The following is a 72,089-nucleotide window of genomic DNA, read 5'->3' as shown; positions in this document are numbered from 1 at the left end:
TGCCAGGATCCAACTTCCCCTGGTGGGGCCAATCCCACATATGCACCAGTTGCTAGTATATAGTCACTGCTAACATACCTAGCTTGGCCAGAGAGTCAAAACAGCTTTAGCAATATATCCATGTTGGAAGAAATGGAATTAGATCTCACAAATAAATAAGAAATGAAAAGTGAACCAATGGTAACCTGCATGACACAGGTCTCACCTGTCTTTGACCAACAGTCTACCTCTAACATTCCCCCGTTGATCACAAGATGGAAAATCCTCTGAGGCTGGGAAACTGTACGGCCAGCTCTCAACTTCCCTCAACATCTGAGCAGAACTCAAACTCATCAAGACTATTGCTTACTTTCTCATATTGAAGTACATAAGTTAATATAATCAAAGAAACAAATTCTTTTTGTAGTCAAACCTGTATCTTTGCATCATCCCAGAGTGCCAGTGGATCTTCTTCACCCATGACAGAATTAAGATAGATGAAAACTGGGCCAAAAACTTTCTTCCATGGCTCACCTTTTGCAAAATTTGGTGACAAATTATCCCCAGCATAGTGAGAACTAAGAAACATCTGAATCGAATATCATGACTCAATCTCACCAACCAATATCATTCATTACACCGTATGAATTTACTACTTTGAATTACAATTCAGCAATGGTGATGCAATGTTAACTTACAGCAAGAGTTGTGGGGCCCACATGGGAGGATAGGTTCTGCTTCAGAGGCCCACCAGATCTGAATTCATCACTAGGTGTAATTTGCCAGAACCCCACAGGTGGGTCCATGGATATCCATCCGTGAACCCTAAGATCTTTGTTTTCGCACGAGTACTGGTACTTGTCATCCACCTGCCAAGTATGGAATCAAGTGCTAAGGATACAGTAATAGTGGTCTGCAATCTTTATAGTTTAGCAGTACGTAAATCAAACATGGAGCAGTGCAACTTCGGATCTACAATATCTGAAACTGCTATATAGGTATCTGAAATTTGAAAAATAAAATGGGACGAATTTACTCCATTGATACTCTAAGACAGCTTAAAATCACCCGGAAACTTTTTCTTCCACCTATTGGTGGTTATGAGTTTTAATAGTTCATTGTAGCACATTTAACTAACAAATTCCAAAAAATAAAAAAAAGAGCAGCAGGTGAGAAAAACTTACCTCTCCTCTGAGCTCGGGCTCCACTGGATTCAAAAGGAGGACTGCTTCAGGATATGCAAGAGGTTGGCCTCTTCCTGATAATCTGTCATCTGGTAGAGGCATAAATCTTTGTCGACTGTCTGACACAGCCATATAATGAAACCTATATGTGCCAAACAGCTCATTGTCATATCTTAGTTGACAATATGACTTGGACAAGTCAGAGAAATTTTACCACATGAAAATCATCAAATCTAATTTTATTAGAAATGCAATGCATGAATGCATTAGTGCTATGCTGGCAAATTGAATGTCAATATTTGTAATGCTCCTTGAGGTACAGATTTTAGAAAGTGTCGAAGTAAGTGGCATCTTCTTCTTATACCACTGAAGATATAGCATATGGAAATTTCTCTTGTTATCTGTAGGGACTGTACTGCTAGCTAGGGTCGCATATGTAGGGGCTTTGTCCGGTAGTTATTGTTTTACTAAAAGAAAACAAAACATTTTAAGATTGATGATGTTACATGGATCGGTTCCCCTATATAAACTCTAGAGGTTAAAAGAATTCAGTTACGTATGTAATACTGCCATGTTTTCAACTGGATATGTTTACACGATCATAGAATTGAGAAAATGTTCTTACTTGTCTTTTCTGAGCTTGAATGCTATCCTGGTTTCACCCAAGCTGAAAGCAGGCCAGTCCATCGATCCAAGGTGTTCATATATAGCATAGGAGTAGAAGCCTGAGCAACCACGTAGTAGGATGAACCTACATGATAACAACAGCAGTAAGTAAAACCATTGACACTTAAAACTACCGTCACTTGGATAACTGCAAGAAAATTTTCCTCAAGAACCTTTTATCTATGTTTATTGGAGCCAGCTTGCCCTGGAGGGAGGTATCCCATGGTCTTAAGAATGACAACTCCACCTGTTCTTCAGTTTCCTTTATAACCCTGAACTCTGTTGCTTTGATCCTGCATGGGTATTCAATTCTTACTAATCTGAGCCATGTAAGAGAACAAAAAGGTTCAGCTTACATGAAAATCACAAAACTGACTACTTACACTTCAAATACTCCTGCTTTCCCACTTCCATCTAGTGCATTCCAGACAATGTCCCAGTACCTACCATTTTACACTAGATAGTAAGTCTCTGATTCGGTAATAAAACCTAAGACAGCTGACTTAGAGTACGAATATCAGGCATATTAGGAAGGCTTATGTTTTCTGAAAGCACTCAATTGTCATGCTGGGGGTAATATGTTTTGACTTGCACTACCTCCACAATGGATTCAATACCATACAAACACTAACAAAAGTAGAGGAAGCTGTTATTTTCATTACCCTCTGTTAGACTCGGCATTCAGGACTTCAAGCAAATTGTCAAGGCCATTATAACATATTCCAGTAACAATTCCATCTGGATTTGATAGCGTGACTTGCAGTATACCATTATCCATCACCACCTGAAAAAATTGCAATGTTTTAGTAGTTCATATTGCAAAACATAAATAAGCAAATATAAAAAAACATCAAACTAGGTTTAAAAGCTTGATTTCTTACGCGAGTGTCCAACTTCTGAACTCAATAAAATGAAATTTAATTTTTCTTCACTTAGAAAACTTAATTTTCTTTTTGTATCGGCACTAAAACTTAATGATGCATGTAACATCAGCTGCAGAAATTACCTCATCCCATAAACTCACACATCAGCAAAATAAAGCCAAGAGAAAAAGAAGAGCATAACTACAAAGTCAATGGACAACAGCTATGGACAAACTTTTTAGCGCAATTGTAATGAACTATCATTCGATGAGCATGTGGATGTTAGTGCACGTATTGTGACAACTTATTATAAGACCCATCTGGTCGATAACTTCAAGATGAGTATATAGATACTTCTATATTACTGAGGCACTATAATCCCAGAACTTGTAATAATTAGGCAAATGTCATTAAATCTCACCACATGATCAAAGCATTTAGGTTTGTAAAAGGTAATTAAGTGGAAAAGCAGTTTTCCTTTAATATTGGCACAAAGGGAGGCTGAGACTTGGATAGGAGAAGTATTTACGTAACGATCTTGAATTGACAGGCGCACCCCTGTAGGTGCCATGAATCCAGTTCCCTGTTTATGCTTCCTAACTTCTGCAGAAAAGCAATTAAAGTCTAGGTTACAGGAATGGTTTAAAAAATTTCCCAAGGACCATAGCTGTCAATGAAAAAAGAAGACTGCAGTGTTTTAATTACCTCAAATTAAGATGAGTAGAATAAATAGAAGTCTGATGACTGTATAGTGAAAATTCCAAGCTAGAGCTAGCTTAGCTTCAATTAGAGACAAACAATTTATCTTTGGCTTATATAGCTCTACAGTTACTATTTCCTTATGCACCACCAAAAATTTGTTAGCAGATATAGCTTACAAGAAATGCTAAGTAGAAAAGCCACAAGCAAACTTAAGGGACAGTGGAGATTGTGTGAAACAGACTTCGTTCTTATAGTTGTTAAGCAGTCAAAAACTTGGGACGCTTTCACTTGCAGTTTTCTGCAAAATTTTTTATCAAAAGGTTCATATTGCCCTCCATTAATAGAATAGGTATTTAGCCCAGGGAATTGGTCTAAATTGTATTTGGGTGTCAATAGAAGAGTGAACAAAAACTAAGTTCTTTAGGCACCGTTTCTGACTCACCATCTGTTTCTAGACCACAGGATGCAGGGTCATATAAAAGAGAAGCAAAGGAGAAAGGACAGTTAATGTTAGGTTTTGCTGATGAAGATTCTAATAGTCAAAACTAGAGAATATACAATTCAAGACTACTAGATATATCAAAATTTCAACTTGAAAAAACTCTTCATGCAAAATGTATATGGTATTGGAGTAATCAATGAGACAACTTATTGATGTTCTTGCTTAACCTACTGTGATCCCCTTTTCATGTGGCCAATTCCACTTTGGCAAACATTTAACAAAACCACTTTTCTTCTTCAACTCAACTAAAATCATCATAACCAGAAATCTAAAAAAATATTAAGTAATCAGGAAGTACAGTAATATCCTTGTCTTAACGTTAAAGAAATGTAATCCAGGTGGAGTAGACTTGCCTGGATATCTCCCGCACGTGCATATGGATTTAACAACATTCTTGAAACCGCCCATGATTGTTTTGTTTTCCTAGAGTCGGCTACTCCAAGAAGAGGACATGTATAATATATTCATTCAAATACCATCAAATCATCTGTGTCATCACGCGCCACCAACCCCACCACCGCCACTAACTACTTTGACTTTGACAGGTATTCACTCGCTTCATAAATCACAACTAACTCCACCACCACCTACCACCGGCGCCCGCCACCAGTTTTGTTAACAAAATTCTAAGCTTTCTGAACTCTAAGAAAATCCTTTGGTCTACATTTCATAAAAATCTTGTCTAATCTTTGTCAAGTCCAAATGACACTTTCTCCGGGTAGTGGGTACCCTTTCTTAAGGTCTCTGTACTTTTCAACTGGAAGTTTATCAATATAACTTCCACAGAATAAGGGAGAAATTCAGGAGCAAGATTTTGTCCAATTGGTTCAGTGGGATGAAAGGCAAAGTATTAGGCAGTTAGTCACTGACGGAATCTTTCTAACGCTCAAGGTTATCTCCTCCTAGACTCCTAGGCCTACATGATGGTATACTTTAGGTTCTGTATTAATAGTAGAACTAGCAGCTTGCAGTTGGTTCTTTAATCAAATTTCCACTTTCGTTTTATTCCAACCTGAGGAAAAAAAGTCCATTATGGACTTGATTAGATCACCTAATAGATTTTTGAACATCGATCATTTGACGAAGGACATCACTAAAATTATTGGGAAGACAACAAGAAGTGTCATGGCATCATGCAACCAACGACTTGGCTCGTTGGGCAGTTGGCCACTACAAAGGCTTTTAATGCCTTTTTGTGGGATTAAGTGGTTTCTACTAAATTCAAATGATGTGTAATAATGCATCTTTTGATCTAGAGAGAGGATAGGAACTACTTCTTCTAACTCCCATTAGTCTAGTTGGGTCTCCCTTAGATAGGTTAGAATAAGAGTAGAAGTAGAATTAATATAGAAATTGTCGATTGATAAGCTCTAGTTCCTCTTGATTTAGTTGAACCTTCTTTATATAAGTTAGAAATTTAGAATAGGAGGAATAAGATCAGTGCAGAACGGTTGAGTTGATTTACAAAAAAAAAAAGTGTCATGCATCATTAGTGACACTCGACTGACGTTTTGTTCCTAATATTGTTAAGGCTACATTTGGTTACATGGAATTGGATCCCAATTTTATAGGATTATATGCAGACAGTGAAACTTTTATTTAATTCATTTAATCAAGATGGAAAAAAACAAATTCATCTTGATTACACTAAATTAAATTAAATTAATCATGTCAAGTCTGTTGTTTCCTTGGATGGATAAGTTGGGTCATTGCAAGATGGGACTCAAAATGAAGGTGCAAAATCCATTTAAATTAAAGTGAATTAATAGATTTATTAAATCAAAATCGACTGTTCGAGCCTTACATATTACTAAAGTTCAAGTTGAATGGATTTACTATTTGGACCTACCTATTTGTAAAGTTTCAAATTGAACGGGTTTCGTGAATTACAAGTTTAGGAAAGCCTACTTATATTTACGATAAATTGAGATCTTAATATGTCCTAGACTTCGAATATACAAATCATTCAAAGACAATATACAAATCATTTTGTAAGAAGACTTAATAATAAAGATTTGAGTGTTGAAGAATTGAAAATTGAAGATTCGAGGGTTCAAACGTAATCAACCATTTTTTTATGCCCAAATTATAAGAAACACTACTCTTTGATAAAAAAAAACAAGCCTTTTCGGCCATTTGATTAAAATCATTTGAGAGGTAGAATCAGGAACAAGCTTCTTCAACCATTCGATTATAATCCTTTGAGAGGAGATTAATTTCATGATATAAGAATTTTCAGAAATTATATTCCTTTTATTCTTTGATTTAATATATTTAATATTTGTACAAGATTTCTTATCTTTTGCCTATAGCCAACGAAATTTGTTTTACATTATAATTCCCAAGGATCAATGGTGAAAAAAGGAATGGTGAGGAGGCAAGTGTCCCTATCATTTATTCAAGCATGTCAATAGGAGGATTTGGGGTTAGAAATACAAAATTTAGATCTAAACCCAGTAAATTATTTGGTAAACCATACACACGAACTTAAACCTACCAAATATACTTGAACCTGGACCTAATTCCAAACCCTAATGGTCTCATATTTGATGAGTCTTGATATGCATTGCGTACTTCTATAAACGCTCCGATTCAAAGTTACAAATTTGGAAACAATTGGATAAAAGGTCAGAAGCATAAAAAAAACGGATAGAACAATTCTCGTCTGGGCGAGTAATGTGTTTAGATTTGGATTTGGCTTCGAATTATCCAAAAAACCAAACCCTACTCAAAAGGCATAAATCTGTTACTTTGTCTAGGTAAGAAGTGGATTTGAAAATCTAAATCTAGATCCAGAAAAAGTGTAATCGATTGATATGCCTGTTAATATCCGTCAAATGAAACGTCGCAGTCATAAGTAAATTCAGAGGGCGGCCAAAACTTGAGTAGACAGGATCTTCAAAAACTCAATGACCCAGATTGTGCCACAATATTGGATCTTTAAGAGACAGGATTTACATAAATATGAGCCAAATCAGGGTATATCTTGGATTGACTCGTTTTTCAAAACAATCAATAACCTAAATTTTGCCACACCATTTGAGATATTGAGTTTTTAAAGATCGGATCTATCCAAGGCATCACACAATTTGAACTATTGAATTTTTGAAGACCTAATTTACTCAAGTGTGAGCCAATTATCTGGTAACAAGTATAATGAGTTGATATGCCCACTGATATCCGGGTCTCATCATTTGAGGACATTCTTCTTGTTCTTTCATGCTCCTTAATGACACAAACATTGAGAGTGTCTAAGGGACAGATTGTTGTCCTATTGGAGGGTCAAGAAGTATATCTAAAGTATATCACCAATAGCCAAGGTGCTCTGGCTAACGTTAAATGCCCTTTGAGAAAGAGATCCATATATGATCTCAAAGCAATGCCCCACTTTTTTAAGAGTTTATGAAACGGGAACACCTACTTCGCTGGCACCAGTAATATCAAGAACGGAAGGAATGTTAGTATGATGCTATTTCATTCATTTCTTGTCTTCACACCAATTTACTTTGTTGTGAACTCCTGACTTTACATGTATCTATATTTACCAAGAATTAATGATGAAAATCAATTGATACATGGGATTGATCTGCGAAGTCTGTTTACGCACTAACAGAGTTCTCAAGCATACAGCAGTACGTGATTATCTTATCAGGTAACACATCTCAATAAATTAAAACTTGCAGAAGCTGAGTATGTATGACAGCCGCGAATGCGATCACCAAAACCTCTAGTGCACTTGACTGTGTTCCGTTTTCCTCTGGAAAAGAAGCGAACCCAAAAGGACTGCAATGCCGGTAATTGCAATGGTAAACAGCAGGCGCTTTCTGGAGAACTCGTTTGGCTGCCTCCTTTGAGGAACACGGTCTCTCTCAACTGGCCTTGTTGCCCTTTAGACAAACGAAAGTTCAAGGGATTAGGTGAAGAAAAACAGCATAAATTCAATATGCAGGCCTTTGCAAAGCATATATGGCAATATTGCAGCAACAAAAGAAGTAAATTGGAAGGCTGACATTCCAGATGCTAGTTTTGAGTCAGGAGACAAAAACAATCATAGCTGCAGCTGGAAATCGAAGAGAAACGTAAATCATAACATACAACTTTTGAGTACATCTGCTTCCAAAAACTTTGATAATTAATATTGCTTTCAAGACTCGTTTGGTTCTTAGGTTGGGAAAGGTACTTGCCAGTTAGATGCAAGATAAGTTTTTTTTTCATGGAGATGAAAATTAAAATGCTGAATGAAGGATATTATGTAGTTTCTTCGACCTGGAAGATTCAGCAATATTATCAGCAACTCCAGTACACCTGCTATCATGGCCAATCCTTTCACGAAGTCTTATGTATCGGTTGCATAAATAACATAATTCTGTCCGGTTTCCACATACTTCCTGAAATGCCAATGGGACCACATTTGATCTAAGATGTTAGAGGGTGATGCAGGATCAATGTGTGTGCCAGAGCTACTACAATTGCTTCGGCAAGTGCATTACTTGCATTATCAATGAAAATTCGTACCTGATGCTCGAGTAAATCTATTGCAGGCAATGGAAATTCACAAAATTCGCATGTTACTATCCTCTGAGGGCAGTTTTCACCCTTATGTATAGCCAAAACTTCCCGTTCCATCGTCTCACTGCAAAGAGAACAAGACACCTGGCTCGAAGAACAAGTCATTAAGCCATGGTGATTTCATACCCATACACATAAAGCATTCAGCTGAATATAAATACAAAAATTTGGTAATGCACTACCAACCAATTTTTTACTAGTTGTCAAAACGTTCAACCTATGCCTAAAACCAGATCAGTCAAAATAAAATCTGTCCCTTCCTAGGAATTCTTCCTAGCCAAGGGAGAAAAGTTAACCAAAATGACACCAAAAATAGAGCAAGGAAATAAGTGCTGCAACATTCTCCTAATTATAACCTTGAGTACGCTAGCCCACTGACTTTTATGTGAAGAATAAACATTTTGAAGTGAAATTCTCATGCACAAAAAGTTGCATGCATATTGTTCTGTAAAGAAGCTTGAAACCAGCACCAGTACCTCTAGGCTGCATTAAAAAATCACACCTCATTCAGGATCTTCTGCCCATAGACATCTTAAGAATGATCAATAATGAGCTATTCTCCCATTTAAAATACACTAGCCATATAGTAATAATATTCCCCTAATTCCAATTACAATGACCTCATCTCTTTACAACCTTATTGTGTTAAATTTTTTAAGTTGCAAAACTATTTCTTATGAAAACATAAAGAAATATAATGCAATTGAATAAAGGGAAGCGCATGCAAATAAATTAGACTGAGTGGAGGTCACTCTAATTTCAATATACTGGGGGGAAAATATTTCCATGTTTGTGACAGATGGAAGCTCAGTTTTGTTTACCTCTATCATGCAAAAGAAGTTGAAAGCAACAAAATAACTTACTCTTTCAGCAACTATGTGCAAAATACATCAGCCATGTAGAAAATCTAATGTCCACCAGACCATAACAGACTCATGACATAAAATTACTCTTGTTCAGACAATTAGAAAAGTTCACAATAATTGAAAGGGTAAAAGGGGGTTTCCTCGAGTTTTTTATGGCTGGGGATGAAAATTATAGGAGGATTTACATACTAAAAATATAAGAAACTAATTACCATACCGGAGCATGAGTGCTTAAGAAGTGTTCCTCAGCAGATACTCTGGGAACCATATCACCACAGATTTTACATTTTTCCAACTTCCGAGAGCAGTGAGCAAAATGCAAGTCAAAATTTGAAGAAGGTATCACTCTATCACTGCAAGTATGAAGATTTACGTCAAACAGCAATGAACACTATCAGAAAGCCAACACGGTAATGCAGTCAGAACCGAATTGATCACCAGAACAGCATTGATGTAAAGCTGAATAAGTTACTACATTTTACACAATCCAAAAAAAAGAAAAAAAAGAAACCAATTTCACACTCACATCACAAAGGCAAAACATAATTAACAACAAAATTTAAATAGTCAAACCAATCAGACTTAAAAACACAACTTAAAACCCAATAAATAGACTCTCCAGTTTCCAAAGCCAAAGAACCCAGCACTAGCAGTAGCTCTTTGGAACAAATTGATGCCCTATAATCCTAAACAAGCTTTCTGTAGGTTAGAAAAAGTTCGTTTAAAACATTCCAGGCCTAATTGTTTAAACTCAACTTTATGAAAGACTTATCCTATCCTATCCTATCTGATGTCAGCCACCGAAATTTTCTTCTTCCTTTGTGCTTTAACGCAGGCCATCCTTTCAAGCCTGACAAGCGTACTGCTCAACATAGAGACATCATTTACAGCTTGTACAGCAAAACCAGATAACCGAGCCACTCTCAGCACATACACAGAATGTCTTATGGAGCCATGGTACTTAACAATTACGTACTCTAAGCATAGTAAATACAAGTATTCTCTAATTCAACGCAAAACACTATTAATGGCATCCTCATAAACCATTCAAGCTCCAGAGTTTAATTGTATGCGCATGAAGCTCAAGAAAGAAAAACTTTCACAAGTCAAAACCATGCAGATATGATGATCAGACCTTGCAGATCCTATGATTGCATCACAACTAGCACCAAACAAAAAAAGGAAGATTAAGGAGAACGATTCCCAACTAATTTTAGTCCTGTCCTTCAGCTAAATTCATGATCAAAACACTTACGAACTACAATTATACCCACCAAATTTAACAACCTCAATCCCAAATCAAAAGAAAAATTAGCACTTTCAAGATTAAAATCAGACACCTAAAAATTAGAAAATCCCCCAACTCCACAGAAAAACCCAATGCAATGAAATCCCATCAAGAGAATCTCATAAAAGAACTAACGAAAACGAAAAGAAAAGAACAAGGGAGTCATACCAGTGACTGCAATTGCGAGTGGCATCATCTGAAGCAACAGCCATTTTTGCCCACTACACAAAAATCCCTGATGTCCCAACAAAAACCCTGTTCTTCTGACAGCAAATTCCTGGCAAAAAACAAGACAATTGAATCAAAATCAAAACTTTACATATAAAACGAAAAGGGGCATAAATAGGAAGTTAGGTAAACCAATTCTGATCCATCAATTAATTATTATAATACTAATAGCGCCTAAAATCGAACCTACCCAATCCTACCTTAATCGTAGATACTCAGATTCTAAAACTTGGATTTAATGACCATTAAACATAAAACCCAAGTCGAATCTGTTCTTATTTTTTGGCTTATTCTTCGATAGGATCTATACGAGAGAATTTGACGACTTTCAGGTTCCGAGTCGAGACTTTAGGATACCCCAAAACAAGAGGACGAAAGTACGACTGAAAAATGTGTTAAGTACTAAAAAAAAAATAAAATTGGGAAGTCCAATTTTGCGACGGATGACTTAATAATGTATGGATCGGGTCGTATGAGTGGGGTTCGGGTGGTTGGAGGACTCACGAATATTTTCTTGTGGTGGACAACACGCGCTTATTTATTGGGTATGAGTGGGTCATGAGTTGGGCTGAGTTTGTTTTGCTTCCTTAACTCTTCCCAAGAGGCCCAGACCCTATTGCATCCTAACTTGAAAGCCCAAATACAAAAGTGCTAAGAATAAGAGGATAAAAGCCTAGAGTACCTAATGGAGAATGAGAAACTAAAAGCCCGTTTGAGTTGGTATTTTGTTGCAGTTTTTATAGAAAAATGTACTGTAACAATTTGATGTATGTAAGATAAAACTCTGATTGAGAAACGTGATTACGAAAAAATAAATTTTTTGAGAAAAGATTAACTATCCAAACAAGACTTGAGTTGTCAAAATCAAGTTTCCAAATTGACTCCAATGAATTGTTGTCATATCAATAGGTGGTTATATATATATATATATATATATATTCTTGGTTTGGAAGGGTGATTGGGGAAGGTTGTTGGATTTGGGCATGTGGTGGTTTGGTGGGTAGGGATAACCGGTGCTTAACAAGAAATTTTTTTTTCTCTTATGGCTTGTTGTCAATATACACAAAAATACTTGGATAGATCCAGTTTACGTACCCACAAGTAGACCATATGCTCTATATTTAATAGCCATATGGCTCTAGTAATCCAACATGATCTAAGATTAGTGATGATAGGTGATGACAATGACATACAAAAACCCATGTGATAAACGTAAATTAGACAAGGTCTACGAGTCACAAGGAAACAGGAAATTCATTGAGGGGCCGAACCCCACATAACTTCTAACTTTGGAGTCAAGATAAAAAGTTTTCCAAAAGCTTTTCTTCCTAGGTCCCAACTGTGTTTGCTAGGTAAGTCTATCCAACAAGTATTCGCCTGGTATGCTATAAGTCCTCTTGGATATTTAAAAAGGAAAAAAAAAAAGAGATAAATAAATACCACCTTTGATAGACCGTTATCAGTTAATAAGAAAAAAATTTGCATCATTTTGTGTATAAATTAAAGGACACGATTCTTGTGTAGGAAAATTTATTTGACCGTCGTCTTTTACTCTTTCAAATTCAGGCGGCTTGGACTCGTTTAAACTTCTGCAACTACCAACTTATGTAGATTTTTTTTAAAATATGGATAGGTAACATGTAGTTCCTTATCAAGAGGACGAGGGTTTCAAGCCGAAAAAGTTTCTGCTCATCAGGAGTCCAGAAAACAAGAAGGCTGGACAAGTAAGAACAAAGTCCATGTTAATGTCCAACGAGAGGAGCTGATATGTGCACGACACAAGAAGGCTGGTTTGATCGTAGCTTGTTTTCTTGTGCTGATTAGAAAACTGAAATAGGGCAATAGAGAGGCATCATATATATGTAGGTAGGATTCCTCCTCCTATGTATGGCTTTCAAAAGAATACGTTACATTTGAGGTATGCAGGCCAAGTATTCCTCGTCTTGTTTGTGACCAATATGTTGAGATTACAAGCTACCAATAAGGTTTAGACTTTAGAGCAAAGCCCACAATTTGTATATATGCAAGTATATATCATAGGCCCCAGAAAATCAAAATTCACTTGGTCCTCTAGCTAGCTAGATTATTATTCTTCTTTTGTCTGTTCTGATTTTTCTTCCTTCACTGATCGTGTCTATTACGTTATTGTTAAAGATTTGTTTATATGCATTGGAACATTTAATTGACATTTTTCCCAATCCGGCATAGGTATTATTTGACGATACTGTCGAATATCTGAGACCAAAACATGTTTGCATAAAAGTAGGAAAAAAGCAAGGATTGATGCTGTTTAGTACGTTTGAGCTGACATTGATGTGATGCCATTTGTCTAAGTAACATTCAATCTAATACTATATATGTAATGGAGGAATCATTCAATTAGATCCAGACTGCAGGTAGTCCCTAAGAAACGTGAGTGCCATACCTCATGGTTCCTTAATGAGCTAAAATTATACAAGAAGGAAATGAGGTCCAACAATTGCAGAGCTGCAGATTGCATTTTATTAAGCGTATATTTGGTCTAGGTTGTCATTTATGTACGTATACTGTATTCAACCGAAGAGTGAATTCAAAAGAAGAAACCTTCCTCTATGTATAACATTTATAAATACATATTTTATCTCACATACATATACAAACATATATATATATATATATATAATCTATTTATTGTTCATATTTAATCTCATAAAAGCTTGCACCCACATGATTTCTGTCATACATAGTACACATGCGCATATATATATATATATATATATATGCATGTTCTCTCACATATAGACACACTAAAATAGATGAAATACCTAGAATTATTATTTTAATCATACAATAATTTTTTATTATTTACCAGATGACATCATTTCTTATATGTGTTGTTATTTTTGTACCACATGGAAGAAATTTTTATTTTTGCTTGAATGGTCCTATTATATGTTGATTTCTTGTTTGATATTATAACGCACTTACTCTAGAATTACAGAGAATAATAGTACATGTTAACAAGCTAGAATGAAAAATATAAAAAATAAAATAAAATAGACAAAGTTTTCTTAATATATTTGATATCTTTCAAGGAAAACACATTACGATATGTTTTTTTTTTTTATGGAATTGTAAAATATATGCAATGAGATATTTCAACCCAGTGCTCATTGATTCTCAAACATATATACCTAATTTGTTGACTTAGAAATTTAATTTTAACACTTAAACGTTAGTTTCAAAATTTTTTTGGATCAATTTTATTCAAGGGCGCACATTTTTGCAAATAATTTCTTTTTGTTCATAATCACTTTTTGTTTATAGTTCAAATCCTGTCATAAACATATTCATTTCATAATGTGATTCTTGTAATGCGCCATTAGTCATGACAACGTGAACTCTACAGCAGGAATTTTATAACCAGGAATTAGCACTTTGTTCCACACGCCTATCATGGTGGTATGGCACCAATAAACATGTATACATATATATATATATGCTCTAGAGTTTAGGAACCTATAGCACTGTATACCCTCTGAGATCTGATTGTGTTGGTTCAAACCCACGTGAAGTAAGTTTCTTGGACCAATAAGATACCTGAATACATTGAACCCACCAATAAGAGTTCTTCGATGTTTAAGCACAGCGAAAATCAAGAGATAAGGGATTAAAGTAGTGCATCTTTCTTGCCTCCAACTAATGAGGATGGACAAGTGTCAATCATCAGCTAAATGATATGAGCACACAAGCCAAGAAGAAAGTGAATTCCCACAATAATGTTCTTATTTTTTAAGGATCTAATTAGTGGTGGGCATTCTTTACTGAGTCATTATCATGTAGATAATAACTTTTCTTGTAGTTAGTGATTGCTAAAAAGATTAAAATACCTGCAAAAGAAACATAAGACCTTCTATCTTTTTGTAGAAGGAGGATTTGCTTTCTTGGTAAGAGTGTCATGTCGTCCACAATATGGCTTCAGTCTCCACCTTTTTCTTTTAGTATGTGTCAAGTGTCAACCAGGCCATAAGCACACACTACTACATATTTGATGGTTTATTTGCTTCTTAAGCTTGTTTTATGTGCCTTTTGAACTAATAGCCATTTTTGTGTTTTCTTTTTGCATACACTTCTTGAGCTCTTGATTTCTCCAGCAATTTTTGTACTTTTGCGTCCTCTTGTCTTTGTTGCTTCTTGTTCAAATGGTCAATAACTTGAGATCTTTGAGTAGATAACAATTTGTTTTACTAGGATTTTAGATGTTTAATAAAGAGGACTAAAGAGTTAAATGTGAAATAAAATGAATAATCGATAATGCGTCGAAAAAAGCAAAATATTATATGCATATATGCTTTTACTTTATGTGCTACCCTCATTTTTTGTCAGAATAATCATATTGTCAACTATTGTGAAAATGCTCGCTCGTCGCTCCAGCTGTAAAATCTTTATAAAAGAATATGTTGCGATGCAAATAAGATAAAATATCATAAAAGTACTTTTGTTTCGTGTTTGTGACGTGTTCTTTTTCTTCCGCCATTATTAGAATTGATATTTAGTACAAGAAGATGACATTTTTACAATTACTAACCATTAATTACAATTGACTGATACTTGAAATACAACTACTAGTCCATATGTGATTGGCTGAAGTTGCACAATCAAAAGAAAAGCATCAAATATGATAAATTAGAAGTAGTCTCTCCTGCTATATATGTATCGTCAAAGAAGTGCATTGTCCCTGTTTTAGGATAATTGTTGCATCTATATGCATAAAATACGCTTGTCCTCATTCCTATGCATCGTATTGAGCTCAGCTGATGTGCAGATGACGTGCATCAAATGTAGCATTTTTATCGGCCCTCGCATCGCGCGAATGAAATGGATGTAGACCACCGTCAGCCATTGTTTGTGGTTTCTTAATTGCATCAGACCCTCAAAAGAAACAATAAAATAAAATGAAAAATATAAAAATATAAAAGTGCCATGTTTAGCATGTATTTTCCTGGCTTAGTTATTATTTATTATACCTATAAATGCAAAGAGTTCTCAAGGCTTGGGTTGATTGAATCTTAATTAGGAGCAATGTCATATATATATATATATATATATATATATATAAAGGAGTTTGTAGGTGACTGTTGAAAAATTTTTCATCTGCCATCTTTGGGAATAATTTAGGTAGGGAAAAAATCAAATTCAAGTGATTAAGTCAAATGTGCAACATTATAGTGTATAGTTGACTTGGATTTGACTATTGTGTCCTCCCATTTGCAATTGGCTTATATTCCACGTGATTATCATTTGCAATTGGCTTATATTCCACGTGATTATCAAGCTTTTAAGTGGTGTTTAAACCACTTACAAATATAATTGCAATGTTCTTCATCTTCATTTATAATTGTTGGTTAGCTTTTATACCTACAATAATAGAGGGTATTAATGTTAAAGATGATTGGTTCAGGAAGCACTTAATAATGAACATGATTGGTTTTGCATTGGTTCATTTCCAATCTGTTACGAGCTCTTCAACTTGACAATAATGAAGGCTTTTAATACTGAAGAATGTTTTTTCAAGTGCTTGTGCTCAATCTTTTGTTGTGGTGTTTGGACAGATATGCTCATTTACTTTCTCTCTTTCTAGAGTTTTGGATGTTTAGCTGATACAGTAAAAGTTGTGAGTTTTCTACTGCAATATTTTCTCATTAGCTATTGTCTGAATATGGAAATTTCGTTATGGAATACATGATACATACATATGAATATCCATGGGAACCTTCTTACATTTTCTAACTATATTTCCAAAATTTGATGTTCGTGGCTACAAGTGATTAAACTGCGACTAAAGATTATCTATTGACTGCAATTTCATGACCAAGGTAGGATCTAAATCTGATCTTATAGTTAATACATATTAATTGTTGATTGGATATGGCTATGATTATGTTATAATGGTATAGTAACAAAGGTAATGATGTTTTTGCTATTGTTGTTATGGTATGGTGTGATTATTTACTACAATCCTATTTCTTTTACTTATAAATTTGTTTTCCTTTATAAGTTTGTTGATTTGGCCAATTTACTTAGGAGCCGCTTGGTACAAGGGTTTGGGAATTAAGAATTGGAATCACCACCATATTTGTTGCTTGTTAAAGAGGTATGGGTATTAAAAAATTGGAATGAAATCTAAAAATCTGATCACTCTCAATTCTCGACTATATTGGGAGGTTTTGGTTGATTACCAAATCTGACTCCTAAATGAAATATAAAAATCCAAAAATAAATAGGAATTTTCTCTCCTTCAAATCTGGTCTCTTCCCGTACTTCTACCTCCACCACTTTGCATTTTCACCACACATTCTCCTCTCTCTCCCTCACCATTCTTGTGTAAAAACACACCTTCTTACTCCTCACTCATCTTCTCCTCCCAAAACCAAATTCTGCTACTTTTTATGGTTTAATAAACCTACAAGGAAGTTCTTTAAAAACCTAAATATTAGCAAAATTTCCATCTAGAAACAGCAGTCGGTGATGATGAGATTTATGGGTGGTTTTGGCAGCAAAAGATACCCAGAACCAAAGAAGATGATGAAGTTTGTAGTTTGAATTCAAATCTATCTTAGATTGGAAAAGTTTGGAAATCTTGAGGCTAAATTCAATAATTGTAGGAGCTCCAAGGTAGCAATTAATTGTGATTCTATCTTGCATTCGCCTGCAGTGGTGGTTCAAGGAAGAGTAGCTGTCAGTTGGCCACCAAAGCTGGCATTATGTGCAGCAAGGAAGAAATAGAAAGAAAATATTTTATCCTGATACCTAAACCTAAAATGTTTTTACCAAGCAATATATATCAGAATGATGGCATAGGGCCATACCCATACTAATTATTTATATATGATACCAATTCCAATTACAATTCCGGTTCACGAACCAAGTGCCCCCTTATAATTTCATGTACTTCAACTGATTCAATTAAATCAATTACCATGTAGTTCTAATTTTACTATCTTTTTTATAAATTTATTTGAATAAATATTTTATCACATAGGTTAAAACTCCCGCGCTTAACGCGGGCCTCCCCCTAGTTTTAAAATACAAGAGAGTTGGTAGGGCGTTTTATGTTCGCCCAAAAAGCAAAATGGAAACCCCGAATCTAAACTCCATAAATTTTGATTTTTTAAAAGTTAAATATATAAAAAATACAACAATACTATGAAAATTAGAAATTATATATATATTTATATATTACTAATAGATACAAAAACTTTGATAAAATTTAAATAATATATTACAAAATCATTATTATTGTCTAACAAATAAAAATCATAATACAATGAACACAATTCCAACCAATACATTAACCATATAGAGTCATTTTAAAATAAAGTAACTATGTCTTTACATCAACAAAAATAATATACACAAGTACACAAACACACACACACATATAAGTATGGAACAAAGCAATGGATGCTCTGCTTTGTAATTTACCCAAACAATTCTCAAAAGAAAATAAATAGAATATTCCTTGTTTTAAATTACTAAACAATAATCAAGACAAAAAAAAGAAAGAAAAAATAGGAAAATCAAAGTTGAAACTCGCAAAAAAAAAAAAGGAAAAATAAATGAAAACACCCCAAATGCCCAACACATAAATACTCAACAGTACTTGTGTTGAGTACACCGGTGCTTGCCTGAAGACTCGCTCCAGAATAGACATTTAAAGCACTGATTAGGTGGGATGCCACCATCTGCATGGATTGATGGATGGCTTATAATTGAGAAAGAACCATTAGATCATATTAATAAAAATGCTAGTATTATATGTCTTCATAACGTAATCAAACTACAAGAAACCTCATCAATGGCCACTTCAGTTCATAATTGTTTGTATAGGTCATAGTTGAACTATATGTTCATGTTCTTGATTTAAAAAAAATATTCGTGTTCCTTACTATTACTGTTTCAGAGTTTAAAACCCAAAACAAGAAGACCCACATGTTTATTTATGGTGTCTTAGTATTTTCAAGTTCCAAAAGTAGCAGTAGTTTGTGGTTTTGTATGTCTATATATGTGTGTGTGTTTTTGGCCCGGGGCGGGGGGTGTTTGAATGAGTACATAACCATATATGTAATACAAAGGCAAATGTGCATGCAGTTCCACATTTGTTCAAAATTGACAAGTGTTCATATGGGTTTGCCACAAACAACAATGGACTAGACTGTCTTTATGTGAAAAGTAGTGGGACAATATGTTTTATTTAAGTAAAATGGAGATTACCGAATCTAATCTGTACCATCTTTGATCATCATCCCATGACCAAAGGGGCATGGTATTATCTTAATTCCACACAGAAGTGATGCTCCAATTGTAGGTTTAGGTACTTAAATTGGCACAGAAGCTTTGATGCTTATGCAAATACAGCTATCTGCTTTTCAATATTTAATTGACTTGTTAATATCAATCGGTGTAGGTACCATTAAAGTAATAATAATGGTTACCCAATATGTTAGTGGCTTTCCGAATTCTTTTGGTAAATTACTATGCACTAAAGTAGCTTACCTAAAGAGTGGACAAAAGCAAGCCTGTCAAACTAAATAAAGAAAACTGTTAGGCAGAAAGAGATAACACCGGCTGCTTAGTTAAAGATTCCGCTTTATGATAATCACACATTTGTAGAATTGTTGATTTTGCTTTTTCTGTTTTCTTTCCAAAAACATGTATAAAACAAAAAGGACTTGATACAAAGTAGTAAAACAAAAGCAATTAGCAAACTTGAATATAAAAATAACTAATATTGTACAAAAGCAATTGTTTAAATTGACTGTGAACCAGCTTTCATGTTCAAGATGATATAATGATTGCAAATATAACCTCTAAATCCAAACAAGCACTGTTTCCAAGATATACTTGCAAGTTTGTTTGAAAAGAGGCAAGATCAAGCCAAATTGGTGCTAGTTATTGCCCTTAATAACATGTTTTCTTACTCCCTTCTGTCACCAAAGGAGAAAAAAGAACAAGAAAAACTACTATTTACTTCCACTAAGATATATAATTTTGGGTAAGTGCTCAACTTTCTTGTCCAGACATACAAATTGGATCCTCACAAAATTTTCCCTCTTGTGTAAGTAATTATAGAAAGCAAATATTTGAAATAAATGTACGAAGTATCAATGACCTCCAACACAGGATTTGCAGCTCATATAATTAATTCATTCTTCGGAAAGGTGATCAGGCACCCTGTTCAAAATTAATTTAAGTAACATCACATCACCATGTTATTGACCTATATGAATTGCCTAGTTCGCTTAACTCCAAAGGGAACACTATATATGTTGCCCAAGAAGCCATCAGAAAAGGGTCCAATTCCACCTCACGGATTAGATACATCTAAACAGGAAAGTACACAGAGCATATAGCAGCGGCAGTTCTGGATTCAATCTGAGGAAGGCATGTTCTGGGGTTGAAGCTATCGATCGGTGATCTGTCTTTGTCTTAGCTTAAAAAATAAAACACATCTCTGTAGTCAAGAAATTCAGCGATTATTTAACTATATTACCGTACAATACCTAATCAAATTCATTCTAAACTATTGGTATACTTCTTTCCAATCCGTTCCTTTATTTCGAAAACCGTTTTTTATTCCTTTATCTTTCTCTATGGGTTTGATGTTTGTGCAAGAAAGAGATAACAAACAGATAATTTGTGTACCAAGAAAGCTTTAATTTAGTGGTTAAGATTAAGGATTTAAAACGTAGATGCTGTGGATTCAAATTCCTCTTCTTCCTCCCCACTTTTTAGATTTTACCTCTCCCTAATAGAAAAAAATAATAAAGATTTTGTGGTGCGTAAAATAGTATGTACTTTTGCTTGCGAGTCGCAACAAAAAATAACCTAGTTGTATGATATATGGCCAAAATATATATCAATAAATTGTTAGTATGCACGTGTGTGAGAGAGAGAGTACGTGCATATGTGTGAGTATGTGTGTGTGTTAGTGACATAGACAAGTAAGATGCCTCTCAGTTAAAATTTTGTACATAAATTAAATGACTTTTAATATATTCAGATGTAAGGAAATTCTGTTGGCAAACAATCTTCATTGAAAACCCATGAATTCATTCACTTTAAGTATTAATGAGGTTATTAGCCACCAAAATCTTATATATAAGCGGGGTATTCCATGGAAGACAAAGTTCGTTACATCAAATATACTGAGACTCAAAAAAAGACTCAAAAAAGTACGAGTCACTTGAATGTTTTCGGCACCAAAATTCATGTCCCTTAAAAGACTTTGGCCATTTTATAATAAACCCTTGATGACGTTGTACTAGTATATTTTAGATCAAATCATTTTGATTTCCCAAAATCCTTGAAACGATGTACATCGGTCATGAATGGTCTCTTGCTGTTTGCCAGAGGTTAAATTCGACAAAGGCGTGCTGAACCTATTCTTGATTGGCTAAAGTTGATTTGACTGCTAAATAAAAATTGTATTGTATGCCAACCAAATTTCGTGGCGTTGAAATGAATATTTCAGCTTACTTCTTGTGTACCATGCATTATTGTTAAAATTAAACTCTAAAGTTTTACTTTTGAAAATTACGTATCTCCACTTTGAAAATTTTCACTAGACTCATGGCATTAGCAAGGCATAATTCTCATCTTTCGACAAAAGACTCCTTAGGTGAGATTGAATTTTAGGAGAGCATGAAATTATTTTATCATCGCACACAAAGAGAAAGAGAAAAGGCGATGGTAAATTATTTCTTGCTCTTTCGCCAATCATGACATAATATACGTACCCTTTGATTGAAAGTGATGAGCAAAGGAATTAAATACGTAACATTGTGCTTTCTTCGTGAATTTGTGTGCAATTCCAGCACAAATTTTGGGTGCCTGACTTGAAAAGCTAAGATGATGCTCATGACGTTTGCTCATTAATTGCATACTCACCCCTTCTGCGATCGATGATGCCTCTTGTATGATGTCCAAATTCCTTGACAGCTATTTCGGTATTAATTAAGATATCTAGGACATCCGATTTGTTCATATGTTTGTTTATTAATTGCAGATTATTTTACTTGCGTGGTAGGTAATTTGTCAATTAGTTGTATGAGACAGCTAGTATTTCAATCATTTACATATACTTGAAAGGAAAAACTTGACCTAACAGGATTTGTGGTTTTATTGTTAGCACATGTTTGAGACGTGAATTACTTTCTTAGGTCTCTCTTCTAGTAATCCAACGAATGATTTGTCTAATTGGTACGGATGCTAATTAGGAGGATTAACAAATGTTAATTGTTTAAAGGGACTTGTCTGAGAGACGTCTAATGGTTATCAATATATACTTGAATCTTAAATGCTTGGAAAGCAAATTTTCATAACCTAAAATATACTAGCATTAATTCTTATGTTCTTTTTTACACATGCTGCCTTTTTCTTAATATTCGTTTGCATAAATAGCTTACTTGTTGATAACTTACCTTGCTCACTTCATGCGTCCTCAACCATAATGAAAATTTGTACCACTTGTAACCTTTACTTTTTTATTAAAGAATTTCTATACTTAAACCTTTTCAAGGACAATGAAATGATACTCCATCCGTTCTACTTTGACAGTTTTGTTTTTTTTTTTTATCCGTCTCGAATTATAGTCCACTTTCTAATTGAAAAATATAGTTAACTTTTAATTTCACTAAAATGTCCTTATTTAATATAGTTTAATATCAGTAAAAATAACCTACCTTATTCAATAATTGATTTGATTTATGTCTTGAATAGTACAATTTTTCATCAAAATTGTTGTTGAAATCAATGTGAAGGTATAGTGTTTGGTCATACTCTTAATATTAACATAAAGATATATTAGAAAAACAGTAAGATAGATTCACTTTCTCAATAAAAGTCAATTAATTTTTCTTAATTTATGTGAAAAAAAATCAAGACTATCAAAATGGGTCGGAGGGAGTAATAATTTACATGATAATCACTTACTAATTCTTAAAAAGGTAAAACTCATGACTTTCCTTCTATCTACTATTACTAAGAAAGCATAACCTATTTTTCCTTGCAGGGAAAGTGCTTAAATATAAGAATCAATGTAAGGGCGTAAGCTCCACAGTAATTTTGGTATAAATGAGATATATTAACGAATTGGACACCAATTAAAAACAAAAAACCCTTTATAATATCTAACACTTTATTCCTTCAACTATAATTGAGTAGATAAGTCCACTGCAAATTTCTCTTTACCTTTAAGCAGCAAAAATTAAGTGCCTATAATTGAGTTAAGGAAAATTACCAATACATCATTTTTCATCTCTCAAATGGTTGTTGTGACTCTAAAAGACTTAAAGAGTTTGCATTTCCACGTACAATGGATCTTCATGCAGGAGAGAGAGTGAAATCCAAAGAAGGAAAGAGAGAGAAAGGCACTTTGGGATGGCTTGAAAAATCGGACTTGCAGCTGCAGGCTTGGTACTATCGTATTATATATTCCCGAATTGGTAACCTTAAAACCCCGAAAAATAGAAGCCATTAGCCACCTTGTACCGTTTGGACTATACTTTTCGCAAGTGGACGATTACCCACGCGGTCTCCCACTTCGCGTATTGCACACTCGCCGACGGCCTGCCAGGCAGCTAGGGGACTGGGTCAAAGCACCACTAGCATCGAGGTCCATTTGCTTTTACCCTTCCCTTTCCATTGTACGAAATTGGGGTGCCTTCGATAATTGTACATCATCAGAAGAACAATTAGTATTTTTTTAAAAAAATTTCTTCCAAACATGTATGGATCAATTTGAGAGTGCCAGCCACAATCTGTGGTCTACGCTTATCCCATGAAAACAAGGATAAATTAGTAAATCAAGGTCCTTAACTTAGGATACCATTTCAAAAATATAAATAATACAATCTGATAAGTTGGATATAACTATTTTCTATCTGTCGTTATCATTACAGGTATCGTACTTTTTACGTGTTATTGCTCGAAGGAAAGAGAAGGACCTCATTTTTGCTTATTTTACTTGAAGAAAGGGACCAAGAGAAAAATAATCGTGAAACAAGAAGTACTAATACTTTTTAATTTCTTGATTTACCATTCACTTTATTCATCTTTGTTTATTAGGCAAATGAAGTTGATTTGATACTTATCTTTGTATCCACTTTCCTCTTTTTATTCAATCCTTTGTTTGTCTCAACGCAAGAATAGTTGGATTGCTGTGTATGAAATAATCAAGAATCAATAGAGTATTTATCCTGCCTAGAGATTAATGGCTCTTGCAGTATTTTTTTTTTAAATTTTCTTTTGCATTTTCAAGAGGATAAAAAAGCCTCATTTAAATTTGGTCAATCCAAAAAATACAATGGTTAAAACTGCATATTTACTTTTGAGCAAGTAGTTGAAAAAAAAAGAAGAAGTAATCGAAATTAGAGATAAAAAGCCTTATGATGGTCGGTTGCTAGTAAAAAGCAGCAATTATGCAAAGACAAAGTTGTTTACTTTTGGGCAAGTAGGATGATCACTAGAGACACGCGAAGTAAAAAAAAATAGGAAGTACGGGCAATTTATTTCGAACAACACCAGTCTGTACAAATTAAACAATAGCTAAACGTAGTCCAACTGAACTTTTGTGCCAAAAAAAAATTGCATCTTGAAATTATGTATCCACGTAGAAATATTTGACATGTATCCAATTTTATGTCGTCAAAACTGAATGTGTCCAACATCAAATACCAAAACAGTTTGAGCTTCTTTAAGTATCCGAGGAAATTAAGTTCGAACACCATTTCTTTCAACTGTGTAATCTAAAATAATAGTGATTGGTATCATATTCAAAGACTTTTTAGCAGAATAGCCACAATTATAAGCCTTTCAACCCTAAGGAAGACTGGTTAATAAGCTTGGGATCATATCCTTAAAATAGGCTCCGTTTGGATTTGAGAGTTTTTCAAAAACTTATTTTTCATCTACAATGCTACAGTAAAAATTTTACAAAAACAACTTCAAAAACACCATATCCAAACAAATATTTTAAAAACAACTCCAAATATACAAAAAATATATTAGTATATATATTTATATATAAATATTATATACAAAAAAATATATTTTGTTTAATAAATATATAAATACATATATAAATATTAATACAAAAATTAATATACAAAAATATTTATATATATAAATATTATATACAAAAAATATTTTTTGTTTAATAAATATATATTTATATATAAATATTAATACAAAATATAAATATATAAAAATAAATATATTTACATATATTTATAAATATATTTATATTTATTTATTTAAATATATAAATACATTTAATTATATATATTTATATAAATAATATATTTATATATTTATATAAATTTATAAATATATTTATTTCAAATATTTTATAATATGTAAATTAATATATATATTAATATGTATATTTTGATATTTATATTTCAATTATGAATAGAAGATACATATAAATTATAGTAATATACAATGACAGTGCATATATTATCACTGTTGGATCTATGATACATGTGTACAAATTGAATTTCAAATTTAAATTTTGCATAGTTGTCATTCATCCAACGCTGACAATGTATATACTGTCAGTATCTGAAAGATTAATTCTAATTGAATAAATCTTATATACAATGATAGTGTATACACTATCACCGTTGGATCCATGACACATGTACAAAAAATGAATTTCAAATTCAAATTTTGCATAGTTATCATTCATCCAACGCTGATAATGTATACACTGTCAATTAATTCTAATTGAGTAAAATGAAATATATGGTAGTATGAGACAAAAATGTATTCAACATCAAATACCAAAACAATTTGACCTACTTTACTTATCCAAAGAAATTAAGCTCAAACTTCTTTTCTTTTTCAATATAATGCTAAATTCAAAGAATTTTTAGGAGAATAACTAGAAGCATTCACAAATCCTAAAAACAAAAAAGAAAAGTAAAGAAAAAATCAACCAACTTGGATCATATCCTTAAGATTTGAATAATGATGCGCAATCGAATTGTTGCACTCTTTAATGTTTGGGAGAACATTTTTGGAACCAGAGTTGCAAACGAACCGAATCGAATTGAGTTTTGGACTAATCGAGTTGAGTCTCAACTTAATTTTATCAAACTCAGACTTGAATTCGAACTCGATGAATTCTTAATGTAATGTTCGAGCTCAAATTTTACCTCAAATTCGAATCAAATCGAACTTGTGTTCGAGCTTAAAAAATAAATAAAATAGTAATTTTTAACACATAATAAATATTAGGAATATATATGCAATTCACTATTAAAATAAAGAATAAAATATATATAAAATCGAGCAGACTCGCGAGCTAATTAGTTGAGTACTTTTGAGTTTGAATTCAAGCTAAAACTTGACTCGGTTAGCTTGAACTCGACTCAAGTTCGGCATTGATCGAATTTGAGTTGAGTTTTAACTTAAGCCGCTCACGATCGACTCACGAGTGACTTGACTCATATGCAGCATAGTTGAAACCAGCCATGTTACCTAGATATACCTATTGTTGTTTTTTTGGTTATTTCCGGCAACATAGCTAACAGCTCAAAGTATTAAAGAAAGTTTCATTTAGGATCCTAAAAACAATAATTTCTGAAATTATTATATCTGTAATAAGAAATGCTTGAATACAGGAAGAGGAAATACTAGGATGGATGTCAACTGTACTAGAATACGTCGTGCCCTTTTTTTCCCTAATATTTTTGATAGGTGTGTAGTACACACTAAACCATATTCTAAACTATTGTTTATCCCATCGTACATGCATAAACTAATATTAAATTCATCAACAGATGAAGAAAGTTAATCATACTTAATAAGTTAATCAACCAAGAGGCAAAATCGTCCAACCATAATATTAAAAAGGATATGTCTAACGAGTGGCACTAGTTAAAATATAGTTCAAATGTTAGATTTTTGAAAAGTTAAAATTAATTAGAAAAAGTGTATAAATAAAAAAATGTACTAATTGTTAAATTGTATGTATAAATAATAGGTTGGATGAAATTTACGCAGGATTAATTAGTGGTCATTGAACACTGGATATGAAGCAACATTTCAAAAATGGGAAGTAAACCGAGTTTAAATAAAATACGCACGCGTCAGTCATCCACAAGGGTGGCGGCACTTTTCCCCACCCGCTCCCTCACTAAAAGCAATAAAATATCCCCACACGCTCTGTCATTGGTCCACGTGTTATACGAGGAGTGGTTTCTCTTTAGCGGTTTCGCCCCACCCTAGTATTGAAAGCTGTCTCTAAATACAACTGTGCCCTCATTTCTTGGTTGCTTTGCATTTTTATAGTACGCAACTTTCCTTTTATAGCCGATGATGTGATTCGAGGAAACTGACCAAAACGCCAATCAATCCTTTTGTCTCCATCAACACTACACATACAGAAACACCAACCCACCACCAGATTCACCCTCCCTTCTCTCTCTTTCTCTCTCTCTCTCTCTCTTTCTCCTTCCTCCACTCTTGAGAGCTAGTAAGTCCTTTCTCCGTTTATCGCTTCAAAAAGTCCATCTCTAGCCCTTTTTTTCCTTCCATCTTTTCTTGTTTTTCTTTCTCCGTACAGGTTTGTTTGTTTATTCTCTCGAGCTAAAATTTTTTTTTTAAATTTTTTTTATTGCGAATAGTTTAGGACACTTGAAATTTTTCTAGCAGCGAGAAATTAGTCAAAAAGTTTGATTTTGTGCATACTGCAGCAGCGCGTGAGATCGGAGGTCGGACCAGCATGGGGAGAGGGAAGATAGTGATTAGGAGGATCGATAATTCGACGAGCAGGCAAGTGACGTTTTCCAAGAGGAGGAATGGGTTGCTGAAGAAGGCTAAGGAGTTGGCGATCCTGTGCGACGCGGAGGTTGGAGTCGTCATCTTCTCCAGTACTGGCAAGCTCTATGATTTCTCTAGCTCCAGGTCCTTCACCTTCCCATGATCTTCTACACATTTGTTGAAATCCTACTATTGCACTTCTTTTTTTGGGTTATTCTTTTTCTGTTTTTTTTACTACTAAACATTTTCTGCAATTCCTTTAGATCTATGTATCTATGGATAATATTCAACTTCCATAACACTATAGCTACAAAGATGGAATACTGAAATTTTTTGTGGTTGTAATTATTAATAAGTGAAACTAGGCAAAATTTATGATTTTTTAATTCAAATTTTGTCCATTTATGCAACCAATAGTTAAGAATTTTTTTTTGGGTACGAATTACACTTATTTCCTCGCAATTTTCTCCTGCAAATGTACTAAGGGAAAACTTAATTGATTTAACTGTAGTTACGCGCGTTAATCATGTATTTGGTAGGGTTTTCCCGGTCGCTTGATGTAGTTAATTATGATCAAGTTGAGCAACATATGTAGGTCCATGTTAATGTTGGTTGGTGAGCTAAACCAGTATCTTAGTTGATTATAACTTCTTTAATTTGACTACCATCAGCTAAAGGTTGAGCTGGCTCAAAAAAAAAATTTTTGTGCTCATAGAACCCGCACCAGGTTATTGTATGTTGATACGAGTAAACTTGCTTTTAGGGACAATGTATGCCAAAATTGGGTGAATTGAATATGTATTTCTTATATAATGACTTCTACTTAGTTCCTTATTAATCCATCCAATTAACAGTACATTCTTGACTGCAGGAGTGAGAATAATTTCTTGGGGGGGGGGGGGGTGTTATCTGGCTGTTGATGTTGAATACTAATTCTGGAAAGTTCGAACTTGCAGGAATGGCTGTAGAATGTGTATCTTTTAGGCTGCATAATCAATTGAGTTAGATGCTTGGATCAAGCATGAGTACATTGCAATAATGCTTTCTTTAGGCTTGCCTAATGGTCATGCTAGTGTAGTTAGTGAATATAGTGGTGAAGGAAATTAGGAACACGGCCATATGGGTAAAAGCTGCCTTGGAAACCTGCAATGGAAACGACTTAAGAGATAAAGCATGCAATAGAAATAAATGGTCACCCCAGCGTACGAAAACTTGTGAATACTTAGACCACAAGGTCAATTAGATCAAAAGAAACATTAACGAACTGTGAAGTTCTAGAAAAGTGCAGTTTTGGCAATTCTAAGGATAGACAGCGTGCGGTAAAATATCGAGATTAATGAACTAACTTTTAGAAATAGGCTAAGAAGAACATCCCAAAGGAAGCTAGTATGGCTTCATCTCACAATTCATCCATCAAGTTCCTACGTATTCGTTTGGAAAGCCATGATATTATAAGGAGTCACCTTCTCCGGTTCATCAAGAATACTGGGAACCTTATCATTCTTGATTAGGGAATGTCATACTTTCATTAATTTCATGCAATCTAACATAAGTTACCTTATTATCTCATGCAGCTATGTCTGTAGCGGATAATAATGGAAGGACTCCTTTAGAATTCAGTGGCACTGACCTAGAGGCTATTAAAGATTTCAGGGAACTTGGTTTACGCTTGGAGTGTGATCTGTTCATCCAGGAAAGTTACATCTTAGTTTGTTGCCTGGCTGTGTCACTTGGAATTAATTCGTAGTTACTTACTTCGTAGAGGAAAAAATCTTGATCATTTTATTCACCAGGGACAACGTTTTACTAATTGGTTTGCATGGATGCTCAATAACTGTTTTTCATACTGTAAGAGACAATTTCTGTTCGACTTTGAATTTCTTAAGCTTTCAGGAATTAGTAGTTGGGAATTATGGCATTTAGAATTGACAGATACTTGCATTTGGCATTCTAGTACCAACGGATACGAGGTAGCATAAATACTATATAAGATCTGAAAGTTCCTAATTAAACTCTTTTCTTTTTTGACACATCTTGGAAGATATGTATTGCATGTGACTGCTAGAAAAGAAGAAAAATACAACAAAAGAAACTGAGAAGACTGGAAACAAGAGAACAAAAAAAACTCAAGAAAGATAAGACGAGAATTATATAGAAGCTTGAATGAGGGGACTTAAAGAAAAGGGAGTATTTGTTAGCCAGACTGAAGTTGTCACCTTTAACCATGTCACCTAATAAAGAGAGGGATGCCTAAGCAATTAAGTTAATCGAGCTTGTGAGGAATTGCTCCTTTCTTTGTTGTGTGTTACTTGCCTATTTTTCACTCAACTAATCAATCTTGTGTCTCTTTGTTTTCTTCTTTTTCATATTTTTCTTCCATTTATTGAACAATACCATCTCTCTTTTCTGCCCTCTTTTTTTTCCTTGTGGCAACCAAGGGGCCACTTCTTTAGAGAGGTACATAGAAATTTTTTTTTTTTAATAAGTGGAAGGTTTTAGATTTAGGATCTCCAACTTACAATCCCTTTCACCTTAACCCCGTATAGCTTGAGCTCGTATATATATTGCATGGTGGCATGCCATCTTAGCTAGCTTCTACGTATGAATGTTAAGAAACCAACTCATCAAAATCTTTTGCAATCATAAGCATCCATACCATATTTAAAATATTAAAGTGGAATAAATTTACTTTATATTAAATATTCTTTCATGCATTTTGTCAGGTGACATTTAACAAAACACCATATACTTTTGTTATTGCCTTCGTAGAATAAGCATATATAGATAGAACTCCAATTGCAAGACGGGAAAACCTTCCTTCTATGGTATAAGACAAGGTTTATAAAAAGATGAGTTAGAAGTTGAAGTATGATTGAGGTTAGGTTGAGATCCATTCAACACTTTTTTTTTGAGGGATAAATAGTGATTTTCCACCATGACTCAAATTCGTGATCTCTTGATTACGAGTGAAAAGTCATACTTCGTTGTCCATTCAACACTCATTTTAAAGTTCGTCAAAGTAGATCCGTCTAAATCATGAATAATTAAAGTACGAAAGACTATGCTTTGGAATCATAGTAGCTGTCTAATCTTTCTTGGACTAGCCTAAGATGGTGATTTCGAAAACGTCCACTAGGCTTAGATGTGGTCATAGATTGCTATTTAAAGAAACAAACTACCCTTTTGAAAGATTGTGGTTGCTTCCTCAATCATATTTTAGTTAGTATACCTTCCTGAAGTAGATATACTTCTTTCTTTGAACTCCGGTAATTTAACTTAAGTTCCCAATCTATATAAAGAGTGCATGACGAATTTGCACCCCACGTGCTCATTCATATCACGAAAGAATATGGAATCAAAACTTTCTGGTTCAGTAGCATATGATTCTTTTCAATTAAAGCTCACAATTGGGAAGCAGCCGTAGGAAGAAGAAGAAGAAGCTTCCATTAACGTTTTAAAACCCTTTGAAACTTAAGCTCTAACATTGGATGTTTAATATACCACTAATTTCCTTTTGGTCTACTGAGGTGAGAAGTAAATGGACGGGTAGTTCAAAACCAAAATACATATCTAAAAAAGAAGATTTGGTGGCCACTTAAATAATTTTTTGGGGCTAAGTCTCTATTATTCAATTCCCCTAAATCTAAAGTAGAACAACAATTTAGCCTACTCGACTAATGTCTTAACTGTTAAAAAGTTTAATTTTTAAGGTTAAAGAGAACATATGATGACATGATACTTTACATTCCTTAGCAAACATTTCAAATAGGAAAGAACCAAATAATGCTCGGATTACGATCTTAGAACAAAATGGCCGAATTGTTACTTTTTCATACGTTATTCAATTATGTTAGAAATGGTATACAGCCAAAAGTTACCAAAATGTTAACAAGTTTACATGAAAATAAAACTTGTCCAGCTATTCAAAATTCATGGACAATACTTTTTTTTATTTTTTTATCATTGTTCTATTTTTTGATAGAGAGTTTTCAAATCTAATGCTTTTTTACAATTAAATGCGTATATACTGTCCGTCATCCTTATGGATGTGAAATTTTGCACCCATGCAAGCTATGCATAGGTATGAGCATTGGTTGACATATGTATATCTTGAATATGCCCTTTGTTATATAAAATTGTCTTATTTTCTAGCATATTTGTATCTTTCTAACTCTTTTTGAAAATTATAGTCGAATGAATTAGCGTTTTCTAGTCAAATATCATGGAGAAATCCTCTTGTTTTTCTCCCAAACAAATAAATGACATGAATATATGCATGTTAGATCACAAACTATTAGAGAAGGGTTCCCCTCTCTCCTTCCTTCCACCTCCAAGTTTTCTCTCTACACAATGTGCACATATCATGGTGTTAGCTTATGCTTGTACTTGAGATGAGAATTCCTCAATATGAATGAGATTTCAATTTTTAATTCTTTAATTATCACCCAATTCTCGTGGTTAGCAGTTGAGATTGGAATGTTGAATTAACTTGCATAATAGGTATGGAGTAAGGAGTCAAAGAAGCCATCACAACCCCAACAACCAATATGCTATAGGCGAATCAACAATAGTGTTTGAATTATGGCGAGAGTTATCTAATTAATACATGAATTATGAAGAATTTTAACAAATTTTAAAAATTTAAAGGTTCCTTCAAATATTTGAATGCATGGCATAAACCCCACTGTTCCGATGAGCTTTTCATGATCTATACCCTTGGTAGAATTGTTTTTCACTGCAGACAGGTATATGTCAGCCACAAAAACCAATAAATAATTTTAACACGAATAAATAAAATGGTATTAACACAAATTAATGCATGAATTTTAAAAAAATATAAAAATTTAAAGAGTCCTTCAACTATTTGAATGCATAGCGTAATCCCATTGTTACTTTGAGCTTTTCATGATCTATGTCCTTGATTGAATTGGTTTGCACTGCAAAATGGTATATGTTAGCCACAAAATAAATAATTAAAAGAATCCTCAATGAAATAAAAAAAAAAGAACACATAATTATATATGTGGGTACAACCTGAAAAATATAAACATTTGCAATATTATTGTGTGTGTGATGTGATATAACATCCAATGATCTTAGGAATCTACTAAAAAAGAAAGTTTTCAAAGGACCAAATTAAGAATCTAAGAGTTCAACATATTAGATCAAACATAACAAAGATAAAGATAAATTTTACAAATTGTAGGACAAAATAAGTACACAAGGCTCATATTAAATTATGAAACTCATCAAGCATTTAATAACTCATTCTTTTTAACAAATTGAAACATTCACAACCCTATCGTGGATTGGGAGTCCCTCAATATGACAGCCAATTTAATACAAAGCTTGTTATTGAACTTGTCAAATAGTTTTTATTAGGATGTAATGTTTCATAAATGCCTTTATAATTGAATCATCTAGCAAGATGTAGAAGCCAAATTACATTATTGTTTGCAAAATATTTACCAATACCTATTAAGAGAATTTGTGATTATAAGGAAAATTCAAAAGCACATAGTTTTTTCTCCTATTCTTATGAAGTGTCAAAGGAATAACATTATTTTCATTTAATGACTTTGAAATTTAACTAACATAGCACAAAACGTTGTCAAAATAGACCAAATTAATGATAAGTCAATACTTTACATTCTACAACATTTTTAGTTACTATTAAGCCATGAAAAAATGGCTTGAAAGACAATTTTACAAATCACTTGAAAATCTGTAAAACATAACATAATCTAGGATTTCATTATTCAAAAGTTGAAAATTTGCGAGATGAAGCTCAATAATTAAAATGCTATTTTTAATACCTTTATTCCTAATTAAAAATACACTCACAATTTTGAGCAGCCACAAATAATTATTTTAAGAAATATAAAAAAAGGTCATATATGGTAATTTATTCATGCTCTGAAAATTTTCATGTTCTTTTGGTAATCGTATACACTATTTCACTCCTAAACAATCCAAAATAGACTTAATGTAAATTAATATCCATTTTTAGTTGAAACTCGTAGTATTAAAAGAAAAATGTGTTTTCGCCTTTAAAAGTGAGTGCATTCTCATGCCATTAAAGAGCTTGCTTAAAGACCTAAGTAGATCTACATTTACCATTTATATTTTCCCTTACTACTATTAATCAATTAGACTTCTATAGTTTTATTCATTTGAAGGTTCAAAAAGATTAATATGGAAATACATATGCACGTCCAAAAACATGCACATTTGTACTAGTACACATATTCTTCTCTCTCATTTCTTTTCGTGACGGACTCTTAATTTCATGTTAATATGTTTTGATTATGTTTTGCAAGCAAATAGAGCAAAAAAATTGCATAAATGATGTTATTAAAAGTTACAAGCTACTCATTTATTCCATACCAAAAAAAAAGAACAAGTAAAATTATGTATTGAAATGTGTCACCTACAAAAATACATTATGAATTTAATTCTACATATTTCTTAAGATCAGCATGGTTGAAAACTAAAATAAGACTATATTGGCTATATTGGATATTCTAAGAATAACAGAAGAATTTATTCAACTCTGTTATATGCATTGTTATGATAGGTTTAGTTTTTGTACAAAACTTCAATATATCCAAGTAATTTCAATATATTTAAGTTTTATAGCTTATTGGATTGAAGAAAAAAGAACAAACCATTTTACCCTAATTTGGTTTGGTTTGGTTTGGTTTGTCTGTCAAATATAATATTTAACAAACCAAAACTTTGTAAATTTTTCAAATTAAAAGTGCTATAGTACAATATGTTTAATCAATTTCGAGATATCAAAAATCAATGGATTTTCCATTATGTTAGCACTAATTAACTTGGCCATATCTACCAAAATTTTATTAAATCCATATTGTACCATCAAAATGTCTAGATGTGACGCCCCGAAAAGAATAAGTGCGAGAACCCGAAATTTTCTAAGTTTCTAGGGTTTATTTTATTGATCGCCCGTCTTTTCTACATTTTCTTTATTAGAAAAATTTCCCAGATAATTTTTATGAGCAAATATAGTTTTTAGATGATTTTTCTAGTATCGGTTAGTTCTTGAGAAATTAAGAGCGTATACCGGACGTGGGACCCACTAGTGCGGAAAGTTCGGTAAAATTCGGCCAATTAGGTTAAGTTTTGGATACCGGATTTATTTTACCAAGTGCTAAAAGATAATTAAAGGTTGCTAGATGGATTAGTGTGAGAGGAAACAAAGGGATATGCATGCATTAAATAGGGTGACAAGTGTCACCATAAGATTTAGTCTTGCCATTTGACTACTATTCATGCCTTTACCAAATTAATATCAAAATTTACCAAAAATTCACCATTTTTCTTCTTCTTCTTGGCCGAATTTTTCAAGCAAAAAGGAAAGAAAACTCTCCACAATTTTGGTCTCCAATCTTGCTCAATTCACCAAACCAACCGATTAATCTTGAATCTTCTCCATATAAACCCCTAGTTTAGTGATTGTGAGGTGATTAGTGAAGTGATTTGGAAGCTTAAGGTGCTAAGTTGTCCTCTTTCTTTGGTTGATAAGGTGAGTAGCTAAGGGACCTTTATTTCTTCTCAACAATGTTTAATTAGTGACTTATGTGAGTCCCGGCGAGAGCTGGGCAGGCGACCCGCCGAACCCTGGGGTACGCCCTAGGGAGAGGTGGGGCCGTCACACTAGACTAGTTATTGACAATGAAAGCTTATCATATCTCCTTACATTTTGAGCAAATAAGTTTTTGAAACCAAAATACCTTTTTAATTCATATATGTGAATCGTCAAATTTGCAATTTTAGTAAAATTAAACCATGGATCTAAAAATCGTGTATTTAAAACCCAATGGACTAGCAACAGATGAATCAAGGTCTACCCTAGATTTGTAATGAGTTAAGTGAGAATTATCTTGGATTGTGTACTATTATTGCTATGATAGTTATTAAGAGATAATAACAATGGATAGTGTTTTGTATGCATGGTTACATAAATGTGTTAAAATGTGTATACACAGTTTTTGTTTGAAAAAAAACTTTAAAAGTTAGGTTTCATAATAACCCAATAGGATAATTTCAAAAACCTCTCCTAAGATTTCTGAAAATTTCACTCACCTCCTTTCAGATTTGAATAATTACATTAACTTCTCTTCATGTAGTAAAATGACTATAATATCCTTCACTTATAAATCATTCCCACGAAGAAAAAAATCTTACAACTACAACTAATCTTTCATTCTAAAGTAATGGCTGCTATACAAAATAAACTCTTATTCTCTCTCTCCGACTCTTTCTCCTACCTTTTTGCTCTTGCATCTCATAATCCACTATTTTTTTGCAACTACCATCTACACAACCATCTAATACATCTCAAATCCTCATTCTTATGAAAATAGATCCTCTTTTTTTTTTTCCTTTTTTTGTAAGTATTATTAAATTGAAATTGTCAAATGACAAGTCATCGGATTAGATTTGTTATCAAACTAAATGAAGGTGAAAAGGATGGCAGTGATACAGAGTAAAGACAAGAAAATAAAAGTGATAACTTAAAAGGAAATATAGATTGAGGAAGATTACGTTATTATGCCAATTATGTAAAAAAAAATTTTGGTATATAAAAACTACAATCATATTTGCTTAGAGACATGGGATATGATTTCTAGTGTTGTTGTTGGTTACTCCATATTGCTATTCTTGGTGGGTTAGATTATTTTAGCATTAACAAGACTGTAGCCATTTGGATTGGATTTAGATAGTGATATTAGTCAATTTAAACACTGAATTTAAGGTGTGTTTAATAAAACTGAAGTTTGAAATCTAAAATTTGAAGCCGGAATCCATTAAGTTATTGAATTGTTAAGTATTAAATCTAATATATTTGAGTGCAAATCACATTTAGTGATAAGTGAATAGTTTATCACTTAATTTTGGGAGCAAATTTTATCTATAAAATTCAATGCCACTTAATTAATTCATTTTTGGTTATCAAACGGTCTGAATATATTAAGATTTGAATTTATTAAATTTAAGTGTTAAATTAGATTATCAAACAGGGCCTTAGGCAAAAGATAAATGAAGCTAAAGATTAGCTTGAGTGCAAACTTTAATTGTCATAGTTAATTTGCATGGAAAGCTTTCGGCGCAATGGTAGGTTGTCAAAATTGTGAGAATATCAGGATTAACTTAAAATTGTTTATTGAGTTCGTTAGAGTGGTAATTATATCGTTTACAATAGTTGCAACGTCAAATAAATTCATTAGTGAGTTTTTCTCCCTTCTAAGTAATAAAGGAGTATTTAGGATTTTTTAGAACAAATGTAGCATACTAAGTTTATATTGTTACTGACATAAGCATAGAAGAGGTAGGCGTAATTTTTTAAGTTGGAGGGGAGCTTCCTGCAATAATCAGAACCCTCCCCGAGAGTAGGGGAGGTTTCTGAACTTATCCCTAGCCTAATTTCTCTTTAGCAATTTTATTTTGAAGTAAACATGGTTTTCTTAAAAGTTATGCGTGATCTTAAAGCTTGTACAAATGTTTTTTGTAAAAACAAGACCTTCCTATTAAAATATCATTCTATACTACACATAAACATTTTGACCAACTCTCAAGAATGATAACAAACCCAATAAGTTTTAACACGTTACACAACCTTTTCTTGCAAAATCACTCGGTAACAATAAAACAAGTTGAAATGTAAGATCTTAAGAAATATCAGACAAAGATGAAAGTTATTAAACAAATTTGTAGTTACAGTTTCCAAATTGTCAAAAGACAAGTGCTATTTTGAATTGTTCTTGCATGTTTTCCAATAACAAATGGTTAGCGCAGCGTAGAAGTTAGGGGTAATTGCAGAAACCTATCCTGAGATTTTTGACAATTGCATTCACCTTCCCTAAGGTTTGAAAAATAACACTAACCTCCCCTAACATGAATTTGGGACCTATAATTGACATAAGATAAGATGAATTTACTTCTATACCCTAAGAGTTTAAGGTTGTTAGTAAACAAATTTGGGGCAAAAAAAATTAAAGCAATAAACAAGTCTAAGATAGCTAATTAAACAACATTAACAATTATTTTTTGCTTTATTAAGCACTGTACGTGCACTTACAAAATGGCGCCAATTTGTGATTGAAAACATTTGAAAGAACAATACAAATCATATATAATCTACATAGAAGAGAAGCAGAAGCACGAAAAATATAGGAGAAATAAATCTCCAGACGAGGCTTCATAAAAGAATATGTTTCGGTGGTTTTGTTTGAACTTATTTCATCTTATGCATTCATGAAACAAAAGGAGAAAGACAATAGAAATCAAGGCAAAATCTGAGTATTTTTCTATTAAAAACCTGTGGCAATGAGAAAATAATAGGTAAGCAGTCCTTGTTGTGTTAGTTATAGTATGATGAAATTGTTGTGTCCATCATGAAAAGGCATAACTGTGTACAAAATATGGTAAATAGTGTGAAATCAATATACCATAAAGCATGACAATAAGAAGTTCTCTTGTACTGTCCAAAGGTGAATTTTCTTACTTGATCAATAATCTTTTTACATGCTTTAGAATCTCAAATTTCTAAACAAATGTTTGTTGCTTCTTGTAGATTTTACTGCTACCATTGTCCTCTTTGCACATATATTCTCTAAGTTTTACTAATTGTTTCCATTTCTTAATGTTTTTCATTTTTTTTTACTAATACAACCTCACAAGAAGCAAAAAAGGTACAAATGGAACGAAATTATTATCTTACTTCTCAAAAGACTCTTTTAATGGCACTTTCTCTAACATGGGTTGAAGTTGCTATTAAAATCTTAAATTTAGAGGAGGTTAGTACTATTTTTCAAACCTCAAAGGAAGTGAGTGTTTTTGTTAAAAACCTTGGGGAAGGTTTCTATAATTATCCCTAGAAGTTATACTATCTATGGCTAATTACATTAACCCTCCCTAAAAGTAGGGAACTTTCACTTTGCCCTCTCTTAACCCAGAAGATGGCCATTTTAGCCCTAGACCATGAGCCAAATATGTTCCCTAGTAAATTCACTACACATAACCATCTGAAATGACCAAATAAACCTTCAAAAACCTAGTGTTCCTGATCTTATTTGACCCTATGTTAGAAAGAACCTGATATGCATATGCCATCTTAGTAGGGGAAAAGGATGCCAAATTTCATTAGAAGTTATTTTTATAAAAGGAAGAACAAAAACACATTTTTGGAAACATTGAATTTTCATTCATGATTTTTTTTCACATTTATTTATTAGCAAAAACAAAATTAAAAATTTCCAATGGAAAATTTCTTCCAAAAATAACTAATTTTTACTTTTCAAAGTTTCATTGTAATCAAACGAAAAAGTAACATACCGAAATAACCTAAAAAGGTAGAACAACTTGAATGCAAATTTTACCATTCTAACTTGTCTATTGAGAGGATTTGGTGTAGCATCTAAAATTGAGAATTCATGAATTAGAGATCATCGGTTCAATTCCCCCTTTACTTTCTTCACTTCTCAATTACCCACATCCTTTTGGGAAAAAAAAAAATAAAAACATAAACTTTTCTGGCCGTTAGTTTATCTTTTGTCCATTCAAAAGCAATTTGAATCTTCAACTATGGACAAAGTGCCAATTGCTTGGAATTGATGGGGCAAAGTGAAAGTACCCTAACTTTTAAGGGGCATATTTCAATTATTCATATTATCTGCTACTACATATGAAGCAATTACTCTAGCGCTTTATTTGATTTTGATTGTCAAATATTGTTAAGAGTAGCCAAGAGATGCATTAAATAACCTACCCATCCCAGTTGTGCTTTACTGTATTTTCAGTGTCTTCATGTCATCATCTCTGATATGAATTGCAAATGAAAATACGGTATTAGTAAAACCATACTTTTTGATGTTTGGATTTGCTAATACTATAACCTGCTTTGAACCTTCACATATACCATCTATGACTTTCTAATGCCATTAAATGTTAGATAGACAAGCTAGTAAAGATAAGTAAAGAATGCAAATTTAAAACAAGAAGAAAAAGCTTCAGAAGGGGGTATAAATTTCTCATTCACTTGTAGAGGTTCGCAATACTATTTTCTTTCACTGTACTGTTTAAGAATTTAGAACTTGGAATATGGCTGATGCCCTGCACAAAACATATGAAAAATAAACTGCATCATCAAACTAAGATAATAGGCAAATCATGCATTGACACTGGAGCACTGCAATGCAGTAGGTCATTGCTTCACTTCAGATCTCTGCTGCATGATACAGTGAGCCTCTAAAGTTATCAGCTACAAATTCAGTACAACCATCTCATTATTTCACCGTACTGGAATTTGAGTGGAACTGTAGAATCTAATTCTTTTTTGAAAATTTTAACATAGCTAATCAACATGTGATATGTCGGTGGTATTCCTTGATCACAAGATAATTGCTCTGTTAGATTACACATAAAGCAAGGAGAGGAAAAAAAGGCCATATGCAGATAATGACGAACCATAAGACTGGATTACCTGGGATGCCTGAATTATGTTAGCGTCATTCCAGAGTTGATAGGTTCTCTCCCTTGGCAACCCCCACCCCCCTGCGGGAAGATGCAATAAATAAAAAGGAACCACTTGGATGACCAAATAGAGGAAAAGATTAAGGCCTAGAAACATCAAATAAGCAGCAGCTTATAACTCCCGAGTTCTACTGGGAAACTTTTGTTGAGTTCTGGCTAGAAAATGAAACTGATGATTGGATTTCCAAATGGCTGTCGTGCATCCTTCCTTCTTTGTGCCCTGCTACTCACGAGTCATGAGAGCTTTAAGCTACTACTGCTAAAATTTGCTTGGTTTAAATTCATTGTGCATCTTATAAACGAAGAGCATGCACTAATTCCTGCTTCCATTACTCAATTCTATTACTGTTGTTCCTGCTAATCTCCTTACCCTGCAATATCCTCTACAGTAGCCTCTTGGTTTAGGCATCTATATTCATTCTACACTGTTCGCCCTTCACTTTTTCAACAATAAAACATTTCTAATATGGTTCATTTACAGCATGAAGTCAGTGATTGAACGATATAACAAAGTGAAAGAGGAGCATCACCAATTGGCCAATCCGAGTTCTGAAGTCAAGGTACAATCCAGGACTTAACTTTCTAGTAAGTTGAAAAGCATAAATGTTTGATTTAACATTTTTCAAGCAAATGGTGACATATTAAACAAAGGAAAAAGGACAAATTTGAAATAATGGAAGAGAAAAAGCTCCTAGGCATGACATTAAGCGCTTTCAGTATAATCCTACACACAGATAAATAACATGAAAATTGTTAAAATGATGTAATATACTGGACCGGCCAAAATGGAGAAAAGTTGAACATTAACACATCATCTCATAATAGGTTTCACAAATGCAGAACTCCATGATGTACTACATCATAACTAAGTTCAATGGCTTCCTAGTTACAGATATTCAAAGAAGGCTCAGATTCTAGCTTCATAACAGTTGGATTTTGTTTTTATCAATCGAAGGAGAAGAAATGGAATGACTGAAAAACATACAAAATCTAGACAACAAATAGTACCATAAGTTACGAGTTAGTTTGCAGTATTGATAGACATAGACCCATTAAGGCACAGCTCATTGGTTATATGCACAGAAACTGTCTGCTTTATGCTTTAGAGTCTCCAAAATGTTGTTCTCTGCACCTGCAGTGTCTAGGGTAATTATTCTACGTCACTTAACATCCCCTGGGCTTTCTAAAGAAGGGAAAAGCAAGATGATCTGTTTGGAGTAGGATGAGAAAATTAAACAATCAACTCTGCCTTCGTAAGAGTTGGATTTCAGGGCAATAAATTTCAGTTTGGAATCTGCCATAGGCCATCTACTTTTGGGTTAGTTGTTGACCATCTCAATAACTTGGATTGAGGAAGCCCCTCTGACAGGGCAGAGATATGAGGGTAAGCAAGAGCATAAGGCCCAATGTGACAAAGCATGGCCTTTGTTGTTACAATATCTAGCCGCAAGATCTGACATACTCAATGTCAGATATGCATATTTTAATTATGTCTGAAAACATCTCAGATGAATGATGATTCAAAAGAACCAATAAAGACTTGCAACTAAATGGTGCACTCAAAAAGATGAGGGGTATGTCATACTGGTACTTTGAGGATGCTTCCATTTACCCCTTTTTAAAATCATTTTTAAGTCTTGAAAGGCGGAGCAATTTCAAAGAACAAACAAGGTAGACAAGAAGTCAAAGATGGAAATGAAATATGGTTGCAAAAGGAGATAAGAAGTAAAGATGCATCATTAAACACCATGTGAAGCACTACCATGAGGACATTAGGCATTCAAGTTTTGGTAGCAGAACAGGAGAAACTCAGTTCTCACTGTTGGGTAGTACCAGAAGGGTGTAAAATGAGAAAACAATGATTTAAGGACTATTCTATATTTTGGGGATAAAAACTTCCCAAATCAGTAGTTGCTTCTTTTATCCTGGGCTGTGGTTCCTCAGTGCCTCTTCAAGCTACAAGGATTCACTCTCAAAAGAAGAGAGGAAAAAAGGAGAGAGAGAGCAGCAGAACAAGTGCTAATTGACTCATCCTGCTGTAAGGAAAGGAGAGACCATATTTAATAATACTTGGTTGACAATATTTTAGACGTGAAAGTTTTTGGTTCTTGGCTGGTAACATGGATCTAACACTGTTTCAAAAGAATGCCTAATGTAGAAAGGAACCAGAAAAAACTTTGTTGGCATGATAGTCCAACAATCACAATATCCACCATATCAGAAACAGTTAAACTAATTGCTAGACCCTTTCTGTGGAAGCCAAACCAAGAATATCACATTATAAATGTGATGTTAATTAGACTTGTTTGGGCTTCCAAAATTGGATCAAAGAAAGCACAGAAATTCCCAATGACTAATCCTACAGACCTTTAATTCCTTTCTCAATCTTAAACTCATTCTTAGATCCATTATTATGCTGATAACCTGATTCCAGCATGAATTTCGACTTCAGCAAGTGTGACTTGTAATCCAAACTCTACAAACAACTTGGGGGTAAATTCACTACTTGGTGAAAATCAAGAGCCGTCCAGCATTGGTAAATAACAAACTTTGGAATCTAGGTTACTCCCGGTAGTAATGGCATGGGTATAAGCCTTTAAAGTCCTCCACTGAGAAAAATCAATACGGAATGTAACTTATCCACTCATTCACTCTGATGCAATTCAGCTAAAGAAAAAGTAAATAAAATATACTTCTCCAAACTATATGGACAAATGCAACCAAAAGTAAAGATTGAAAATGAGGGTTCAACAGGAGAAATATTCATATTACAAAATCCTCCTCAACCAGACACTTCAAAAGGTCATGCTACCATAGAGTAACAGGTCACTTTATTGGAAAGTTCACCTTTTGATCTTCTTCTGTCATTAAACTACTCAATGAAACAAGGAGATATGTAACCGTACGTTCAACTATAGGTAAGTAGGTTGATTATTGATTATACCAGGCACAATCTATTACCAACCAAAAGGAAGCCTTCATGTATTCTAAAAACAGGGAAAAAGCCTTTGTAGCCAAAGCAGGTCAAACATTCAAAAGTAACAAGCTCTTTATCCTAAATGTCATTCTACTGTAACATCTGAACTGTAGAGCTTGCAAAATCTCCTTAAAGACCGAATAACACTATTTTGATGTTGGGAGTTCAAGCTTTTCAAGAAGAAGCATGGTCAGAATGTCTCCTGTACATTGAGGACTTTATCTTCCAACTGCAAAGTTTTGCCTTAAGTTCCATGAAATAGTAGCAGAGCTCCAGGTAACCAAGTTAGAATCAACTCTTGGTGCAGACTAACTCCTGAAAGGTGAATCAGAGTTCAAAGAATAAGCACCATCTTCAAAAGGTGTTAAATGCAGATGGATTAAATATCAGTCACAGATTTTAGATGTTCTAGTCTCTTTGTGAAGTACAAAACAATCACTCAGGAAAATGATAAGTTAGAGAAAAACTTCTTCCAGCTGTTCTAGTTATTCTAATGTCTTCTGATCCATTCCAATCTCTTAAACTATGATTTACTATTGCAGAAATCAAAAGGCTAGTCAGAAAGTTATTGTATGATAATTTAAAATGTAGCTGCAGCGGAGTTGTAACTTCCATTAAGAGATAGTTCGTTTTGACAGATCAGGTATCAATAATGAAGAAGTAACAGGTATCGATATACTCCATGTGCACAAGGAGCTCTGGAATGGCTGATACTGAGATTCTGGTAAGATTTATCCTAGAGCCCACTAAGGAGGATGATTGTTTTTGGATTTCCACCTATAAAGTACTCAAAGATCTTGAGTAGAACCTAGAAATTCTCTTCCAAATTCATCCATGACCCTCTTATCATCAGCTTCCTTTGCAAGGTTCACAATGTTGGGTATTCCATCAAATAATTCTATCCACATAATTCAAAAAGAACAAAAATCAAACTCTTCCAGCTTCACCTGTCTTGATACTTTAAGCTACGCTTTGATTGCAAAAAGAAGAGGAACACTCCATTTTCTTTAACTAATGAAAAAATTTACATCATCTCATTCCCTTTTCTAGTTGATGATAAAGAGTATCCCAATTCAGTATGTCAATCTTGATTCAACAATGATCAAGCTAACCGAGGACTGCTAAACCTTCAACCACATTGCACAAGTTACTTGAATCCCATTCTTTTTGTACAAGAGGACTAACAAGGACTGCAGAACATCATAGCCAACAATTATTCCAATGTTAAACTTCACAGATAATACTGGAAACCATGTCGTATTCTTTGGTTATACTAGAGAAGTGTCATGTCACCAAAAGGCAAAATCCAAATGGTCATTCCTTAACAGAAATTCTACCCTAAATCTTGGTCTATAAGCCCTCATATGACCTTGAATTATAGAGGTTGTGTCAGAAAGAGTGATACCAATACCGCAACTAAGAGGAGGATATGAACTTGTGGAATGTTATCCATCAGATGCTTGAGGACACAGAATATGCCTTAAAACCCAAAGCACTATCTAAAACATGCCACCAAATCTAGCTCAAAATTTAGCAATGCTTCCATACTAATTTGTTCTCTACGTATGCAGAGAAGAAAAGGGCTAGTTGTCTGGTATGTTTGTTGCTTTCTCAGGCAAGAAAGTGCTGATGAATCATTCAAACTCCCAACCTCATTTCTTACTAACCAACCATGAAATAGGACAAAGAAAGAATAAATCCTTTCCCTTCATCAAATTATTTGGAGGGAAGGGGGTCGGAGAGGGGAAGCGGAATATCTTCAACTGGAATATGCCCGATTGGGTGCAGACAAGGACAACGCATGCTATTCATCCTACAGCATCTAGATATCATTTATAGACAAACTTCTAATTTTATATTTTTCTTGTAACCTGTAAACAACTGTCAACTTTGAACCATGGTTAGAAATTAGAAACTCCATCATTCACCACATAAAGGCATCACTCCTAAGGAAGCTCACTAGAACAAATCTAAACTTGTCAAGACACTTGAATATGTTCAGAAGTACTGCCCATGATCGACCAGTATTTCATCTGGAAGAAAGATGAAATATTTGCAATTTTGGAAAATTCCTAGCAATTTCAATAGTATTTCTTTCTCACTTAATTTGTGTCAATGCAAAGAAGACGTACAATTTCAGCCAAAGACCTTGATTGACAAATGTCAATAGGAATAAATGTGGCATAACTTAATAAACATGAATTGACAGAAGCGCCATGAGGCACCTCACAGTGGTGCTGTAAAGCGTCAGACAACATTTTGGGAAGGGAAGCCTAAACTGAAGATCTTAAAGACTTTTCTAAAGCCACAAATAAATGGACCATCTGTTCAGTTTTCAACTGTTTGGTCCTTATAAACATCAGAATTAATTATCTCATCGTTGATATGGAACACAAGCTAATTTTAATTACTTGAAATATTTGGATTACTCAATTATATTATCTCAATACCAAAAAATCTATGTTTCTTCTATATGACCATCACCCTACTAGACCAAACCGAAAATTGCATTCTCACGAGCAAGTTCCATTTACCTTATTCTTCTTTACCATTCTGCTGAAATGAAAAGAGTATAATTTTTAGGCATAAAGTAGTAGAGTTTTCAGGAACACTTACAAGCCAAAATGAAGAGCATCTATATTAGAAAGGATGCACACAGGGATCTGCAATGGCATTTTGAAACACCTACATTGAAGAATCCTTAACTATCAGCAAATTCTGGAGCAAGTTTACCAATAGATGCCATGATAAGGCAAGACGGGCCGAACAATCAAACCTTGACAGCTGAATACCTGTTAAAACCCTAGCAAAATCATTGAATCTCAGAAAATATCAATCATACCAAAGTTTGGTAAATACATCACCTATATCTCAACATCTTGAAGTTCATTAAATCGCACTTTGATATTTGTAGTAGTCAATACCCATGATATCACAAAGTGGAATAGGAAGAAATTGTAGGGAAGAAGAATAAAGCTAGAGCACAAAACAAATTTTCCACACAATTTCCAAAGTCGTCATTATGCAAGATCTTGTGATGCAACAAAATATTGTTAAAACCCCTCCAAATTCAAATGATTACAAACAATAGGCTAGCAATTGTTCTCAGCAACCTACACGAAGATACATAAACTCCAAAAACCCTCGATATACATTTTAGACTAGCAAAATTAAATAAAATTATATTTGGTTGCACTCTTACCCTTTTAATCCAAGAATAAAGAGATAAAAGGCCCCACATTTCAGCTGAAATTACTCTTTAAAGCTCTCTCTCTATATAGGAGAAAGCGCTCTCCCTATATAGGAGAAAGTAAAAAAAAATGTGAATTTGTAGACTGCTACTGCTATTATATCTACTCATTTTCATTAACCTAAAATTTCCATTTTGTGAGTCGTGGAGACCTTTTCTGCAAATGAAGAAGTAAAAGGAAAGTTAGATGGAGACCCTTTCTTTTGCACATCTGCCAAAAAGCCCAGAGTCTGATAAACTGCATTTCACCTCATCCCAAAGGAACATGGTTAAAGATAATGGAAGCCATTCTTTCAAGCATAACATATGTAATATCTGAACCAGACATAGGATTCTACCTTCAAGACCCTAAAACAACATCCTACGCTTTCTTTTAGACATCTGACCATGCAAAAGCAATCATATCCATGCTATAAATGACTGACTGCAAGATGTGTCTAGTGAAGTTAACATGGTCCAGTAAATGATAAAGATAAAAAAACCAATTCCAACACAATTACTACATTCTCTTCATCTTAACGAACTAGATGCCAGCTTAAGAAGAATTATGTGTATGCTGCATCTTGATAGTTCTTCCACAACAGTATATTTACCATTTATTAGTTTTCAACAGCATATAAGCCATAAATTGCTGTGAGAAAAAAGGAATTCTAGTTTGGATTGTTTGAAAGCTCTCTCTGAACGCATGTCATTTTCTGGGTTATTGTACTGGTACTTGTGTGCTAAATTCAAATTTAAATTGATCACAAAAACAAATAACAAAATTACAGCAAAAGGTTACTAGCTCGTATTTGTGTATTGTGTAACTGATAGCTTGAAATACCTATGATGTAAAAGAAAGAAATACAACACTAATCCTGCTGTGGCATTTTACAGTTTTGGCAGAGGGAAGCGGCAATGCTCAGGCAACAACTGCAGAACTTGCAAGAGAATCATCGGTATATCTTTTGTCCTTAGACATGAATTTAAACTTGAAAATTACTACAAATTTGTGGGACATCATCCTTTGCTTAATATATTGAAATTGCAAAAATAAAATCTATCTTTTTGCTCAAGTAAAATCCCCACAAATGATTCATGTCTTTTTCTTTCTGAAATTTTCACTTTTATCCTTGCCAACTGCCATTTGCATCCCTTTGCTGAAATATTCATTTAAAAGTAAAAACAGAAAAAGGTTACTGACTCCTAAATTGTAATTCACCAGGAAGAATCTAGGTGTCAACAAGAGCAAAACAAGTATTGAATTTCTTTGACATCATTTTGCATACACGCTACTTGCTGTCTGAATATCTGTGTGTGTGTGTGTGTGTTCTAACTCATCCCTGGCAAGTGTTGAGAGTCAACGTTCAAGTCCACAATATACTCAACATGAAGACATTCTAGAAGTTTAAAATACTATGATTTGATCTAGTTATCTAGCTCACGAAATGTCAAAGATGAGAATCATCAATAAGCATACAACCAGAGTGGATAAGCTGTTACCATTCAGGTCTCTGGGTCTTTAGCAGAAAATAGCTTTTCTTCAAAAGGAATTTCTATTCTTCCTACAGCACCTCATTGTGATGCAGACAAAACGTGAAGAAAATAGCCAATTAATTGGGCTAACGAATATCTTTTACATACCATTTAACATTCTTGTAGAATATCTGTTGAGTAAATGTTGTAGCAGTATAGCAGAACTGTCAACCACTGAACCACTTATTCTTCCTCTAAAGTACATGGTGTTCATAGTAAACAATATATGTGTTACTTTCACGTAATACTCAAGGTGCATCCAAATTTCAGCCAAGTGGACATACACATCATGTCATTCCATAAGAATTCAGGTGTGTGCTCATGAATTTACCAATAATTGCAAGTCGAAACCACTAAACCACAAGCCAGGAGCATAACCAGGAGGTCAAATGAAGAACCACGAGACCACAAAAAACAAAAGAATACAACTTCAGACAGAAATTCCTAACACCAGTATTTACATGCTCATTGATTGGTTCCAGTACCTTAACATTATTTAAGAGTGAGATTTATCTTACAAAAGCATTTGCTAGTTGCAGGCAAATGAGGGGCGAAGAGCTTTCTGGTTTGAGTGTCAAAGATCTACAGAACTTGGAGAACCAACTTGAAATGAGCCTTCGAGGTGTCCGTATGAGAAAGGTTTGCACCTCCTATTTCCTATGACTCATCCAAGTACATCCTTTAGTTGAAGTAACATTGAACTATGTAGCTGACAATGATAGCTATGATTTCCTCTTTGTTAATGTAGGACCAAATGCTTATTGACGAGATACAAGAACTAAACCGGAAGGTAAAATCAGAACTGTGAAAACTAAATTCCTATTCCTGTCTAAAAAATATTGTCAAAGCTAAACCTCATTCACTTTTTTGCAGGGTAGCCTCATCCATCAAGAAAATGTTGAACTGTATAAGAAGGTAAACCTAATTCGTGAAGAAAATCAAGAATTGTACAAGAAGGTATCCCTTAAAGAAACTTTAACCGAATTTCTAAGAGCATTATCACAGAATTTGTTTCAAAATGACCCTTAATAAAAATGCTTTTCATGCCAGGTTTATGGAACCAAGGAGGCGAATGGAACTAACAAAACTGCACTTCTGACAAACAATTTAAGCATTCGAGAAGACCCTGATGGTCCTGTACATCTCCAGCTTAGCCAGCCACAACAAAACTATGAGACGACAACAGGGGCATCAAAACTGGGGTAACTGTTTATTGGACTTAAATTCTCTTTTAAAATTACCAATTATGTTGTCAATCCAACATTAAACTCAATTTTAAAAAATATTGCAGCAGATTGCAACTCCATTAGTATGAAGAAAATGCTGAGCTGATTGCTTGTTGATGAAGATCCACCATGCATACAACACAATGTTCAATTCGTAAGGAGTGGTGCAAAAACCACATAATACTCAGAAAAAGTCTTCAATTTCATTGAAAGGATCTTGACATATCCGAGGTAATTAATGCTATAGCTGTCTATGTAAGATGGTGAGAAATAAAGAAATACTGCTAATTGCTTGTCTCAGACTTTCTTCAGATATCTTTCTATAGGGCATCTCTACTCAATTGAAAAATGTACACAAGCATCTCTACACAATAACTGGGATCATAAAAAATGTACTTGTATAGGTATCCACTTGAGTAAGATGCACCCTGGCGACAAGAAATGCCATGAAAAGTAGAAAGTACAGGATGAAGCAAGTCAAAGAATTTGATGGACCAAACAGTCAATGAAAAAGTGACAATAGTACACGCAAAAAGGTAATATTAGAGAGTAAGTTAAATGTTAAGATTTTCGAATAAATTCTGCAGTATAGCATGGCTAACGTTTCAGCACACAAGAAACTACTATTACACATCTTCAGATCCCTGCAAAACAATCTACTGCAAACCTGTACCAACTCATTTGCAGGCTGGTCAAATCTCATGAACAAAAAGATTGGCATACATGCAACAAACCTAAAGAATAATTTCGTTAAAGGGCAAGGCATACACAAAGGTCCACAACCCATTATTGTCTCGATATACTGCAATATGCAACCAAACATACTCAGACCACACCTATGGAAAAAGAGGATAGGAATACTGCTTGACCATATTTCTAATTCCAACAGGTGCTATTCATTAATTGGGAATGGATAAGGTGCAATATTGAATACAGCTCTTGTGCTAAAAGTGATTTTAAAAACCTAAAGGTCAAAGTTGACACCATTTCAAGAAAACGCATTTAAAGAACAAAAATCACTGCAATAAGGAATCCATCCTCAATCGATCTTGGAGAATGTACTTATTTTCTGTTGTATCAGCAGGTAACTCATTGCGAAACAAATCACGGCCAACCACAGTCTCAAGAACCCATCATGCATTAATATAAGTCATTGAAACCACAACATAAGAAACCTTCATTTATTCAACGCACATTACAGTTCCTAGAACTACAAAACATCTCTCTTATGCATAAAGAATAGCAGACTGATAGCAGTAGGAAATTCATAATGGCTATTTAACACTAGGAAAAGAAAGGAAAATTGCTAGATCTATTTACCAATTTCTATATGTAGATTTTCATCACATGAATCACGTTAAAATCCTGGAAGAGAAGTTGATTGAAGCATCTAAGGAAGAATTAAGGTTTTCATGGGATTAATTTTTTATACACTGATAGTGTATACACTATCAGGCCTGGATGCATGACAACCAACTTTAATTTGAATTTAAAATCCAAGTTTTGCACACGTGGCATGCATCCAAGTCCAATAGTGTATAAACTATCAGCATATAGAAGATTAATCCATTTTCAAGGCAAAGTACTAGAAATGGACTACTAGCTAAAAGGAGGCTCCATTTCTGAAATTGTTTTTGGTTGGCTTCAAAACAATCATGATGGAAAGCCTCTTTTAGAAACTTTAATTACTACTACAGCCATATTCAGCAATTGATCAACAGCAACATAAACAACAGTGAAAGATTAGCAGGTTATCTTCATGAACTGAAAGAACTTCAATGAGCTTACACTTACCAGTATGCATAGTTTTTAGCAATAGTAGTCTTCAAAATAAGAAGATTCTATGCTATAACTAATGATCTAATATTCAAACGAAAACAATTAATTCACATTAAAGTACATTGTTACTGTTAAAGTGCCAGTAGCACAAACATAAAGTTGGCATCATTCCTAAGCCCAATGCATCTACGGTTGCTATGCACCAAATGTATAGAACTACTCTACTATATCAATGCAATTTATCAGTCTTGATCTCACAGTGAGTATCATCTTTTTTTAATTTTTCTTTCAGTCAACAATATCATGTTTAATCATGCAGAACCAATATCACTAAACCCTTGATCAACATGTTCACCCCTGCGAAACACACAAATTCCATTGCCTTTTAGGACTCATGAGGAAAATAATACATCTAAAGTCATCTCTTTTTCTCATTTTCCATAAAATATTCTCATGTGCAAGCAAAAGGCGGTCTTAAGACATGCCTTGCTGCCAATTACATGGCTATATATTTCCTTCGTGTCATTTCCTTCTGCAAGATTCAATTGGTAAAGAAATACTTTTTCTGGAACATTGAGAATACACAAACTACTTTGATGTTTAGAGTAAACCTCACGTGTATAGAAGTCAGAACAAAGTTAAATCCACATAATTAAACGATTATATATTTGTTGAATCTCAAACACAACTGCAGATTTTTTCCCCTTCCTAAGAATAAAAGAGACAGAGAAATGAGAAGGTCAAACAGAAAACTGAAGGCAGTGAAACCCAGAAAAGGTAGGAGACACTAGTGAAACAATATGAAATCCAAAGCTTGGTTCACTAATAGTATGTGCTAAAGTCATTTCATGGACCTCTGAGCTTTTGCAATATATTCAAGAGAAAAGTCTACACACTAATATTGAGCATCCATGCAAGACTTAGACAAGATCTTTCCATGCTAAATGGTCATATCTGCAATCTCAAGACTAAACAAACTTTCTTTCCAAAAATTGCAGGATTTGCAATACTAACAAGAGAATATTATGGAGCGTTGCACCAATTTCCAGTCCACAGCAGAAGCGGTTACCCCATAGTTCACTTGAAGACGTAGAATAAAGATGATTCATTTGCAGCCTGTTTAATTGATGGTGTACAACAGGAGAACCCACACATACAAGGCTCTTGCTACTACATGATCTATGTAAAAGCTCAAGTTCTAAAATGCTATATCAGACGTTTAATAAAAAACGCAAATATGTAGAGAAAGGCCAGACATTTCATTCTTGTCCAATGAATAGACGAGATCTCTTCTTTACGATTCTCATATGTGTAAGACTCACAAGTTATATTTGGCATCTATACAGTGCAATCCATTTTGGCATTTTCTGTTTCTATTACTCTGCAGTCTGTTTACTGTTCTATCTGTTAAGAACCCAAATTTCAAAATGGTAAAAAAAAATATGAAATTCAACAAACAGGCAGCCAGTCTCACGTGACTAGGGATAGATTCACATCGGCATCTATGTAGTGCAAGCCATTTTCCATCCCAGGTACCATACTGTCGGCTTACTGTACCTTTATCTATCAATTATCTGAATTTGAAAAATGCATCATCCATTCTCACATAAGCATGCAACAGGAAAAAGGTAAGGTTAGAACAAATATATCATTGGGGAAAAGAAACTACAAATTCATTGATCCATGCCAGATACAGAAACAGTCTGCCCCGAAACAATCTTAGAGCTACAAGAATAACACAGCATTTATATGCTCAAATAATCTACAACAAATAACAAACTATTGCAATGCCCAGACATATGTGCAAAACAATGTCATGCCACTAGGCCGCTAAGGTGAATACACATGAATCAACTGGCCAATTACAAGAAGCAAAACTTTTATGCGGAGAAAAGCAGGAATTCTATCAGGATATAAATCTTCATTAAAATGTGTCCACCAAACCATGATATCCTAACTATGTGAAAAAGAGGAATTTTCAAGCCAGTGATATTGAGTTACCCATCAAAATATTCAAGGACAAAGAAAGTCTTAAAATGAAATAAGAAACTGAAAGCCTCTTCAGTAATTCCACAATCACTACATCCATCTGGAATTAGCAACAACAAATGCAAGCTTAAGCATTTCTCTTAACAATAATCAAACCCCCCCCCCCCCCCCCCCCCCCCCCAAAAAAAAAGAAAAAGAAAACACAAGTCCCCAATTGAATATGTCTCTTTCTTTCATGGGATGCCTTCAGGTAATGACCTTTCTCCTTAAAAAAGAACTCATCTAATTACCAGTATATAACTTCTAAAGACCACACAACTTCTGCAATTCAAATCCTCTTTGATACTATCAATTCCAAAAGTTATATGGTTCCACAAGATTTAGACTATCTAATTTACAATGCCACACCTTTAACTTGCTTAAAAGTTGAATCGAGACAACACACAACCTTGGATAGTCATATAGTTCTCTATGCCTTAAAAAAGATAAATCTAATCCTGTATGCATGACCTTAGGATGATCTGAGATGCCTACCATTAAATTATCTTATGTCAACATAGGTCCAAATGGAATTTCTTTTTCCACAAACGAGTTGATTGAGTTTTCCAAGCTCATTCACTTTATTCTTTGACTATCAGGCCTTTCAACATTTCACTTTATCCACTTTAACCATATCAATATCATATATCAATTACACGGTTAGCCAAACCATGGATTTTAAATGAAATTGGTTATTTAGCTAATGCAAGACATGCTCCATTATTCTTGACATATGAACGTGTTTCCCGAAATTATGGTATTAACATATCAAAGACATGGCAGATCAAGTTTCAGTATCAAAACAAGCTATAATACTTACTACTGGAAATTCTATGAATGCACATAAATAGGTTTCCGACAATGGACATAGTTTTATTTTGAATTTGAAGATTAACAAAAATGCCATAGTATTTGAATAGGAGGCTAAACAACTCAAAATCTTCTTTACCACTGGGGTTTTAGATGCCACATTCGTTCAAAAGTCAATGGTTTGGCTAATCTCAAACTTTTGGAAAATGAGCATGTCAAACTTGTATACAACCAAATCTCCCCAGAAACAGTCTCCTATTCTGCAAGTACCTAACTTCAATTAAGCAAGCATCTGAAGAGTTCAACTTAGACAAAAAATCTAGGAAGCATTTCCCGGAATGTTTACTATACAATAGTGTTGGGTGCTATTGGAATCTCCCATCCCAAAAGCTAGCTCAAGGGTGAGGCTTTCCTCACACTTATAACCTAACACCTGCCCACTTCCACAATCAATGTGGGATAAACATAAAAAAAAAAAAAAAAAAATTGTCCTTGATTGCCAAACTTCTCAAAGGTTTTGGTCCTTCATAGTTTACTGGGACTAAGAAAATCAGTTGCCCTTGCATCATAGCCTTATATCGCAGATGATTGTACACCAACTTTATCAATTCCACTCAGCTTACATCACACATATGAGTTTCAAATAGAATTTTTAGTTAATTACAAATTTTGCCCCTTCAAATCTCATTTTGAATAATTTCACTTGACTACAACTTTTCCTCTTTACAACTCCCTAATAAGAGCATGTTCTACATGATTCATGGCTTGTTCTCAACAATTTATGCTTTTTTAAGCCGATTATTAAAAAGCTGACAAGTGAAAAGCAAAATGCAATCACAAAGCACCTCAATGGCCACTTCTTATAATCCACCTATTTCAACTTGGAATAAGATAAAATCAAAAACCAAAGCCACCATCAGTTGAGAACACTGCAAAACAACTTTTAGCTTATAAAAAGCTGCAATTAACTGATTTTACTTATTGAGACGAGCACTAAGTAATGTTGATCTATAAGAACAACCGAACTTTATCTCAAAGAGCTAATTTCTATCATAATCCAATGAAAAGAGATTAAAAAACCATCTAATTCTTCATAAACATGGATAAAATGCTTTCACATTAGCTATATCCAACACTTTCACTACCTTCCAAGTATGGCTCAAGAACTTTTTTCCAGCATACTGCACTAGGCTGATTTGACTCGAACCAAAAATGGCATTAACCTAATTGCATCCATTCTAACATATTGTAAATACTTCTGCAACCAAACAAAGCTATTTGGAATTATTCCACTTCCTGCTAGCTTAATAGCAATCAATTAATCGATCCATCCTAAATTGAACACATTTGTCCAATTACAAGTCATCCTTATTGAATGGCCTAAAAACTTTACTCTGCACATAACTAGCAAATAGCTTATGGAACATGACAGTATCCCCCCTTTTATCTCCTTTTTAACATTATGTGAAACCAACATGATTCCTGCGCTCTACTGTTCATATCGCGCATTCAACTCACCTTAAAAGTTATTCAAATTCCAAAATCAAAAGAAAACATTGTATTTGAGATAGAGAAATCAATCAGAAACATTTTAAGGCAGTGCTACCTTTTGTATAAAAAAAAGTTGCAAGGACCTAAATTACAACATTCAGAAAAAAATTAAAAAAAAAAAAAAAAAACTAAACTTATTGTCGATGAGTGCACCTACTGAATCTCTTATAAGCAACTTTGTTTGCAAAACAATGTAAACAAGAAAAATTCATTCTTAAAGTTAGATGAATCCATAGCTATACTTATATCTATGTCATGTCAGTGCTTGACAATTCGCATGTGGATTTGGATTAGTTAGGCTATAATGTGTTAACATGTCCAAACGGTACTAATAACTACATTTAGGCAAGAGTTGGGTGTATAAACAACAATTTGCTCAATTTATGCATTCATTTTTACATAAAAATTCTGCTAACTTTTTAAGATTCATTTTCAACAATTTTCAAGTGCGCTATTCTTGGAAAACTTAACCTCCGAATAACATTTTGGATAAGTTGCAATGCCCGTGGAATTACAACCTCGAAATTATCTGCAAAATTATTCAAGCATGACTATCTAATGGTTCTAACATATATCAAGGGCTTATCAAAAGAAGATGGGTTCTGAATAAGATTCAATTACAAAGATAAGAGATCTAATTATACTGCCATCCAACAAGAAAAAGAAGAGGTTCAAAATACAAAAGAGAAGATTTGAATACTCTATTGAAGAAGGATTGATTTAAATGGGAATTTGAAGGAAACAGGTGATGACTAATTCATGGACTGTAATATGTGTTTAAGGAAATATAAGGAAGACGGTGATGAATAAATCTTGGACTATAATATGTGTATCACTTGAAAAGTAGACTTGAACAATAATTCATGTACAGGTGGTAGGCGAGGTGGGGAGACCAGTAACAACCAGAAAAAAATATCAAAACCACGAAAGCCTCTAGCGAAGGAAAGGAAATGGATGTATGGCTTTACTATCAATTTGAGTACCTGAGATAAAAGTAAATAAGGGGGTAAAAAACTAAAAAGAGTTGTCGGTAGCTGGATGTTATCGATAATATAAGCACAAAACAACAACTTGAAATGGCACAATACATGTTACATATGTTGACAGCTTGATGCAAGAAATGAAAAGTTAAAACATGTACATCCTGAGCCGCACGAACTAAACAAAAAATACCAAATAGAACATGATGCAATTATCAGTAAAACGGCCAAGACATCAAATACCGTCCAGCAAAAGAAACAACAATAAAAAACAAAATAAGGAAAAAGGGTATCCATGCAATAACAAACATGAGGTCATCGTAGATTTAACCAAGAATGCTAAACAGGCCGTGGTATTAATTACTAGTACGACAGCCACAGTGATAAGCAAGCAAGAATTGACACTAATCAACTCACTTGATTGCTAAAAAGATGATAAAAAAAGGCTTTTTAATCAGTGATCAAGCTAAAGTTTCATACACGAAATGTTGTAGTAGAATTATGGGCAATAATCGGTAAACATACCTGAGGCTGAAAATAAAAAGAATCCGTGCATAGAATGACCAAGATTGAATTTTTATCAATGGTTTTTAGCATCTCCTGATCTGCAAGGAATTTTCCGAAAGAAAACATCAAAGAAATGGAAATATAAATTAGAAGGGAAAAGAAAAAGATTCTCATGGACAACTTGCACTGTATTTTATTCCTAAACAACCATAACGGCCCTTCCCACAGACCCACACCCAAAATGCAAACTTCCTTTCGGATAAAGTTTAAAACTCCAGTTGGCTTCCCAGAAAGGTCATACAAGTAGAAATAATCCATAAACATGGAAGGCCATATGGGGTTTCACCTCAGCAAAAGGCATCAAAGACATGCAATTTATGGAGCGATTTGAAGATATGAAGTATGCCTTTAAACTGTCAAAGACTGCTAATCAAGAATCCAGCAAAGGAGGAGTTTGAGTTTGGACTCTGAAGAGATCAGAGATGAATGAAAGGCGATATAATTGTTCTGGGCTGGAGTGTTTCTCGAGGAGAGACAGGGAATATGAATACCTAAAAGTTGATGTTGAAAGAGAAAGGTGTGTGAGATGAGGAGAATAGCAGGGATTGGTGGGGGCCTGGAAAATATCTGGAGGCAGGAGAAAGTGGGATTTATATAGGATGTGATTAGAGGAGATGGGTTGTGCCCATGATTGGTGGGGTTAATAGCTGGACTAATTTAACAAAAAAAATTAGAGTATTAATGATCTAAATTTGTCTGGAAGTTCATACCTGACGATATTTTGGTAAGAGCAAAGGTGCTTTAAAGTGGTAATACATCATTCACCAGAATAACGTGTCAGGACTACTAGATCTTGATTAAGTGCCCACTCTTCTGGAAGATTTTTTTTTCCATTTTTTTTCTTTTTCTTGGATTAGGATTAATTGAATGTGCCCCAAAACTATCAAATACTTTTGTGATTTGATGAATGTGAGACAAAAAAGATAATAAAAAACAATGTTGTGATTATAAGAAAATAGTTGAAAATTATATTTATTATATAAGTAAAATAATATTTAGAAAAATGATCTATTTAACGGGTGTCCTGTGAGCACGTGTGGATTAATAAAAAAATATATAAATGTAAGAAAAAATTGTAATTATTAGTGTATATATATATATATATATATATATATGATAGATTGAATGAAATATAGGTGTGGGTACCTGTTAAAAAATTCTTAGGAAAAAAAAAACAAATTTTCCAAATCTTGATATTGCCGTTGGGGACAACTACAGTTAGAGTTGGCAAACAGGTTACTCTCCATAAACTACCATTAGTTGAGCCAAGCTCTTAATTAGCTGTTGAGCCAAGAATCATCAGCTTGAGATATTTCCTAATTTTAATCTCGTACTTCTTGGGTGGGTTTTTTCCTTTTTTTCTTTTTTGAGAATTTCATCATTTAAACATCAAAATTTTTTTTTTTGTTTGGGGGGATAGGTTACGTGATACGGAGGAGAGATTCTGAATTTAAAATCTCCTATTTACATTTAAAAAATCAAAATATCCAAGGAGCAACATTGAGATATGATGTAAATCTAAAAATGTTTTATAGTTTAAAAGGAACCACTCCACATAAATTTTCTTATTTATCTAGCATTTGAAGTTGAATTTTTTGAAACAAAGGTAACCATTATGTACATCCAAATTAATAGAGTTAAATTTGTTAAATATTAAGATGGCAATAGTCTTGCAAAGATATTGAGCTAATGATTGCTGCAATATATCATATATGTAAACTATACTTTGCTTTTTACTGAATTAATATTCTTCAATATTTCATTTCAAACATTAAATTATATTCAAATTGTAAGAAAAAAAATTTATAACTCTTTTAACATTGTTAGAAGAATGTGATGTCATGCTTATCTTTTGACATCTATAACCTAGGATCAACAAATATGCTTAATATTTCAGATAATATCTATTCTAATGGACTGGATATCTTTTAGGGATAATTTCGGAAACCTTCCCTAAGGTTTCTGACCATTTCACTGAGCTCCTCTAAGATTTGAAATATTACACTTATCTCCTTTGATTTTAATAATTTTAGTAACAAAACCTTAAAATAATATTGACTTGGACAATTTTTTAAATGAATACCCAAAAATACTCTTGTGGAATGAGTTTTAATTTATTTTCCTATAAAATTATAAGATTATTTAGTATAATTATAAGGAAAAGGTGCTAAATTTTTCATGTCCATATCTACCATTTGATAAATAACTATAATAATAATTTTATTACTATGATATGATATTTTTAATGGTATTTTATTATGGATTTATATTTATAAGATAAAAAAGAAAATGTTGAAATAATTCATTTAGAGTTTATAAATTTTTGGAGTAGTGGGATTATCATAATTTAGTAGTGCTTTTAAGCCTTTTTTTTGATTTATTGTTAATTTTAATAACAAAAAATAGAAAACAAAGATCAGTAAAAACATTGGATTACATTTAAAATTAACTCGTCAAAAAAATCACTAGTTCAACATTTGGTTATAATAGAAACCTAGAGATAATAGTGGTAGTTTTACAGTTTTATTGGTGAAAATTTTTTAAAAAGGAATAAGAAGGAAAAAGAATAAAAATAATAATTTTAAAACTCATTCTAAATATAAATATACCAAATATGAGAATTTCATTAAAATATTTAAGGGTAAAATTGTCATTTTAAATGACAACAGAGGTATGTGTAATTTTTCAAAACTCAGGAGAGCTCAGTAAAATTGTCAGAAACCTCGGGAGAGGTTTCTAAAATTATGCCCATCTTTTATAAGGAATCTGAGGAATATGCATCAATTTTTTCTAGAAAATCCCCAATGAAAAAGACACACTATGCCTTTCTCTCTATCGAATCGATCATAATCATTGCTTACATTCCAGGAAATTGTGCACCACAAATAGGAGCTAATAAAGAGACTCGCGATTCTGTAGAAAAACATGACGATCCCTTGTGGAAAAATAATCTAAAATCAACTGAGATGATTATTAACAAATTAGAAACTTACACGTTGTTTTGTTTAGTACAACAAAGAAGCTTGGAGAAATATGATCATTACGAATCCATTAGTTAAACTTGCTTTTGTTTGCTTCACTTAATTATTAGTTTTTTTACTTGAAGTTCTCTTGTTCTAAAACGGTGACATAATGTCCAGTTTATGAAAATTATAAATTCAAAAATTATAGCTCCAGTGGACTCAACAGTCAATTGCACTTATTTCATAATTTTTTTGGTAACATTCAAATATATTAATCTATTGATAGCAAAACTAAGCCCATTTATATTGGAATTTTTGAAATTTTCTTTTTAGAAAAGTGCATTGTAATTGTATCAACAATTAATTGTAATTTAAAAAATACATCAACAAATTATTCTAAATTTTTTTCATGCAAAACTCGCAATCTAATGCCTTAAGCAAATTGGTTCATTTGAAATTTTGAACTACGTAAAAAATGCTAAGCTAAATGGTTGAGCTAAATGCTTAACACAAAGGAGAGCCGAGCCGATCAAACAAGCCGACGTGCCCGGATTGAACAACCGTATGTTAGGTAAGCTATCTGAGATCCGTGTCAGGTGAATATGGAGCCACGTTACTGGAATATCTTATGGTTCTTAGCCTATGAAAGTGGCTTGTCTTAAACTGAACACGTAGCCTAATGATAATCCACCAAATATTTTATTTTTTTACACAATTCCCAACACATCATCCACATAAATGATGAAACACACTATTAAAATATGAAGTTTAAAGTTATTAAAAAAAAAAAAAAAAGTAAAACCATCAAATGGTTCCCTGGCAACCTAACAATGGCTACATGTCACATTTAGAGTCCATAAACATGCAAAATAGAAAATAAAGAATACAAAAAAATTACCAGATATTTTTGAAGGAATGACAACGGGGAAGGCCAGTTGTCCTAAAAGTGCAAACTTAAGGGTCACCAGAAAATCAGATGTTGGACCTTTGAAGACACTTTGAATCTTGAGCAGATTTGAATTGCACAAAGTGGCTTAAGAGCCTAAATCTTTAGCATTATATTATTGGCAAATATTACAGATGTCCCATAAAAAAAAAAAGTTATGTCAAACTACTTTTGAATAAAGATTAATTTTTGGCCTAATTGCCTACCAATAAGATGAATCAGGGAAGAGTCCAATGTTATAGATTTGACAGAACCAAAGAAAGATTGAAACCTGCGAAGGGGAAGATTAACAATATTTGTATCTGTTAGTCTAGCCAATGTAATTAAGGCAGGTGAAGAAGTAATATGTCCCGCTTTCTTACCAATACAAGAATAATAATCACATGTATGCTTTCGTGCCGACTAGAAAGAACTACATTATATTTCAAATTATTATATTCTTGAAAAGTGTTTGGAGGTACAAACAAGTCCATCGTACATGAAACTTATCGAATTATGATCGATCACTTTGTAGTCGAATTCAATCTCAACGATTCAAGAAAATATTACTCGAACTCGACTCGAGTTAGGAACAATCATACTCGAATTCGACTCGTCAAAGTTTGACAAGGTTCGAGTTTTTAACAACTCGAGCAGTTCGAATTGAGTTTGAAAATTTCTGGCAGTCCTAAACATAATCAGCTTCATTTAATCGGCTCCTAATCAACATTTAAGCCACACAATGCCTTGCAAACTTGAGTTTAACCATTCCTGACATGAAATTAAAGGTAACAACAGCTAACAACTAGTATTTGATTGTCCAGCATCCGGTAATACAGTCATGAAATGAGAAGCAAATGACCACATAATTGTTTACAAATTTTTCACTTCAAATGTTAAACAGTCGTGGATTCTTGGGACCTGTTAATGGAAAATATAATGAGGTGGGAGCACAAAAAATCTTTTTGACATTGATGATTGGGCCTAGAGAATGGTGTTTGATTGACCAGATTCTGACCAGATATTTTTCTCTTTCCTCTTTTCTTGCTCTTTCTCTCCCAACAGTTCACGTTGGGAGATTAATATATATGAAATTGGATGGTTGGTAATGAGTTTTTGGACAAAAATATTGTTAAGGTTCTGTTTGGTAACTCAATTCAGCACTTAAATTTCATGAATTCAGATTTTAATATATTTAGATATATTTGATAACCAAAAATTGAACATCTGAATTAATTAAGTGACACTGAATTTTTTAGGCAAAATTTGTTCTCAAAATTAAGCGATAAGCTATTTACTTATTATTGGATGTGATATACACTCAAATGTATTACATTTACTACTTAACAATTCAATAACTTAGTGGATTCAGATTTCAATTTTATCAAACGCACTCCAAGTAATCTATCTATTTCTATTTATATATACCTATTCACTAGTTGAGATATTCGAAAAGGTTTAATATTCTGATATGTGTTATTTTTAGGGTTGTTGAATTATCTTATTCTTTGATAAATTTAATTGAACTTATCCAATATTTATATGTTAGTTAAATTCAAATGTTTTAATCCCTATGTAACACGGACGTAAATTTAAATATCTAAATCCTTACTTTATTCTAAAATTTAAATTATTATTAATCATTTATAAGCCCCGTGCATAAAGTTAGTTGATTACCATGAAAAAAGCGGATCAACTTGGACATGATTTAAGTGAAAGGTTCACAGCTTGAAGGTATAATATTGAGTGATTTTGCTGAACTAGAACTTAACGCCATAATTATATTTTTTTTGAGTATGTAGTAGTTGTAGATGGTTGAGGAAATTAGACAACGCTCTCACAAATGATGGGTACTTCTAATTTCACGTCGCGATCATACTTCAATGCCCATGTTACATCTATTATGTTTATCAATAAAAAACTCATTTATCTTCTCATTTTTGCATTAACCTAGCATGACAAAACTTCATAAAAATTACACAAAATATATGACAATGTAGCTGAAATTAACTTCTGTTCCATTTTCACATGTTGTTTCGGTGCTTATCATTATTGTTATTTAGTGTTTACACGTGTTCTATTAAGTTTTATATCGCGCAATGATGAAAATTGTTACTAATAATTACAGATGCTGTAGATTCACCCTAGTCTCACAGAAACAATTAGGAGGGTGAAAATTGAAATTTGTTCTCAATCAAAATTTACTCATCAACTAAATTTAAGAAAAGAAATGGTTGTACAAATCGCCAGACAATTTTTCAAGCTTCAACTCATGAAAAGCATTTTTATCTACAAAATGGATTATTGACCATTTCCAAGTGGGACTCGAAGATTATATGGACCATTTCCAACTCAAGAAAGCTGCCAAAACTTTAGGAGTGAAAGACTGAATCAACGGATAATTCGCTGCGAACTTGCAACTGCTCACAAATCTTAAAAGGAGTTGTTAGTCATGGCAATCAACTAGCATTCTCCTAGGTAGCTTCCATGACTAATTTCAGAATCTACATGGGAAGTTTGTTGGCGTCACAGGCTAAGTGTTGCAAGAGTCCTTACGTCTAAATACAACAAACTCGTACAAAATGCTATGTGATACTTTCTCACCCATGAATTTAACTAGAAAAAAGGTGAAACCACAAAACAAAAAGTGATAGGTTGATCTTTAACAGTAATTATGGCAAGTCTACGGGGTAGATTATAATGAATCCATTGACATATTTAACAATGTGAATCTTACTGCTTTGAAATGGTTCAAATAAATACCGAAGTGACAACGAAACATGTTCTAATTAGTAAAATACTTCATTCATAACGGAGAAGTTATAAGTTCAAGTCATTATAGAAATAAGTGGGGAAACCACTGTTGATCGTCTATAAATTAAAAGAAATAAATAAATAAACACCAAAGTTTGTTTGAGCAGATTAAAATGCTGTGAATTGTCATCATTCGACCTACTTTGTCACTGCCAATGGGGATAATTTTCTCCCTTCCATCTTTTGCAATTTCGGTTCCTTTTTTACAAGTTTGTTCTTCCTATTTCTCGTGGGCCGGACTAAACATATGCAACTATTACACTTAAGATGTATATAATCCTCTCCGTGGTTTTGTTATTTCCGATGTACCTCTACGTAATCTACCATAACAAAATTTTTTAGATCAGTTTCTTTCTTTTACTTTTAACGCATTTTCAAGTTTTTTTTTTATTTAAATTGTGATATCAGTTCTTCCAAGGCTTTAAGCCCTAAAAGGGTTCATATGAACATTTGTATAGATGAACTGACCTTGTTGAAACTCAAAATAGTGGGAGGAACATCTAATACTACTATAAACTACAGGCAATCTGAACTACTTTTTCGTGCACAGGGTCAATCACATTGTAGATCTCCTAGAGTCTTGTAGGAGTCAAACTAATTACAGGGACGAATATTTAAGATTATTGTTTCAATTAATTCAAAGCAAATAAATCAAATTTTCTCAGATTTGACTAAATTCTAGAAAAGAAATCTTTTTAACAGCACAATTGCATAGTTGTAGAAAATCACTGAAAAAGGTACTCAAGTTACACATTTCACCTATGTAGAAATCAATTAGAGCAGTTTAGGATTAATTGACTTACCACGAATGACAATTACATAATTTTGTTCTAATATAGTTGTTAAGAAATTTAGACTGTGCCTAATTGAATATAACGTACTTGTTACTATCACATAATTAAGTTCAATTAAGCCTTCTGACAATCTTAAGTAATTTCTGAAGTGTCATCACTTCCAATCTAAAATTCTGTTGGATCAAGATATTTGTGTGTTTACTTTTCTAGTATACAGATGTTTTTCAGCTCTGAGTTCTTAACACAAATCTCAAAAACTACTACTATAGTGATCAAGCGTAGAAGTATCAGTTGAAGCAAAAGAAATAAATCATGTATAGGAATAAATAGAAAATTAAAATATATGCATATAAATTAATTCCAAGTAATACTGGTTAATTCCCCCAAATCAGAGATACTAGCTTTATCCCCATGCTAAGCACGGGACTTACACATTTATAAAAAAAAGTAATTAAAGTTTTAGAATAAATTATTCAATATTAGTATTATAATAAAAATTTAGCTAAAATTCTTAGGCACTATTTGTATTAAAGGATAGGGAAGGAAAGGAAAGGAAAGGAAAGAAGAGGACTCTAGTGGAAAAGAAAAGAAGGAGAGTAGAAAAATTTAAATCTATCCATCTTGTTTGGATTATGGAAGGAAAGGAAAGCAAACTACCATGCATTAGTTACGTTTTTATTCATAATTTGCAAGTTTAATTTATAAACACATGATAATTATTTTAGAAAATTTTAAAATTTTCATTAATTTTGGTATCCTTTCCTTCTATTTCCACTCCCTTTTGGATAAAAAAGTATGCTGATGAAAAATAACTAAACGTTATCTCTCCACTTCCCTCCCAATCCTTTCCTTTCCCTCCCCAACAATCAATTCAAATATTAAAAATCTTATCCCTCCGTTTTGTTTCCTTTCCTTTCCCTCCTATTCCCTCAAAACAAATAGTGCCGTAGAGTCAAATGCAATTTCATATGAAATGGATTACAAAACTATCCATGCCATTAACTTTTGAGCACAGCAATCATTGGCAATTTTAATAATATTATATGTTTTTGTTATTTTGAAATTTAAATTATAATAAAATGTGTAAATTTTGTAAATCTGTAACATACCAGTGCCGGATATCTGCAATTCAAATACTTGCTATTGTACACAAATATTTATTTCATAAAATGCAAATTTATAGCATGCCAGTATATATAGTTAATACAGAGTTGCTTTTTACATATGGCTGGTGATGACCATAGGACCTCTTTGAAAATACCGAATAAAGGATTTAAAATAGTCAAGATTCATTAGGTGAACTACCATTTTGTGATCTTTGGGGCTATGAAATGTCTATCATGCATTCATGCGTAAAGGTAATCTATATATCTATATATCTATATGTATTGCAGAAAGGGTTTTTAGCAGAGATCCTCTCAATGGCTTCCAAATTTCTTATTTTTTTTCCTAGATTTTTGTATTTATTTTAATACATAAAAAGTAGTGGATTATAACCAACCCTATCACCAATCAAATTTAAAATTTAAAACATTCCCACTATCTACTTCATGTTATCACTTATAGTTTGTTAGTTATACTTTCAATCATTTGTACTCCTTAATTAAGGACAAATGCTCATTGGTATGCTATTTTAATACAATGTTACATTTTTATAATTAAGAAATATTTGTCACCACACTAACCTTATAACCACCCCTACAAATGAGCTTTGCCAATTACAATCACATTTCAAAAAAATCACAAATGTACAACTAAATATAAAGTTGAGGGGGCAAAGTGCAGCTAAATTTAAAGTTAAGAGGCTTACTATATTTAACCCTAAAAAAAATCCCAAGAACCGAACAAGTAGTGAGTTATAGATTTTTGTATTTATTTTAATACATAAAAAGTAGTGGGTTATAACCAACCCTATCACCAGTCAAATTTAAAATTTAAAACTTTTCCATAATTTACTTCATAAACCGTTTATAGTTTGTTGTTTATACTTTAAATTCTTTTAACTCCTTAATTAAAGACAAATGCTTATTCACATGCTATTTTAATACAATTTTAATTCGAAAGCATACGACACGATCAAGAAACAGCAGAACCAATTAGGACTAGATTTTGGCCAAAAAAAAATTAGGCCTAGATGCCACTGGCACGTTGCCGTAACTTGCGATGCCAATTAGGACTATTTAGCGCTTTTTTCTTTTGCAAGGAGTTAGGACACTGTAAAGCTTATTTAGACAAACTTTGCCTCATCAGTGATTTGAGTATCAAGTTATTGAATATACTACAAATCCTATAATATCAGTCTGCTACAAAAAATAATATTTTACTAGCATGTGGTATTTGCATACAAAATTTCAGAGGTTAATCAAATATTTTTACTTATATTCTATATAATTTGAATAGTTTTTTAGCGAATATAACCATACTATGCAGGACCATCACTTTGTACAATTGGAGCTAGCAAATTGTATATCAATCACAATTTAGATTTTGCTCGATACCTGCGCAGTTGGTGAGTTTCATCAGTAACACTACATCAAACTTTTAATGTTGTTTCAAACTCTTATCAACATGTGTTTCAAAAAATTGTAGGTTTGAAAAAGATACATGTGCTCGAAAGTTAGTTACGTGGTTGAGGTTAAACAATTTTATAACATCACAAGCATTGTTGATAGCAAATTCAAAGAGAATATGGATTTCCGAATATACAATCATGCATACGGTAAACTTACTCTATTTAATTTAATAATTGCACAAATTTTTTAAATTTATAATCATAACCTATACCTTCTTTCATTCTTACTAGGTTAAATATTTTCGAATACTTGCTTACATTCAGAGTATTAACATAGAAAACATGTTCTATGAGTTATGCAAAAATTATGGACAACTATGAAGGTCATTTTTCAAAAACAATGTATATGCATTGTAATAACGTGGTCGATACTGTTGTTAGGTAATTAATTTCATGTACCTTTAATTTCAACAAATTTTTCTGTATTGTATATAACATTTTATTTGTCAAACAGGTATAATGTTAACATACAAATCAGAGATTCCAGTGGTAACATGCATCTTAATCTACAGGACAGACATGCACGATTCGTATTTAGTTGTGATGTTTCTTATCTCAGAGAATTACAAAAAAAGGTAGAATTTCTTGATATATGTTTATTTTTTATAATGCTATTTATAAATCATGTAAAAAAAAATACACTAATTTTGAATTTTGCACGTACTTAATTCTCAGGACAATGGTGATAAGTTGTTCAACCAACGAATCAATTCATGCAAAGATCGTGCATTTTCATTAGTAATACGCATTCCACAAAATTTAACAGAATTAATTAAATCACCAATTTTTTCTTTCATACTAAAAGTTGATTGATGTGAAGAGTGTTCGCACCTTCATACAAGATTATCAAATCGAATGCATAATATTTGTAAGTATTTCATTTTAACAACACTTAATTACATTCATTTTTATTCATATATCATTCATTTTTTAATATAAATTTTTATTATTTTTTCAGGATCTATCTTCCGAAAAAAGGTAAATTTTGAATAATATACACATTCTATTATATTTCAAACTATTGTTAGACAGATATTATATTTTAATTGTGTTGGTATAATTTTTTAACCTTTTTTAATTCACCTTTTTATTTTTATTTTTTTAATAATATCAGAACATGCGTAGCACGGGTATTCACACTAGTTGTAGTCGTACTTAATTAGCTAATTTCCAAAGTAGTATCTCTACTCTTGAAAGTAGAAAGGTTGTTAACTTTAGATTCTCACGGGATTATATTTCTTGTGGTTCTTCCCTTCTGAAAAATCCTTTGAGAACTGTAAGGGTACTTATAAGGGTATAGTGGTGCATTAGTAGTAAATAGTAAATAGTAAATAGAAATAACAATCGCAGTATAGTTCCTATTCTAATGCAACCATAAATTGACTGAAACGTCAAAATATGATAAAGTGAGGTTGCATATACCATCCGGCATTTTTTGAAATCATTAAGACCCATAATTAACAATATAATGAAACTTAATTGAAGTGGTCTTCAAATGTTAATGGCTGATGGACAAGTTTATAGGCTAGTGAAATGCAAAATTAGGGAAGAGGTGGGGAGAGGTTGTTGTGAATGGACAGAGTGAGAATTTTTATTGTAGAGTTTAAGTTGTTTCTATTTTGGATAGTTAAAAAACAAATTTGAAAGTTTGGATAACTAAAAAGATTTGACTTAATAGTAGTTTTTAAAATTTGTACAGATAAGTGACAACTAACCAAGCAGCGTAATGTTAAAAGTTTGGATAATGTTTGGATAATTATAGAGATTATTTTTAAAGATTGTACAGATAAGTCCTATATAACTAATTTAATGTAAGTAGAGTTTGTTTGAGATTTGTACAGATAACTAACTAATATCTTTGTAATTTCAAAACTAACAAAGTGTGATAAACATCAGATTTAGTAGCATTATTTGTTAAACAAATGTCAAGTTCTAAGAACATTACAAGCCTTCTAAAAGACTTAACTGGTGACTACTATATATATTATAGATGCTATGCCCTAATTTGAAGTCAAAATAAATAAATTTAAAATCAAAACAAAAAGCATTTGAACAAAAACAAAATTGAAAAACTTCTCAGATTCTGTAACTTGATCCATATATCTTTGCCATGATCTACAATTCCTGACCCTTCTTCGCGACACTCTACTCTCATGATGCCTCCCTCTATTCTACGAGATCCCCTTTCAATATAGCCTAGCAGATTATTTAGTCTCTCAAATCCAAGGCTTGGTGGTCAGATCACGCAGCCCATTGAACCGGCCACTTAGGCTTGGTTCAGGTTTCTAATCTGACCAAATAAGAAATTGATCAGTCAAACTGGTTTGACTTGCCGATTCAATTAAAACCCCAATTTTTTGTTGACTTTTTTTTATTTTTTCTAAGATGTGGGGTTTTTTTTAAAATCAAAATATACATATGATTTTGAGAAGATTTGAACATTGGATTCCCTTTTAATGTGCATAAAACTTTACCATTAGGCTACGTATTTATTTCATATTTAAGTGTACATTAAATTAGTTTCTTTACTTTTTTTTTGCACAATTGATATTTATAACTCCCAAACAAAAAATGTTATCATCATACGATAATAGTTGAATATTTTAAAAAATATTTTAGTTTTAGAAAAAAATAAAATATTTAAAAAATTATGTTTTTCCGTGAAACTAATTGAAAAAATTAATTTTATCTTTGACTACATAATCTCATTGCAACTGTAAAGTACAATTAAATGAAATTAAGTCTTCTGTTAATGTCTATATGTATATGATATATCAACTACAATAATTAATAGTTAAAAGCATTTTATTTATAAAGTTTACGTATACTAAAATCACTATCATGTGTTAACAAAAATTATTTTGGTGAAATTCCAATCCCTCTCTCCCCCAACTTCTTAAATCTCACCTTTTCCTAATAGAAAATAGTTAAAAGAAAAATATTATTCTAGTGATTCTCTAATTTAACCATTTACTCATTGATTGAACTAGTGACCTGTTCATTCAATTTGCTTTTGCTGGGCACCTTGCCAGGATGGGCTTAATAACTATGATAAGTAGCCAATGTTTTGAGTTAGCATGCAGTGACAAGGGAATTCAGAAGTACCAAAACTCTGAAAGTTTAGGAATTGTATTCAGAGGTTAACGGAAGATTTCTTTTGCCAAGTCGAGATCTTAGGGGTGGTATCTCAAACTTGAGAAAAGCAACGTGTTAGTTGAGAAGAATATCTGATAAATAACAAACCTATCTCATTTTGACACTTTAAACATTCTTAGAATCACAAGGAAGTATCAAGTATTTGTGCAGGCATATCTTTTAGCTTTCCTTCTGCAATGTCTCTCCTATCTTAACCTTCTCTCTTTTTTTTAAGGCATCTCTGGAAATAAGTGCGGACGATTCAACCTTGTACATGGTTGAGGAAATTAGACAGATGTTTTCACAATGATGGGTACTTCTAATTTCACGTCTCAATCATACTTCAATGCCCACTCAGTGTAGAGTGTTACATCTATTATGTTTATCAATGAAAAACTCATTTATCTTCTCATTTTCAGCTCCCACATTTACTTAGCATGACAAAACTTCATAAAAATTACACAAAATATATGACATTGTAGTTGAAATTAACTTATGCTCCATTTTCACATGTCGTTTTAGTGTTTATATTTATTATTTTTTAGTGTTTACACGTGTTGTACTAAGGTGGCGTTTGGTAATAGGGTTTCGAAATGGAGAATTGGAATAAACTCCATAATTGTTGTTTGGATTACTACTATCGGAATCGGGATTTTGGAATCATACCTAAAAATTTAGAATTCCTCAATTCTCTAGTAACTTGGAGGGTTTTGAACCAAACCCAAGTCTGATTCCCATTTAAAAATGGGACCCGTCCTACCACCCATTAAAAAAAATAATATATAATTATATACATATATATAATTATGTATATAATATATTTGTAATTATTATATAGACATATATAATATATTATATAAATATATATTATAATTATTTAATTAAATGTAATTATATTTATATAATATATAATATATATTATAATTTTATTAATATTATATAATAATATATTTGTATTATATATATTTATTTATAAATGTATATTATATGTGTATATAATTATAATATGCATGTGTATAGAATAACAATATATTATATAATTATTTTTATTTTTATTATTATAAATATAATAATATATAATAAAAATTATATTTAATGTATAATATACTTTATAATCATATAATATTAGTATAATTAATATATATTATTTAATTATATATTTATATTTATAATTATATTATAATATATACATCTATAATATATATTATAATTATAATATTTTATTATAATTATATATTTTATTATAATATTAGTATATTATATAAATATATATTATAATTATTTAGTTAAATATAAATATAATTATATAATATATATTATAAATTAATTAATATTATATAATAATAATATATATAATATATATATGTATATTTATAAATGTATATTATGTGTGCATATAATTATAATATATACATGTATATAATACTAATAAATTATATAAGTATAATTATATTTATTATTTTAAATATCATAATATATAGTAATAATAATATTTAATATATAATATACATTATATTTATATAAAATATTAGTATAATTAATAATTATAATTATATATTTATATTATAACATTTGTATAATTATATTTAATTTAATTAGTTACAAACTTATAATAATGATATTATTAGTTATATGTGTTATATAATGTATATTAATCTATGTAATATAATTGATATTATCAATTATACTAATAATTATATATATTTGCTAATAGAAATTATTAATTAGTTATACTAAATTTACTAATACATTTATACTAATATATTTAATTAGTGAAAATTTCTTATATTCCATTTATAAAGAGTCAACGAACCAAACATCAATTATAGTAATGATATACATTCTTGGCACTGAACCAAACAAATGTATTGGAATGATTGATTCCATACCAAATTTAGGATGAATGATTTCGAATTCGAATCCGATTTCAACATGCGAACCAAATGCCACCTAATTTTTGTATCGTACGATGAAAATTGTCATTAGTAA

The 72,089-nt window shown here is 32.7% G+C and overlaps 3 protein-coding genes and 1 long non-coding RNA gene across 11 annotated transcripts in view; 1 reads left to right on the top strand and 3 right to left on the bottom strand.

Annotated features, from left to right (window-relative positions):
- Nucleotides 1-4,720, bottom strand: part of LOC113749402 (probable rhamnogalacturonate lyase B) — a 6,772-nt gene extending 2,052 nt beyond the window's left edge. The window contains exons 1-11 of the mRNA XM_027293127.1: nt 4,250-4,720; nt 3,222-3,295; nt 2,492-2,613; nt 2,213-2,272; nt 2,003-2,122; nt 1,789-1,914; nt 1,164-1,305; nt 678-848; nt 413-568; nt 206-312; nt 1-78 (exon numbers count right to left, since the gene is read on the bottom strand). The exon at nt 1-78 is cut by the window's left edge and continues 13 nt beyond it. Of these exons, the coding sequence (XP_027148928.1) occupies nt 1-78; nt 206-312; nt 413-568; nt 678-848; nt 1,164-1,305; nt 1,789-1,914; nt 2,003-2,122; nt 2,213-2,272; nt 2,492-2,613; nt 3,222-3,295; nt 4,250-4,304 (1,211 nt within the window). The 5' untranslated portion in view covers nt 4,305-4,720. The remainder of the gene's footprint in view (nt 79-205; nt 313-412; nt 569-677; nt 849-1,163; nt 1,306-1,788; nt 1,915-2,002; nt 2,123-2,212; nt 2,273-2,491; nt 2,614-3,221; nt 3,296-4,249) is intronic.
- A 2,625-nt stretch (nt 4,721-7,345) lies between these two features.
- Nucleotides 7,346-11,246, bottom strand: LOC113749047 (XIAP-associated factor 1). Its single transcript, XM_027292690.1, has 6 exons — nt 11,048-11,246; nt 10,788-10,896; nt 9,549-9,684; nt 8,412-8,549; nt 8,163-8,284; nt 7,346-7,783 (listed from the first exon to the last, which is right to left on the bottom strand). The coding sequence occupies exons 2-6, from the start codon at nt 10,829-10,831 to the stop codon at nt 7,624-7,626; spliced, it is 600 nt and encodes a 199-aa protein (XP_027148491.1). The 5' UTR covers nt 10,832-10,896; nt 11,048-11,246; the 3' UTR covers nt 7,346-7,623.
- A 16,372-nt stretch (nt 11,247-27,618) lies between these two features.
- On the top strand, nt 27,619-49,393 carry LOC113749633 (MADS-box transcription factor 23-like). 2 transcript variants are annotated; one of them, XM_027293446.1, is made up of 7 exons: nt 27,619-27,800; nt 40,696-40,774; nt 47,318-47,379; nt 48,496-48,595; nt 48,705-48,746; nt 48,830-48,913; nt 49,007-49,393. In XM_027293446.1, exons 1-7 carry the CDS (start codon nt 27,619-27,621, stop codon nt 49,160-49,162), a joined length of 705 nt encoding a protein of 234 aa, XP_027149247.1. In that variant the 3' UTR covers nt 49,163-49,393. The 2 variants fall into 2 exon arrangements, with proteins under 2 accessions (XP_027149247.1, XP_027149248.1); XM_027293447.1 differs by lacking the exon at nt 48,705-48,746 and having other exon boundaries at nt 48,830-49,078.
- Nucleotides 39,670-57,442, bottom strand: LOC113749634. 7 transcript variants are annotated; one of them, XR_003464551.1, is made up of 5 exons: nt 57,184-57,442; nt 56,856-56,935; nt 45,808-45,994; nt 40,165-43,506; nt 39,670-39,794 (listed from the first exon to the last, which is right to left on the bottom strand). It is a non-coding gene; the product is annotated as an uncharacterized LOC113749634 (long non-coding RNA). The 7 variants fall into 7 exon arrangements; XR_003464555.1 differs by having other exon boundaries at nt 40,165-40,235; XR_003464556.1 differs by having other exon boundaries at nt 39,670-43,506; nt 45,808-45,876; nt 45,984-45,994.
- Between the last annotated feature and the right edge of the window lie 14,647 nt (nt 57,443-72,089).

The sequence above is a fragment of the Coffea eugenioides genome, chromosome 10 (genome assembly GCF_003713205.1).
Source record: "Coffea eugenioides isolate CCC68of chromosome 10, Ceug_1.0, whole genome shotgun sequence".
NCBI classification, from domain to species: domain Eukaryota; kingdom Viridiplantae; phylum Streptophyta; class Magnoliopsida; order Gentianales; family Rubiaceae; genus Coffea; species Coffea eugenioides.
The sequence above is the reverse complement of the archived record's forward strand: the minus strand, read 5'-3'. Positions and strand labels throughout refer to the sequence as shown.

Bases quoted from the DNA above. Each gene is read 5' to 3' on its own strand.
- LOC113749047 (XM_027292690.1), bottom strand. From the start codon at position 10,831: ATGGCTGTTGCTTCAGATGATGCCACTCGCAATTGCAGTCACTG. The intron at 9,685-10,787 runs GTATGACTCCCT...TCATACTTGCAG, and splicing joins ACTCGCAATTGCAGTCACTG to TGATAGAGTGATACCTTCTT. The intron at 8,550-9,548 runs GTATGGTAATTA...TCTTCGAGCCAG, and splicing joins TCTTAAGCACTCATGCTCCG to GTGTCTTGTTCTCTTTGCAG.
- LOC113749633 (XM_027293446.1), top strand. From the start codon at position 27,619: ATGGGGAGAGGGAAGATAGTGATTAGGAGGATCGATAATTCGACGAGC. The intron at 27,801-40,695 runs GTCCTTCACCTT...GTTCATTTACAG, and splicing joins TATGATTTCTCTAGCTCCAG to CATGAAGTCAGTGATTGAAC. The intron at 47,380-48,495 runs GTATATCTTTTG...TGCTAGTTGCAG, and splicing joins AACTTGCAAGAGAATCATCG to GCAAATGAGGGGCGAAGAGC.